The sequence below is a fragment of the Gossypium arboreum genome, chromosome 1 (genome assembly GCF_025698485.1).
Source record: "Gossypium arboreum isolate Shixiya-1 chromosome 1, ASM2569848v2, whole genome shotgun sequence".
In the NCBI taxonomy this organism is placed as follows: Eukaryota; Viridiplantae; Streptophyta; class Magnoliopsida; order Malvales; family Malvaceae; genus Gossypium; species Gossypium arboreum.
This window is the reverse complement of record NC_069070.1, coordinates 2,502,504-2,555,715: the sequence shown is the minus strand read 5'-3', so window position 1 is coordinate 2,555,715 and position 53,212 is coordinate 2,502,504. Positions and strand designations below refer to the sequence as shown.

The window sequence follows — 53,212 nt, the reverse complement described above, 5'->3', positions numbered from 1 at the left end:
TAAAAAGTTCAAACGATCCAAAAAATAATTACTTAAATATATTTATCCAAGAAACTAACAAAGAAAAAAAATTGGTAAAAGTTTGAAATGATTCACTGTACGACGAAAAATCATTAAAGATTGAGATGAAAGGGAGAAAATATACAGAGCTCCCATGATAAAAGAATGAATTAAGTAATGTGTTTGGTGACTAAAAAGTGAAAAAAAATGGAAGAATTCATAAAAAGAACCCTTTCTCCTAACTCCAAAAAATATAGAGAGAGAGAGGTGCTTGTGAGATCCACGTTCATACTCTATATGACTATATGTACTTAATTTTTGAGTTTTTTCTCTTTATTTTCAAATTTAAATTATTTAAAAATATGCTAATTAAATCTTAGTTTGATTGATATTGATATTGTTGTCATTGTAGGAAGACGTGAGTTCGAATGTGCTGAAGCACACTATCCTCCTATTTAGGGGTCGAGAAGGGGTAGTTTTGAGAATTCTATAAAAAAACAACATATAAAAAATATTAAAAAATATAAGAAATATTTATCTATTATCAAACAGCTTTTAAATAAATGGTCCAGCACAACGTTAATATCATATCAAATTTTCAGATTAATTCACACAATAATATTACCTAAACCCCTCCGATTGCTAAAATGATTTTTTGGAATTTACAATCAACAATACATTACTAAAATACATTTGATTGTGATAATAATATGATCTTTTTTTCTCGAAGATAGATAACTTGTATGATATATTCTATTGCAGGCATGAACTGGGATCTTATGGTAAGAGAAGAGCTTTCAAGTGCTAATCAAGACTTCAAGGGGAAGCACTAGGCCTACAAACAGGTAAATCTTTCTCAAAAGCTGGGGCAGCTCGAAGAATTGGGTTGCTTTCGAAGAAATTGACAGGCTTTAGCTCAAACCCTGATGTCACTGTTGGCATTACAGGGAAATCTTCTTGGCATGGAATGTGATGGAACCCCAAGGTGTACCACAACACGATATCCTTATTTTCAATAGAACGATCCCTGTTCTCGATGGATTAAAGCAGAAAATCAGGGTAGAACGTATGCATTACAAGAATTGATTCATTTATCGAGTTTTATACCTTTCAGACCACACAGCAAGAGTGTCATCTCCCCTACTTTGATAAGTTAGAAGCCCACCAGCCCATTGTTCACTCTTGTTATAAGGAGTCACCCATATCTATTCAAAAAAAGAACTCAATAAAGAGTGCAAAATCATTCAATCAAGAGCAAAAAAAGGATAAAAGGGTTTTACCTGGCTGTTGGTGAAGGCGCTTCTTAGTTGTGGAGGATCACTATGATCAAGCAAACTAGCTGCAGTTCCTCCAGGAACAATCTTGTATCCTGTTGGATTTCCTAGCCTAGACCTTTTAGAAGGATTAATCATATGAAACTCTGAGGGATCATACAATTTAAGCTTAATTTGTGCATCTTTTTCAGTCTTAGCTATTTTTCTCTTAGCTTTCAAGTAGCTCTTCCTAGGGGATTCCCCTGGTAAACTCCGTTCCTTAACAAGATTAACATTAACAAACGAATTGTTTGCCCCATCGATATCAATGTCGAGGTGAAAGGTAACAAAGTGATCGTGAACTACTCCGATGAGATTCTCGGAAATGAGAGGACCCGACATGGCATCTTGGTTAGGCGCTTGATGGTAAGGACTGCCTTTCACCATTAGCATTCCTGAAAGTCCTACCTGTACAAAGTTAAATCATACAAAATGAATGGCATACGCTATTGCTGAGGGAGAACTTGGTGAAAATTAATGGCATAAGAGAATGACCTTAACATTTATTAAACCATCTGTTTGAAACTCCCAATCAAAGATGTAATCGTAGTTTCCCACTGATGCTGCCATACGAGCAACGAGAGTTACTTTTGGTCTTGCCTCCCTAATCTACAAGTACAATAATGGAAATAGAAAAACAAATTAAAATATGTTTTCATTGATTATAATTTTTATAATGTTTGCAATCTACTCTCTGTATTTGAAAAGTTAAAATCAAGTTCTCTTAATTTTTTTTTTACTTTAAAAATGATTTATTTTGAAGTTGGTACGATTATAGAGCTATAACGATACTAAAATAAAAATTTCACCTCTATTAAATTAAATAGGATTGTGCTAAATTCATATTATTCTTATGAAGTTGATATGATTATAGAGCTATAACGATATTAAAATAAAAATTTCACCTCTATTAGATTAAATAGACTCGTGTTAAGTTTAGATTATTTTATATCTTAATTAAACATTAAAATAGATAGGAAACAACTTTTGAAACATGTCGCAAGACTCTCGTACTTCGAAGTTTCTTTTTTCTGGTAAAAAAGTGTTTTCTATACCATCAATTACTTTCCCATTTACTCAAATTCATATCAAGCAATAAGCATACAATATATGACACGTTTTTAATTGGATATTGTTGACAACATGAGAGGAATTATTATTTAAGTACATTTTCCCCCGAACAACTTTAGTACTTAAGTGAAAAGAATAATATAATTTGGGGGCCTATTTCATAGTTAAGCTTATTTTAAAAGTATCAGGGTTTATCATTGTTACTATTGTTGGAGTTATTTATTACCTGGAAATCAGTGAGTAGGCCCTCTGAATGTCGCCAACTGATGTCGCCGGTATAGCGCTCAAACAGGCAAATCATGTTGGGCTGAACAAATGGGTTTCCATCGGGAGTAGCGAAAATGCCGTCCATGTAATAAGAGTGCCTTGGACAATCATTTAGTGGCACAAGTGGAAGGGCTGACATCCCTAAACCAAACTCACCAGCATCCATATACGACTTAAAATACCAGGACTCATCAAGGTCCATGTATGGTACAAAAAATTCTGAAGCGAACCCTTTGTACATCACATCCCTCAGCTCACCATTCTCCGAGTCCCGCACCATGACCCTCGAAATCACCAAACCAGCGCGGTGGTCAGCCTTGAGGTGAAACACCCAGTTGGCCCACTTCACTATATGCCCATCTTCAACTCTAAAACTTGGTCCTTTTGGTTGTTCTATGGAAATTGGGTTCAATGGTTCCATTTGTGGTTCCTTCTTTTGAGCTGTGTACCTGTAATCTGTGTCGGTACTTTTTGGAATGGGGATATCTCGGCCCGTATCAGAGAATTTCAGCACTTCCATTGTATCCAAGTCCACCGTCATGACGAGCCCTTCAATGGGTCTCATGTAGAAATTGGGTGTGCCTTGGTTAGAGAAACACAGGACCTTCACAACTCTTTTGCCTTCTTCATTAGGCCCAAACCAGCCTGCCGAAGGAGGTAAGCAGATCAACTCTGATGATGACACCCCACGGGCAGCAATAGATTTGTTGAATTCCGCATTAGAAAACGGTGCTTTAGACGCCGCCGAAATATCGTCCATAGATAGCATCGGATAGCCTGAGCGTGGATTGATGACATGGCTAGTGACACGTATAGAATCCAAGTCCACATTAAGCACATGGGACTGGCCATTCAGCAGAGCCAAAACTTGTGCTTTTCGTGGTGGAAATGGGTCACCTTTTCTCCACTTCAGAACCTGTACCTTGTCTGGTTCATCGAGCAGTATAGTATGAATAGTAGGGAACGTAAATGAAAAGGGTTCATAAGATGAGAGGATGGTCCGGACCCTGTTGATTTCTTTCACAGTAAGAGGATCAAGTGGATGGTGAGGGGTCTCAGCTGAGTGATATATCGGTTTTTGAGTTTGCAGTGAGTAACCAGGCAACGATGAAATGCTAGAACGGTACCATGAACCTACAATAATGAATAAAACTAAGCATGAAATGAAACAGAAATGAAGACATGAAGTTTTCTCCATAATTTCCCCTAAAAGCTAAAGGTAATTCAGATTAGATTGGCAAAGCCATTATTGCCGCTTCGGGTGTAAGATGAAAGACGAAATTTCCAAGGCCACATGATTATGTGGCCGTTCCTAATAGAACTTTGACATTTATCATCATCCGTACCTGTTGTAATTATATGCAATGATTCAAATTAAAAGTTACTATTATAGTTATTTTTTAATTCAAAAGTTATTTTTTAATTATTAATAAATAGCCATAATTATTCATTAGATATCTATTAAATAATTATATTTATTATTAAAAATATGACTGTCCATTTACGTAATAATGTTTCTATGAAGAGTAATAAGACTTTCTATAAATAAGAGTGAACTTTCATTTGTATGATACATCTAAAAATATAAAACAAAGTTTTTTTCTATTTCGCCACCATTTTTGTATTCCTATATTGTTCTATAAAGAATTATTGCAAAAATTCTTTATAGAAATTAATATCATTGCTATGCTTTACTTATTGTTCAGTGAACTGTTTCTATCAGTGTAAAACGTAGACAATCATTGGGTTTCATTGTATCCTTAAGATTCATTTGTCAGTAACTCTTTTACACACTATAATATAGGTGAAGGGCAAATAGAACATTAAAGAAAGTGATATTAATACACGCCTTGAAGTATTCGTTAATTTCTCATAAGTTTATTTTTATCTTCACACACCAACAATTTTAAGGTTTTTATTTTCGCATTTTATGATAATTTAAAAAAGACTTGTCTGTCACCACTCATTCACATGCCACTACAAGCATGGTATTATGAGGACGGATATTGGCAAATGTAGTTGCATCAAGGTTAGTGACCTTGTCAAATTTTGATTTAAAAGAAATCTTTATTGCAAGAAAATGTATGTTAAAATTATTGTTTTACTCTAATTGCATGATTTAGATTTCAATTATTATATGGTTATTGAACTGTATTATGCAAAAGATATGGGTAGTGGCGGAGCCAGGATGTTAATCTTAGGGGGGGCAAGCTAAAATTAGATGTTTTATGTAACAATCGATTTAAAGGTATAAACACTTGATTAAAAAAAGCAGTATTTCAACATGACAATCGATTTAAATATAAAAAATCGATTCAAAAGAAGCAATTTTCCAAAAATTAAAAAGAAATAACATATCATTACTTAAAAGTGTACACGACATTTTTTCCGGGGAATAAAATTACTAAATATAGAGTCTAAATCAAAAGTTTCAGCAATCTCTCTCTCAATATAAACAACAAAATTATCTATAAGAAACTCTTCCTTCATTTTGTTGCGAAGCCTGATTTTGACAATTTTCATCACCAAAAATGCTCTTTCTGTAGTTGCAGTTGAATCAGGAAGAGTCAACAAAAAATGGATTAATCTATCAACAAGAAAAATACCTTTGATATTTGTGTCTGCTAATCCTTGACAAAGATCAGAACTTGTGGACAGGTTTTACTATTTCAGATGATTTGGAACATTTTACTTATAATGTTGTAGCTGATTCTTAAAGATTACTTTCTCTTGCTCAATGAAATAAATAGGATAATATTTTTCCACAATACAAGAAATATAATCCATATTGAAAGATTTATAAGCATCCTTAGGATCCAAAACAGAGCTAAGGGTAAGAAGATCAATTGCCAGTTCATTAAATTTAAGAAGATCAATTGCCAGTTCATTAAATTTACTATTTAGCTCAAGAAGTTGAGAATCTATAGCAGCATTGAATATCTCAACCTGATAATGGTGCTCCATATTGAAATCAATATGTTGGTGATGACCGTGGTTTGCCACATATGGAGAATCCATTTCAAGAACCTCAATATAGTACTTTTCACAAAATGCTTTCACAACTTCCAATAAATTGTCGCAACCATCTTCTCTCGACTTTTGTTTCAAAGTTTTGGTGTTTGAGACTAAAGACATAGCATTTACTATATCTTGGGTTTTTTGTTGTAGATGCTAACAACTAATATCTGTAATACTCATTAACTCTTTCACTAGATGTAACGCCTTAAACCAAGCCTAAATGTTATGACTGAATCTCGGAAGTTACTTTAACAATACTTGAAATTGACTAAGGTTGAGGTGTTTTGTGAAAACATAGAAATTTAAATATTTAATGATTTTTTCTTTGAAAAAATACTTATTAAAATATAATCTTTTGAAAGTAAAGTGCGACATTATATTATAATGTCATTTTAAGTTATTTGAAAGTGCGACATTATATTATAATGTCATTTTAAGTTATTTGAAAATAAAGATTTTGTATTATAATTATTTACTAAAAGGTTTTGTGTAAAATCTTTCACAAAGACTTTCATAAAACTACTTAGAAAATTACGAATTATAATTTTGTTTTAAACCATGTAAAATTGTAAATAGTTTAAATAAACTCCATATTTTAAAATACTTGAAATCGCATGATTTTTTTTTATGCATGCATAGCAGTTCTAAGTTATAAAATGACCAACAACTCAAAATAAAAAAAGTGTCCAAAGTCCACAAACAGAAACCACATAGTTTAAAAATCCATAAAGTAAACTATTCGAGAGGCTCCACCAAATGCTGAATCCAACCCTATGTCCAAGTATTACTTGAAAGGTTATAGCACTAAAGGGGTGAGCTTTTAAAGCCCAGTGTGAATCTTTTAACAAATAAATGTAAATAAACACATAATGATCAATCAAGTAAACATTTCACTTTATGCACATGATCATGGCGATGTTGTTTTATAAAACATTTAACACATTCTACCCCATCATCGTTGCGCACCACAATCAAGTTCCCTAGAACTTGTCCATCCAAATACTCTAATTTGTAAACAATTTCACAGTAATGCAGATAAACTGTCACTTAATAATATTGTGGATAAGCCACCACTTTTGCAAATAAACCACCACTTTATAATATTATGGACAAGCCACCACTTTTGTAGATAAACTATCACTTCTTCATTCTTTCACATATCTCACACCATGCATGTGATATTGCAACAAAAATCAGTTTTTCACTTTGGCATGTGAGACATGCTCATTATATCACTTATCACTTAAAATCACATAGGCATGCTTAACATGCTGATCATATATTTACACAATATATATATATATCAATATTTCACATTTTATAAATCATGTGAAACTCACATATGCAATAACATCACATAACATGATAATGAGATTTTCATACATTTTATATCAATAATAATAATCAAGATCACACATCATACAAATCACAAAAACAACAATTTAGTTTCACTTACTTAAATATTCCAATTCAATGGGTTTTATTCCTCTTTTCGAATCCATAGAGTATTCTTGATAAGCATCATTTAATAATACTAATAAAATTTTAACAACATGAAATATATTTTCATATTTTTTTAATTATTGTAAAAACCCACACCTGATTGTAAATCTGATGTGTTACAAATCTCTAAGACACCTACACTTAGATCTATCCAATGGATCACCTAGTCACACAAACGGTAGTCTTTCGTCAAAGTTTACCATGATCATCATAAAAGATAAGTTTATTAAATGAATCTCCCATTTGACACTTACCCTTGTGAATTAAGAATCATGATTCCTTTCACGAGTTTGATGATTTTTTGTATTGATGTTGATCAGCTCTTCAAAAAGACATCATAACTAAATGTTAATAAACAAGGGAAAAACTCACCATAACTCTTATGAATATTCGGTCAAGAGAGAAATAGTGAGGGAGGAGTGGTTCTCATTCAACCCTTGTACTTACTCTATCTCGGTCGAAAAAGAGAGATCAATGGATCGTCTTGATTTCAATCCAGAAAAATTGAACTATCTAAAGAGGGGCTTGATTAAGAGTAAGTTTATGAAATAAAGACTTAAAATATAAGAAACTAAGTGAAATAAATAGTGTATGATTTTATTTACTAAAAGAAATTGTGTAGGTTAAAAAATGATGAAGAAAAGAGGAGGAAACACATCCGTCAGCGGTGGTGCTACAGCAACGACAATGGCGATGGTCTGACGACGGAGGCGGGAGTTCGACAAAGGAGAAGAAAATAATATGGGTTTAGTCACTCACTTAAAAGAGTAGAAATGAGAAGAGAGAAAAATAAAAAATAAAAAGCAAAGAGTTGCATAGTGGTTGCCATAGTGGTGGATGCTGGCGCTAAGGACGATGAAAGAACAAAAAGAAGAAGAGAAGAGGAGGATGGATGATGGAATGGTGTTGTTTAGGTCAAATGGTGGTGGCTAACAGTGGAAAAAAGGAGACCAAATCAAAATAATGGTGGTTCATGTGAGGAAGAGAGAAAATAGAAGAGCAAATAAGAGGAATGACAATGAAAAGGAAAAGAATGAAAAGATGGAACAAAAGGGTGTTCTTCATCTTGTCTAGGTTTAATGAATCACATAAGGTAAGGGTGAAGAGAATGGTATGTTGAGGGGACAAATGAGCAAAAAGGGGATTATGGGAGTGAAAAGAGAGCTTAATGAGGGAAAGTTGACTCACACATAAGGAAAGAATTTGGAATTGAACATAGAACCTTTAGGAAATTAATTAAGCTCTTAACGACTTGACCACTCGCTTGCTTGTTACCCTTTTAACCAAAAATATTTAAAAGCATGGGATGACCTTTGTTAAAGGTTTAAAACAAATTTGCACCAAATAGAAATTAACAAGAGGGAAGGGATTTGTAACAGCCTGGTTTTAGCTAAATCGAAACAGTGGTTTCAAAATCACAAATCCGATGTTGTAAAATTATTTTAATATTATTTTTGGTGTTTACAGCATGATAGCATGCATGTGTAAAAATTTCGTAAGCTAATTTTATCGTTTAATAGTTCAATTTGAGAAAAAGGACTAAATCACTTAAAATGCAAAAGTTGCATTCTATTTGTTAAAGGTGTCAATTGGCCTTGGATTTTAAATTTAATGGCCTTAAATGGTAATTATACCATTCTATATGTTAATGGACATTAATGGACATCCATTATATGATTTTATATGTTTATTATTAAGGTTAGTATAGTAATTCATTAATAAAGGTTAATATAATAAAAACAAATAGAATTTTGTCCACCTGTTCTTCTTATGACCGAATATTGAAGAATAAAAGAAGCCATTGATGAACACTTAGGGTTCGGCACACATTAGGCTTGATTAAGGTACGATTTGAGCTCGGTTTTTGATGATTTTTACGTTTTTGAGATCTTTGCTTTGTATTCTAGCTATCTCGTACCATAGATTTTGAACTTGTTAAGGGTTTAAAAATTTGAAATTGTTGAATGCTTGAGTAATTTGATGAATTATGATAGATTATGAAAGTTTGTTTATAGTTAAACTAGTTTTGTAAAATGATTTTTGACAAAAATGTCAAAAAGGGATTAAATTGTGAAAAGTGCAAATTGAGTGGTTAAAATGTGAAATAAATGAACTATGTGGGCTACTAGGGACACTAGTGACATTTGGCTATGATGAAATTGGATTAAATTGTTTGAATTTGTATGTTTGTGAAATAAGGACTAATTTGTAAAAGTTATGAAACATTAGGGGAAAATGTGTAAAAATGCTTAAATGTATATTTTTGGATTAAATTGAATGAGTATATTAATAAATAAGTTAATTTTGAATTTATAGATCAAGAAAGAAAGAATTCGAATTTAGATCAGGGGAAAAGCAAGGTTGTCGAATAGTCGATCCGATTCGTCAATTCCGAATAGGAGGTAAGTTCATATAATTGAACTTAAATGTGTACCTATCTATTTTGATGGATGAAATTGAAACATTAATTATTCTATTGAACAAATGTTGAGATATTAAATGAAAAGTACGAATTGAATAAGGCAAGTTGCTGAACCAGATCATGGCCTGGCTATGACAATCAAATAATAAGACCATAGCCGGGTTATGGCATACGAATGAAAGACCACGGCAAAGCCTTTACAAAGTATGTGTGTAAGACCATAGTTGGACTATGGCATTGGAAAATTGATGAAATTGTATTGTGAGCATTTGTAAACCGGAGTGGTTTGATAAGGGTATTGATAAGAAATAAAAATGTATCGGTACAGATATGTACGGAAAACTATTCAAGTATCGAGTTGTTAAAGTTGTGAACTTAAAAATTGAGATATGGATAAGTTTTATTTTAATTCATGAAATGAATCTTTAAATGTTAATGATATTTTCCAATTTGAGTTGTTAATGAGTGTTGTAATTATTTCATGTTCACATACGAACTTACTAAGCTTATAGCTTACTTTGTTTAATTGTTCCTATGTTTTATAGTTCTACGAAGCTAGCTCGGATTTGGGAATCGTCAGAGACTTCATCACACTATCGAACATCTATTTTGGTACTTTTGAATCTATGTATATATGGTATATGGCATGTATAGGCTTGAGTCATTTTGGTATGTTTGATGTATATGTATTTTGGCCATTTGTAATGGCATAAGATGATAAACTTAATGATGCTTTATGAAACTGCAAGGGTTTTACTTTTAATGTTTGGTAATAGACTTATAATGAATGAATGGAGCTGAAGTGATTATGTATATTTGAATTGGTTTAGTTAGATGAATTATATATGTGAATTATGCTTAGTATAGCAAGTTAAATTGTTTGGTATTTGATTGAGTAAATGGTATAGAATTGGGTATTGAATTTAGTTGAAATGGATAATGTATGATTATGTGTTGATTGATGAACTTTGGTTGCATATTTGTGACTTAAAACATTACCATATGAACTTGTGTAGGTATGTGTAAAAAGGGTGGCAAATTGGCTTTGCAAATGACCTATTTTTGTCCATACAGGTAGAGATACGGGCGTGTGTCTCAGCCGTGTGCAACACACAGTTAGGTTACACGGTCGTGTGTCCCTTGGTGTTAAAATTGAGTTGAAATTAGTGTGCTCCACACGGCCTCACACACGGCCATGTGACTGACCGTTTGGCACAAATTAGTATACCCCCCTAAATGGCACATGGCCTAGCACACGGGCGTGTGACTTGCCCTGTTACATAAGTCAGTATACCCTATAGGATTGGCATGACCTAGCACAAAACCTGGCACACGAGCATGTGTGGCCACTTCGAAGGGCACACGGGCATGTGGTCGGCCGTGTGACCCAAGTCAGTATGTATTCCCTATTTCCACATGGCTTGTGACACGGGCGTGTCTACTAGCCGTGTAAGGCAAACAGTCTGTTCACACGGGCATGTGACCCTTGTATAGATGAAAAATTTCTAAGTTTTTCATAAATTTTGTATGATATCGATTTAGTCTCGAACCACTTCTAAAGCATGTTTAAGGCCTTGTAGGCCCTTATAAGGGACAATGTGAATATGATTGAATGGCATTTGAGTAAGAATGCATAAATGTATGAATTATGTATGTTAAATGATGTGATTGATCGATAATACCTTGTAACCCTATTCTGATCATGAATACGGATGAGGAGTGTTACAAGATTTAAACTCAGATCATCAAGGACAGCTTTACCTCTACTTAATCATTATAATTGATATTTATTATCAAATGTGATAAGGTCATCTAAAAGAAATTCGGATGTGACCATTCTCATTTCATTAACCTAGTTTCTACTAACCCGATTTTTGGGATATGACACTAGATATAAGATAAAAACAAAATCAAAAGATGTAATCTTCTTATATGTTGCAGCTGCATCCCCGCAGATAGAATAATTAGAGCCACTTTCAATACTATTTTCTAGAACAAAACAAGTAGCATCAAACATGGTTATCAAGCTACAAACATAACTAAAATGAGAGCTCCAATGGGTTTCTCTAGCTCGTTTCATAGTGCCAATTTGGTTAAGTCATTTATCAATTTCAAGTTCATAAATTGCCAACATATTTGCCATTTCAATTGCTTGGGCAACTTGTAATTGATCATGGCATTTGCAAGATGCACTAATTATATTAATAATAAAGTTCAAATCAGAGAAAAAATTATGAATAGGAATTACCTCTCGAGAAGCAGCAACTAGTGCCAACTAGAGTCGATGAGCCAAACAATGAACATAATATGCATAGGGATAATCATTTAAAAACAATGCTTGCAAACTGTTCCATTCACCCCGTATGTTGCTAGCACCATCATATCCTTGACCTCAGATATCAGATATTTTGAACATCAAGACAATGCCAAGAAAAAATAACACATACTTCCTCTTTCAAAGTTATTGGTGCAGTATTTTAGACATGTACAAGATCAAAGAAACATTTTTTTATAAATCCTTTCTAATTAATATATCTCAAAATAGTATCCATTTGCTCCCTTTTAGATTCATCACATGCCTCATTAATAATGATAAAAAATTTAGAATCTCCAATGTTTTCACGAATTTTATGATGCACTTTATTTGCAATAATATGTAAAATCTCCTTTTGAATCATATGAGAAGTATATTTAGCATTTTTTAGAGCATTGTCCAAAACAACTTTGGAAACTTTATCAATATAGAAAGCTAACAGTGTAATTAATTCAAGAAAATTACCTCGATTTCTTGAATTAGAAGTTTCATCATGACCTCTAAAAGCACATCCTTGCAAAGTTAACCATTGAACAACATCAATTGAAGTCTTAACTTGTAAGCGGTTATATTTTTTTTTTATCTAAATTTTGTGCATCAATAACCTTATCAATGTGCCAAGATTGATTTAACAAATCTTGACAACTTTTCTCAGCATTATTATGTGAAGAGCATGGATCTTGGCCAATATGATTCAAGAAAGCAAACTTTTTTCCATAATTAAGTTTTTTCCAATTATTAAAACCTTTAACAGAATATGCATCCGTTCCATGATGAACAATTTGTTTTGAGAAAAGATAGCATGAGAAACACATTTTTAGTAGGAGAATACTCCAACCAAGTAAATTTACAAAACAAATTCGGACAAACTAGGAGATAAGATTAGGACAAGCTACGTGAAACCACTACCACAAACAAACTTAAGTGTAAAATTAGAGAGAAAACAAGCAGACCAAACAACAAACTCCCAACATTTGCAACCATACATAGCCAATAATGGCGAAACACAGCCCAAGAAGTAGAGGAACGAACAACCCGAGATCAGAGGAACATGGGATCCTCCTTTAGACTCCACAGCAAGTAAACCAACACTTACAAGCCAAGATCAGCCATCGTAGTCGATCAACTTTCAACTAAGTTAAGCTTATTTGTTTTTTGTATAAAATAGGGTAATCTACAAAAATAGTCACTTTTGTTTGCCTCAGGTTACATTTTAGTCACTAATATTTGAAATGTTACGTTTTAGTCACTTATGTTACTATTTTGTTATGAAGTGATCACTTTACCGTTAAGCTCCGTTATCTCTCAACGGTAATCCTACGTGGCAGTCCAACTAGATTTTAGATGCTAACTTGGATTTCTAAATAGGATGAAAATAGATTTCCAATTAAAAACTTTAATTAATTAAAATTTTTAAACCTAAACCTTAACTAAAAAAATGTTCATCTCCTCTTTTTAATTTTTCTTCAGTCTCTCCTTTTTTTCAATGGTTTTTTTTTTATTTGACTGGAAAAACTATTATTAAGATCAAAATAATTGAAATCAAATTGACTGCTTCATAAAGATGGATTCAATGGAGGGTTCAGGTATGTCATCTTTGCATTCTTCTATCTTTTTTATTCAATACTGAAAAACAAAAGATTAGATTTTTTATTGTTTAATGAAAACACTAAATTAAAATTCTTGATATGAATATTAACAACTAAAAGAATTTCAGATAAAAAAAGGGATACCTACAAAGGGATTGTGAACAAACAAGCCGATTCAGATTAGAAAAAATCGGATTGAGAAACTAATTATTCAATAACGTGAAGAATTGGAAAATACAATTATTAGGAACAAAAACAATTACCATCTTCTTATTTGTCGACAACCACTTCATTTTAAGTTTTAAAACATAAATTTGTCGGTGAAGAAGACATACATAGACCCTCCATTGAATCATCTTTTGTTTTTGTACGTGAATAAAAATTTTTGATGATAATAGCTTTTTTAGTCAATTGAAAAAGAAAATAAAAAAATGGGGAGATAAACGGTTTTTTAACTAAGATTTAAGGTTTAAAATTTTTAATTAATTAAATTTATTTAATAAAAAATCTATTCTCATCTTATTAGTAAATTCAAGTTAGCACTTAAAATTTAGTTGGACTGCCACGTAGGATTTCCGTTAGGGAGATAACGGAACTTAATAGAAAGAGTGACCCTTTCGTAACAAAATAATAACATAAGTGACTAAAACGTAACATTTTAAATATAAGTGACTAAAATATAATGTAAGACAAATAAAAGTGACTATTTTTATTGTTTATATTATAAAATGATGTAGATACCATTTTTAATGAGAAAGTCATTCAACCTATTTTGTCTCGCACGCTAAACGGAAATATTCATATTTTTGTCATGTTTGGGGTCTTTGATTGTTGTTTTTTATTTGGTTCTTCTTACTTTGCTACATTCTTTTAGCTTTCATGAAAGTACTACTCATTGTGTATCATTTATATGAATCACCTTCATAGATATATGAATCTTTTTTTCTCAAAATAAGAAAACAATTGTGCTCTGAATTCAAAAAATTCAAAATTAAATTATAATTTTTACGATAATAAAAATATACTTTCTTCATTTTAATAGTTTATATTTTTAAATTTTTAAAAGATTAAATCAAAATTTTATCATTTTTAAAGGGGTCAAAGTATAATTTTACTTTTATTAATTTAAATTTTTAAAATTTTAAAAACTTAAATAAAAATTTTTTATTTTAGGGACCCTGGCAGCCCATAGTTACGCCGGGACCAAAATATATAAATTTAATACAAGTAACAGATTAAACTAAAAATATAAGTACTAAATTAGAAAAAATGAGAAACTTAAGCATCAAATCATAGATTAAGCCAAGTGAAAAGAAAATTAAAGGAATAATAATTAGAAAGAACAGCTAATACTCATAGAAAGTTAGAAAACAATAATAAAAGGGACAAATAAATAAATAAAAACGGAGGGATCATCGATCGAATATCGATTTAATTGATTGATTCAAAACAACAGAATCGAATGGAATGAATGTAAGAGTCAGTGGATTCAACAATGAAAGGCGTCTACTCGGCGCCCGGAGATTATATCCACTTCAAGTCCCAAGTCCCTCTTCACAAGATCCCTGTAATTTATTTTTTTTATTTCGTTTTTTTAATTTTTATAAAATTTTGATCATAGGTTTAATGGCTTACGCTTACTGTGGTACTGGGTATGTTTTTGTTTTAGCAATGGTCTATTGTGTGGTTGTCATGTTGGTGATAATTTCGATTGCGGAATTGCCAAGTGTTGTTCGAGCTGGTCCTAGAATTTGTTTAATTCTATGTTTTACTTTTATACATTTATAATTCAAGCTGTTTTATTAATTTTGTTTCATCTGTGAATGTGTTTTTCTTTATTAAGCCACTGATCCATATGAACTTAGATTTCCCCATTGAGAAATTTTTTTTAAGGGATTTCAATTTGATATCTGAAGGGTTGGTTTTGGATTATGTAAATTTTTGAATTTTTATCTGCCCAGGTTTACCAGTTGACATTATTATTTCACTGGGGAAGAATGTATTTTGATTCTATGAGAAGTTATTAACCAGTTTGTAGTTGTCTGGTTTTCCTTAATGCTGCTGAAGTTTTGTTATTATTTTTAAACTTCTATGCTTATGATTTTGGGTTCCTTATCTTCTCTATGGTGTAACTTGGCAGCTGTTTTTAAGTATATGGTTGGTCATACAAGGTACATTTTGATTTCTGATAAGTTATGCTTTTTTTTCAAGTCTAGGATAGTTGACCAGTCCTTGGTTTTTATATTGCTTAGCATGTGTCTCGAAAGGAGACACACAGCACGTCTCTGCTATTACTTCTTATACTTATTTTTGAAGTTTCATATTGTTTTCACAGATTGGCACAAAGCAGTGGCGATATTATGATTTTGGTCCCAAAGTAGTTCCTCCACTTATATGTCTTCCTGGAACTGCTGGGACAGCAGATGTCTACTACAAACAGATCATGTCCTTGTCCATGAAGGTTGTAAGATATTTATTATAATCTCTTTGATAATATCTTGGTACTTTTTTCCCCCTTGTTTTAGTTCTTGGAAGAATTCCTTTGGGAGCTGAGATAGGCTGTTTTATCTCTCTAAACCCACAAGAACAATAAAAGGAAACCTTCATAGGCTATCAGTTCTTTTTTATGGCTGCTATATTTGTCTCCTTATTGCTTTTAGTATTAAGATATACTGGATGTTTTGTAGTTCTGTAACTTCTGTTTTGTGTTAGAGACTTGGGTCCTAATTCCTTATAACCACTGCTAGCCTGAAAGGCTCCCATTTCATTTGTTGGTTGGTGGAAACATTTTACTTGTTTCTTGTAGATGGTTTTTCAAATAACTATATGGTCTCTTACCAAACATTACGTTTATGACGGTGACGTATTTTTACTTGTTTCGTCTAATAGTTTAAATTTCACAAATGTTCAGGGTTATCGGGTAATTTCTGTTGATATTCCATGTGTTTGGAATCATCAAGAGTGGATTCAAAGTTTCGAAAAGTTCTTGGATGCCATTGATGTTCACCATGTGAGAAATTATTTAATTTTTTGGCATATCCTTCATTCCTTCCCTACCTACAGCATCTGTTTTTCCTTTTCTGCGGATATTTGATATTTATTATTCCTTTTATATCTTTCGGAATGAAGAAGAGGCTGCCTACATAAAGTGACACAATATTTTACTTAATTACTCTCATAGTAAGTTCGTTTCATGGTTCTAAAATGGCAATCGTATCCCAATTTGCTGGTTTATGGCAGCAGCTGTTAATTTGAATTCTAGCATTTGCGTAGTAAACTAAGTAACATATCTTTTACAGATACATTTATATGGCACATCTCTTGGAGGCTTCCTAGCTCAACTTTTTGCCCAACATCGTCCTAGACGGGTTAAATCCTTAATTCTATCAAATACATTTTTGGAGACAAGCAGCTTTTCAGCGGCAATGCGTTGGGCACCTATGTATGTCTCTATTTTCTTCTTATCAACTCTAGGCTGGATTATATTATAGTTGTTTTATTTGTTGGATTGTGCATGCAGTGATCATTTTCATAAGGTTTGCCTCATAGCGTGCTTTAAATTTATTGGCATTTTGAAAACAAATAGCCATTCATGTGCAGTTTAGTGTGGCATCGAGTAAAGGACAATTTTCCTTGCAATGAGTCAATTCCTGTAAATTGACCACCTGCTTGCACGCGTGCATTTATTGGGTGAATGAAAAACTGTATTCATTCTGCTTTCACATATTTTTTTTCTATATGAGCTAGTATTGCCTGTGATATAGGTTTACCTATTGCTATACATAGTTGTATATTAACTATTAAGTTTAATCAATACTTTTTAGTTTCTGTTCAGTTTTTTCTCCTTTCATGATCTTTATTACTTGTTTCTTGTAAAAATGAGTGTCCCTAAAATATTACCTTGTCACATGCAGTGTTGGTTGGGCCCCATCTTTTTTGTTGAAACGATACATCTTAACAGGAATACATGATGGACCTCAAGAACCTTTCATTGCTGATTCTGTAGATTTTGTTGTTTCACAGGTAAGTTTCTAGGAACACAGACCATTTTTCTTTTTTGGTTTATTGTGACCGTCATTTTGTGTGAGGCATGTGTTGCTTTCATATAGTTTTCACATGAGATCTTGAAGCAATCTTGCATCAAGTTTATAAATGTACAATGCATTTTTGGTCTTCCGCTTGATAGTTTATAAATGTACAACGCATTTCACATCCTCTTCTGCTGTTAAAATTGGTCATCCTGGCAAGAAAAAGTTCTTGTTTACGTAAGCTAGATGTAATACTAGTACAGTTTTGCTAGATTTTTAACTTTGTTCTATCAATCTCACTCCGTGTATCATCTTTATGTTCAGTGAAATTCTGAACGCTTTTACTTTTCTATAGGCTATTGCCTTTCTGTTAGAAGTCTGCATTATGTATCATGCTCTTGCCATCTGAGGCCATATATGACAATCATTTCAGGTCGAAACTCTCTCAAGAGATGACTTAGCATCCAGGTTGGCTTTCACAGTTGATAATGCTTCAGTTGGACCTCTTCTACTTTCAGATTCATTCATTACTATAATGGATGTAAGTTGTCTGAAACTCACTTTTCATGGGTTTGTACACAAACATATTTCAAGTATTCATGCTTTTATAGGAAACAAGGGTTATTTCCTACGTACATCATTAGCTTTTTTTCCTTTAAAAGTGAATGAAATATATATTGTAATTCCTTTTAAGTGTGATTTTATAATAATTTTTCGTTGAGTTCTTCATTTTTAGCTGATGGCTCTATTATTAACATTGACTATGTGGTCTTGTAGACAAATGACTACTCTTCAATTCCTCAAGAACTCAGAGATCAGCTTGGTGAGAGGTATCCCGCTGCTAGGCGAGCTTATCTGAAAACAGGCGGGGATTTCCCATTTCTTTCCCGCCCAGATGAAGTTAACCTACATCTTCAGGTACATAACGTGTAATGCTTAAATACATGACTTGTCTCATAATGTTTAGTACTGTCAGTATATTTAGAAGCCTGTTATTTCTACTGGTGTGTTAAACATGGCAGCTGCATCTTAGACGAGTTGGAGTAGAAGCTAAGGCAGATTTGGTTCGAACCATCCCAAAAGATGGCTCTGGTGGGAGCCCCGGCAAAGAGAATGATGAAAAGAAGGATCATGATGACCAACCAAACGGCAATGGGGGCAATCCCGAAAGTACTTCCAAAGAAAGCCAGTCACCTCCGGCTCCTGAAAGTTCAGAATATCACGGCCTATATGATCAGCTACTCAGCAGTGCAAAAGTCATTTCCATAGGTCGCCAAGATTCAACATTGATGAAGAATCAACACATTTTAGCCACCGGAGTCCTTCAGGTGACTTGGGAGTTCTTTATCTTCTCATTGCTTCCCATTTATATTTGCTCGTTGTACATTACTCAAAATAATGTTTGGAAATTCAGAGAACTGGTGTAAAATAGAACATAACTTAGCAGTTTCTTTCTCATTGTTGTTGTTCACTGATTTTTCTCATGTTTTTTGTTAGCTATTTTAGTATTGTTAACTGAGTTGATAATTTTTAAGAGTTTATTGATCATGAAATCACGTGTAATATAATTACTTAATCCCAGGTTATGGTTGTTGGATTTTTTATATTTAAACATTATTTTAATTCAATGAAAAATAGATTTGCATTTGCAAATGTTCTACTTTCTTCTTGCCTTTATTTCTATTTCTTGAAGTTACAGGTAAACTGAAATTCAAACAAAATGGCATCAAAGCTCTCTTCTAGAAGAATTTAAAATCTATGAAACACGGACACGTGGAGGAGCCCTTTGTTCCGGTGTCTTGTGCCATGTGAACAGCCAAGCCAGGCCGAAAACCTGGTGAACTTATCAATGCATGTAAGGCAGTCTATGCGACTGCTGTCTGTTGCTGATCTCGAAACCATTCTGAGGGCCACCATGCTGCTCTAATTGCTTCAACCTTTATATCTTCCTGTCCCAGTATTGTCAATGAATCAGACCCTTTGAAGGCTTCTTCTAGCCGCAAGACACCCATTCCACAAAAACCAAATGCAGTTGTCACACTCCCTGTTTTCTTACCGGAGGCAGTGTTAATCACCTCCGAACCAGCAGTAACTTTCCTTTCTACCTCTGAAATAACAGAAAGGTGTTAGTCGTGTCGTTGCAAAGATAATTAACTTTGTCAAATCCTACCCGAGGGAGATTACCTTTTCCGTTATTATCAAGAAACTTTAAAGGAAGCAAACGTTTGCGAATAACCCCCCTGTGGTGTGTACGAGCTATAAGCTCTTGCCCGACATAGCACCCTTTATCGAAGCTGATTGCATTTAGGCCTGCAAAATTGTATTCAAGTGGATTTGCCTTCCCTAAACAACATAATAACAATGTCACAAGCAGATGCAAACTATAAAATCGAAGTTGAAACATGCAAGAAATATTCGAGAAACTTAAGTATACCATTAGCAGCAAATCAAACAAGCACCTTTTGGAATTTCAGTTGAGCCTTCTGCAACTCCCTTTTCTAATCTCCACAAAAGGTATTTCTCTTCATCCGTTTCTTTATCGGACTCAACTAAAGGTGCTGCAACAGAGAAAATAACACATATAAGTGACAAATAGGTAGCATGCATGAGCGGTGCGACTCTTACGAAACAATACATCTTAAAACTGATTGTTATCTCAAAGCCAATGACGAAAGTTCGGTGAACTCACGCGTGGAACCAGATGGGAAAATTCCCCTAAAACGGAGACAATCCAATCTAGGATCCTTAAACCATTGCCATCCAACACCATTTCCATGTGAAGCTGAATTGCCAGAACGATCATCGCCACCCGTCCAACCAACTGAAGGTGCCACTGGTTCTTCAACGGATGGGGTCTTTTTCAGACAGACCCCGACCATACCTCTGCCAGCAATAGAAGTCTTCTGCCACATTCTCAATATCAACTTTAGACCACAACCGGTATCTGCAACATTAAGTAAATGCAACAAGCAATAACAGCAATTTTAGAGTTCCTATTACTATAAAAGACGAGCACACATCACACTAGTTGGTATAATGATCAATGCGTTAAAAGATACAAGAACAGTTTAGATTTAATTCAACAAACAATATAGAATTCATGCTGATTGTGAGTTATAAAAACAAGAGCATACTAATTACTTATCTTCTTTAAACAACAAAAAAAAAAAAAACTGTTCTTTGAAAATCTAAATTCAATCAAAATTATAAATAAATAAAAAAACAATCTTTAAGAAAAACTAAAAATACCCACATCTTAAGAATAGCCAACAACTCATCCAAGACCGACCCATCAACATCGGCCAAAATCTCCACCGACCCATTCCTGTCCAGCTTCTCCTCCGGCCGGGATTGTCTATACAAGAAGAAGTCATACGAAAACCTTCCTTGAGGAGTCAAAAGAGCTGCATACATAGGCGGCACGAAGGGCGAGTTATCTTCATGTGGGGATTCACCGAACCTCCGTACATCGTTGGATAAAAGACCCTGAAGGAATTTGATGGTGTCGGGCCCTGAGAATCGTATTACGGACCGGGACTTTAAGTGAGAGCAAAGAGGAGCGGCATTTTGAAGTTGGTGAAGGTGACGATGATGGATGAGAAGACAAGGCCTGAAACGATTCATTTTGGAGTCCTTTTGGGATGAAGGTTTGGTTTGTAATATTCGTTATAAGTTAGTATGCAGGTTCACACGTAGCCTTCGTTCAAGTTTTAGGATCGTGACATAAACACGTTTGGAGCAAGATTACTACGAAGTACACACACAACAGATGTTCGACGAATTTCCTTAATGAGATTTGGAAATGTTTGGATTTGAGGCATATATTAGGGTAAAGTACATAGTTGATAAGTTCCTGGAACCAAAAATAAAAAAAAAATTACAATTTAGACACTGTTATTATATATTTTTTATCATTTTATTCCTTGGTCGTTAATTTGTTATTAAATACATTAATTTTAGTTCGTCACTAATTTTTTTTTGTAGATTTTAGTTTATTTTTAATCAAATGAAGACTTGGGCTTTTAAAGAATTGATTTATTCCTTATAAAACTTCAGGTTTTCTTTTTCTAAAACTAAAATTAATTCTAAAAAATTAATCAAATGAGTGTATTTAATGGCAAATTAATAATGGATTGATTAAAATGAAAAATTTATATAATAACATTGACTAAAATGATAAAAATTTGTAACGACAATGCTTAAATTGCAAACATTTTAGGCCCTCCCAAAAATTTTAGAAAATTGTAATCTTATTTCCTTATAAAATATCAAATTATAAATTAATGTAAGAGAAAATTATGTTTTAGCCCCAAAATTGAAAAATATTTTATTTAATCCTATCAAAAATGATAAAATCTATATTTGACATCTCAAAAATTTGTAATTCAATTTTAACCCTTCAAAAAAAAATAGATTCGTCCTTGCCAACTGTGTAGTTTACCCATATATTATATTGTCACGTCAACTAAGTTTATTTATTCAAACGGACATTGTATTTTATTTCAATATCGTAAAAAAATATTTTTTTCAAAATAGGTTTTTTAATTTACTTTTAAAAATATGTTTAAAATGGAAGAGGAGTTTTTTTTTTTTTTTTTAACTCATAGCCAAATTTGTATTTGAATAATTTGTTGTTAATGAGATGATCTTATTTGATTATCGAGGTCAGTTTTTAGGATTCTTTTTTGAATTCTTATACTTAGTTGATCTAGATTGTAAACAGATATAGCATGACCTTTACATGTACAGGTGTTTGAACTACACAAATTCAAGGTCGATGCTTGACAAATCAAGCATAGGCATCCTTGTTATATTAGGAGTTGCACAAGTTGTGTAGCTTGGGTAAGTTCACCAAGTACGAGAGCTTGGGTGGATTCAAAATATATGAGAGCTTAAGCAATTTAAGCAGCATGGCCTCTGCCTTAATCACAACGTCACAGATTTCTTCGTTCATCAAGTTGGCCAACTTTGGCAGCTTCACCACACACTGTCATCTTCTTCTTTCGATGACATGAGATTGCATGAATTCTTGGAAAGTGAGGAAGATCTTTCAGTTGATATAGATATGGATTACTGTAAGCCTTCAATTATTTGTTGTAAACTGAGTATGGTGCAAAAGTATCTTCTTCTACAACCTCTGAGTTATGCCCAAGACAATTGGCCCGAAACATACAACAAATTGCGCTCCTCTTTTCTCTGTATCCATAGCAAATCCTTACCATGATACTGATAAAAGGCATGTCATAATCGTAGACTTCCTTCCAATTGTATGTTTCAACTGTTAGGAAATTAGCTAAAGATGGGAGATATGTTGAATGAACTTTGTTAAACTTTTATGGCAGCATCACACCTCCAATCAATGGGAGGATGTAAGCTCTAGCAAGACGCTCAATATTAAAAGGAGTTGGATGTTGTAGGAGCTGGCTGAAGTACCTCCTTAACCATGTAAAATTAATTTAAAAACCATTGGAGTTGGAACCTATAGTCAGTACCCTTCTGAGCACTTCAACTAGTATAGTTGCCAATTTATTATCAAACTTTTCTGTTATTAGTAGCTCGTGGACTAAAAGATTCATTAATAACGCTACATCTTCTAGTATTATTGTAGAGAAGAAATATATAGATACCAGATCTCTATCATTCAATCAAAATAAAAATAAATATTACAACGGAAATAAAATCTCCCAACTTGACAAACATGATAGAAATTACCATCTCTTAAATGCTAGTTTTCTAAGTTACTACGACATCAAGACACTAAAGAACTTTCCATTATTGTTACATGGTAAGCAACATTTTCTTCCAATTTTAATAAGGGAGCAACCATTATACAATTTTAAAAATAAATTTAGAAAATTTAAGGTATACAAGATAGTATAGAAGATGTATAAAGGATTTTAAGATTTTGTATAGAAAAGAAACAATTGGGATAAGATTTTGACACTCACAAGTAGTGAGGTTAATTTAAATTTATGAAATTTTCTCTTATTTAGAAGTTTTTTGAATTTTTAAAGAAATCTAGACATTTATGAGTGTCAAGTAACCTTAAATATTTTAAAATTTTCTTCAATTTAAACTAAATTAAATCTTAATAATTCAAGTTAAATTTTTAAAAATATATATAAAATTCTCAATTCTTTCAAGTTTTATTCATAATTTATAAATCATGAATTAGGCAAAGAATTGTACCATATTTAAATAAGAAATTCTGTTGGTGATAAACATCAAATTTAGAAATATTATCCAAAGAAACACAAATCCAATAATTAAGAACATCTGACTTGGCAAAGCTTATTCAATGCAAGGTATTCAAAGCAAAATCGTTTAGTTTTTGGAGCCTAGTGAAATTCAAGCTTAATCCAATTCATCATCATTAAAATTCTTTTATATATATATATATATATATATACTTAATATCAACATTGAAAACGACATCATATTATATACTCAAATTCAACTGCTAATTTTTAATCTTTTTCTATAGTTTAGTGGTAAATAACAAAGACTTAATATTTGTCAAAAACTTAATCATTAATTTCATCATTTTGCCTCCACTTGGGACTAATTAAATTACATTAAATCATTGTAACAAATAAATTTAATATAAAAATAAATAAGGGATAAATATTAATTTTTTTATTTTTTATAAATTATATAAAAATAAAAATAATATTCTCAAAATGATATAATTTAAGTGATAAATCTAACATTAATTTAATTAAAACATACAATAATACATTGTTGATTTGGTAGTATTAAATTAATTTTATATATAATTATTATTAATTTATGGAATTTTTATTACTTTGGGATGACGAAGACTATGATTAAATTAAGTGAAGATGATTGAATAGATATTTTCTTTCTATTTATTTTGCGTGCCAAAATAAAATCCAACATTCACACTACCAATAAATGGGCTGCCATCGTCTTCACACTCACATTCACATGGAAGCAAAATCACATCCTACATATGCCTTATTGCTGTCGACCTCAATCCAAACTTGTAAAAACTTTGAATCTCCAAAGTGATTAAAATTAGAAATGAGTTAGAGCTGGAAATTGACTTAAATTATTCGAATTAACTATATATAAATTAATATGAAAATATAATTAGGAGCTGTCGAAGGGTGATAAAGACTTTGACCTCTTAAAATAAAAATTTTCACTTTCAATCTTTTAAAATATATAAATTTTTAGGTTAGTACATGATTAAATTATATTTTAGCTCTTAAACGATGATTTTTAGAGATATAAACTATTAAAATGGTGTAATTGTATTGTAGTTCTTATACAAATATACAACTTAATCTACCCTCAAAAGAATTTTACCTTCACCCTTAAATATGATGATCCGGATCTAAATGATTTTAACAAGTAAATCGAAATGATTTGTGCCTAAAATAGTTAAAACTCGAAATTGACCCAAACTCAAAATTAGCTTAAACTAAAATTATCTAAAAATTTTAAAATATGAATTAACTCATCTAAGTAAAATATCTTTGTATATTTAAGTAGTAAATTTTGATTTGGTTTAGACAATTACTTTTACACGATAACATTCAATATTCTTTTATATATCCACTTATACGGTATAAAATTATTCTAGTTTTATGCACTTTAAAATTTTTGTATTAGTAATATTTTAATAATTCAACCGTCATATTTCATATTTCATTCATATAAATTATGCATGTCACGTTTGGAGTAAATTAAAATTTTCTAACTATTTGTTTTATATAAAAAAACTTTCAACCGTTAAATATATATTAATATAGACATATTTTAAATTAATATGATAGAGATCTAAGATAAATTCAAAAATTTTCATGCATAATAAATACAAATATTATAAAAATTTAACAGTTGAATTATTAAAATATTAATCGTAAAATAAAATTAAATAACACGTGTGAGAGAGTGAAAGTTAGACAACTTATTATATATACGGAATTAGGTTATGAAATGAGGATATACAGAAAAGGACATCAATATAATGAAAATTATGCATGTAAAAGTATCTAAACAACGGCTAATAAACATGAAAACAAGCAGCAAGCAAGGTTGTACGTATAAAACACTGATTAATCCATTGATAAACAGGCTAGCATTAACTTCAACTTTAAATATTTTTCTCAAAGTAGGCTAAGCCGCGTAAATACTTCCCTTTCATCTCTTTTGAATAATCAATTTTAATTAACCCAAGTTGCCAAAAATCAAGGCCAAGCACCGAGAAATGTTGCTTTGAAATATCCGTTGATCATTTGGGTTATCTGCAATGAATGTACTATTGAAACAGACAATTTCAAAGGTCATGAAATAACCAGGTTGTTTCACATCAGTTATGGTTGAAACAATCTACACGTTGGATTTGTCTTTGTCCTGTTTTGTTTTAAACGGCCCAACACGTATCAGTTTTTATAAAATTTTGTTTTGTCTCCAATATAAAACCTGACACCTTACGTTCTTTTCATTTTCGGATTTATCTTGAAAAACGTTTAAGAAATGAAGCTGGTTTGGTGTCCCGAGACAGCAGCCAAGGCTTATATTGATACTGTTGAACTTGTAAGCATTTAATTTAAGCAATTTTCTGAAAAATTTTTTATTTCATTGATTCCTGGTTAATTGTTTTTGTTTTGCAGTGTGGTGTTTGTAATGATTCTGGTATAGCGGAGCTTGTTTCGTCAATGGCTGCAGGGTGGAATGTGAGCTTCATTGTGGAGGCGCGGTCGCACGGTGGAGGTACCGCGACAAGCATCGGTTTAGCTGTTGCTTGTAGACATACAAATGGAAGACATGTATGTATAGTTCCGGATGAAAGATCGAGACTAGAATACGTTAAAGTCCTGGAAGTGGCCGGCATGTCACCGGAAGTGATTGTTGGCGAGCCTGAGGAGCTAATGAGTGAATTAAACGGCATAGATTTCCTGGTGGTGGATAGTCAGCAAAATCGCTTTTCCAGGGTATTGAAGCTAGCAAAGCTTAATAACAAGGGGGCAGTTATGGTATGCAAGAACACTAATCCCAGAAGTACCTCAAGTTTCAGTTGGAGAAATGTTGTCGATGATGGATCATATCGGCTCATACGTTCCATCTTTCTTCCGGTAGGGGAAGGATTGGATATAGCACATATAGGGACCTGTGGTGGAAATTCGAGTTCAAGTGAAGGTAAAAGGCGGTGGATCAAGCATGTCAATCGACAAACGGGGGAAGAATTTGCCATACGAAAGTAAAATAATGTCCAATTACTCCTCTTGAAAAAGAGACCATTCATTCATTTGTTGAATTGTATTTAGATTCTTGATTCTTAACATGATGAGAGATTTTAGACCTTAGAACATTCATATTTACTTCATTGAATAAATCACTAATGGTTTCCATGCAAAAATTTTGGTGTGTAATGTCTATAACAATGATGTGTCTCGGTAGCCTATGTTGGATATATGGTTATATTAAATCAAGAGATGGTAGGTCTTTTGCCTAACCATGAATAACTTTTAAGGACGAAATACTCCTTCAAGCTCCGTTCCAGCCACCTACTTCTGGACTAAGATTCAATGATCTTCAGACACTATGAACTTTGATGAGTTGTGACACCACATTTTAGTCCCAACTGTCCCGGCTTCTTCGAAATGCTTTCTTGTCTGAAAGGACCTTCTTGCTTTTAAGGCGTTTTTGCTCCCCAATTGCAGCCCTGCAGGAAGCATGGAAACACAAAATAAATTCGCAATCAGCACAGGTATTGCCAAACAGGTAAAACAGCTGCGCATGTGCACTTGTAAATGCAATGAAATCATACATCTTTGCGATTTTCTTCTTTTGTTCTTCCGATGGAGGTGGTGGCACATAAGCAGCAGCATCAATGATTGCCTGTTTGGTTCAAGCAAAATGGACAAAAATATGATCAAGTCATCACCATGTTCAGAAACCAAAAGATCAACAGCAAATCATACAACTCTGAAAATCTCACAGTACGTTCAATTCAATTGCATCTTTGATGGATAACAACCAAATGCTAGGCATTAGAAAGACTGTTAACGAACCTGTAGTTTTGCCAAAGCATCATCGATGTTTCCCCTGATCAAAATACAATTCAAATGAATACATACATAACGCACTAAAAGGAAACAGAACAACAAAAATAAACAGGAGAGCGACAAACTTTTGCGTCCTAGTCTTGGTTGATGATATCACGATTTCTCCATCCTTGTTTATACGGTTCTTTTCCTGTTCATAGTGAGTTTAGGTTATTGAAAGATGAGAATTCCTGGACATAACCAGATGAAAGGAAATCTAAACTGCAAGCAAATGTGAAATAGTACGATCGAGGTCATATCTCTGAAACCAACAAAGCATTGTTAGCACTCCAAATTCAAGCACTTTCATCCATGTTGATGCTGTTTACAATTCATTTGCGCTAAAGTCAGAATAATTCTTCAAGAATCACGTTTCCCTAGCTCTCATTTCTGTCCATATAGCGTGATTTTCTTCTTGCCACTTTTATGACCTCTGATCATATTGTCACACTTTATCTTCTACCTTATGCAAATTCCCAGGAGACTTAACCAAAAGTACCATTTAAGTTCCCTTGAACAATCCTGAACTAGCCACGGACTTCACATAGCTACTATTATGCTGGTTTAGCTATGATCTCATCAAACAGTTCTAAATTACTACCGTATAAAAGCTACATTGCTCGATGATAATACCATAACTCCACGAACAAGACAAGCTATAAATAAAAGGGAAAAAAAAAACGAGAAGTAAAAGTTGCTTGCTTCTGCTAGTCTTTGCAAAACATTGCTTAAAGCCTTCTCATTTTCAGCCATGGCACGATACTTTGGAGCTTTTCTCGATTTTGTGAGAATCAAGTATAAAATCACAGAGTTGTAAAAGTAAATTCAATGCACAAGTACCAATCAGCTTCATTTCAGTTCTTATCTCGGTAGTAAACGATTAGCAATATCATAAATTCTTTAAAAGATAATAGATGGCAGTGACAAACCATTTGCATAATCCTCTCTCTAATCCTGTCACTAAGCCAATAAGCCTGTTTTACATTGAACCGCATGTCCACCTTGGTGTTAACTGCACATGTAGCAACAAAAGTAAAACCACTATAAATCTTAGCAACAAGAGATGACATAGCTTCTCAAACATGAAGAAGAGATATACAATATACCCTTGTTTACATTTTGACCACCAGGGCCACCACTCCTTGCAAAACTCACCGTAACATGATCTGTAAACAAGAATTCAGCACCATAAATGTTTATTGGCTCTTTGTAACTGCCCTAAAATGAAAATTTTAAGTTTTAGCCCCTCTAAAATCTAAAAAGTTATGAATTCATACATGATAAAATTGCAGTTCAACCTCGAGCTCCTAAAATGATAACATTGTGATTTTAGTCTATCTAAAGATCATAAAGTTTAAAGCTTACAATAAAAATAAATAAATTTTGGGTCCATACAAAATTTTCATTTAATTTCGGCCATCCAAAAATAAATCCCGACTTTTCCTCTGACAAAAATAAACCCTATAACAGTAAAGCATATCGAATATCATTAGTTACCCAAAGTGATTTGAGGAGTGGGCTCATTCCCGGCGGAGCTGGCTCGCTCTTCCGCTTCCTGAAGGAGCTGCTGCATTTGCGAGAGACGAGCGGAGACTTTTCTATCGGCATCGGCTTCGGGTGCGGCGCAACGAATGGGACTAAAACTGATTCTACGATTGGGCGTCAGTCGGATGATGGGGTTACGGGAACAGGGAAGAAGCGGCCAACCGGAGAATGAGATGGGAGATAACGGCGGGTGATGGAGGAGTTGTTTCATAATCATGTTAGCACTTGTCCTAATAACTGACATTTGGAACTCTAGAAATGGCACTTTTGTCTTCAAAAACTTTGAGAGTTTGTGGTTCAAAATGTTTGTGCACAGCAGTTGTTTCTGGTTTGGGTTTTGTGGAATTTTGGGGTTCGGGTTTATTTTTAGGGAGTATTTGAGTGAACTCAGTGGCTTGGGTTGTTGCTTCTTTTTATGTGTGTTTTTCGTTTGACAAGGCACGTGGCACGTTGTCTTTTATGGATTATGAAAGGATTTATGTAAAATTATAAGTTCAAAAAATAGGAATTAAAAAAATGAAATTTGTTATCTAAATGGGTCGGATTTCCCAACTTAGCTCGGCTTAAATTTGTTTTGTTGCTGTGTTTTGTTATTATTTTAAATATTTTATTATTATATTATTACTATTTTGATATAATTATTAATTTTATATTATGTTTATAGTTATAAATTTAGTTTATTTTCTCCTATTTAATTTAATTATCTAAATAATATAAATTAATATAACAGTACACATATAATAAAATATTTGACGATAAAATTTTAAAAATAATACAATTTTATTTAATAAATTTAATAATTATTACTTGATGAGAAATTTAAAAACAAATAAAAATACAAGAATTAAATTACTTTTTGAGTAATGAGAGAATTTAACCAAATCAAAGGGCTAATTGCAATACCTTGTCTAAACACTGATACAAATACCAAAATTCAAACATTTAATCGCACGGGTACATGTTCCAATACGTGAGCTAATGTACCGATACCTGATATAGTTTCATGAACCAATTTCAAATATTCATATAATTCATCCTAGATTCAATTTGTTTTGATATTAGTGTAATATTTAAAATTTATGCACAGGTTAAAACTGCCCTACACTAGAAGACATAAAAACTTAATTTACAAATGTAACTGAAGTTTCCAATTCAATTCAATTAACCATTTAAAGCTTTCAACAACAGGAACATATTAATATCCAACACAAATACACAAGGAAGAAACCATGAAAAGGGTAATCATCTCAACGTGCAAAGATTTATGCATTAAAAAATCCATATTATAATGTTGTAATATCCATACACAACCTAAAAGGGTGTCCATTTGCAGAAATTGTCTATACCTCTCTGCATTAACCACCACAACACCAAAAGGTCTTGTACTACAGAAACAGACACATGACAAAGATATGCTATCAATGGTCTGGAAACTGAAGAACTAGATAGGTAGTTATGTCCAAAAAAGGGCATGTTGATATGTTATATGAGAGAACACAATATAAACTCTATAGATGCTCAACTCAGTGCTTCAAAGTTCAAACTTGATTCTTTTTCTTCACTAGTGTCTGAGAAATCTTATCTTTAAGGGCTCCCAAACCTTTCGCCTTTGTAGAATTCTGGCCGCTTGATGGCCCTGCACTGTCTTTGGTATCCATCATCGCTTTTCCCGACTGCTGAGAACGCTCGGTAGAAGGAAGTGCCCGTCCTCCATGACTCGCTTGCCCATTCTGACCCCAACATGTCCCTGAGACAATATTTCATGATGGTTAAATCAAATCGCAAAGTCTAGGTAACACAAAAACGAGCATGTTTAATGCATTCGAAGACGAATCTTACCTGTTGTATCATGGACATTAGAACTTCCAGACCAACCAGGCAAATGCTTTCTAGCATTTCCATTCCAAGCTTCTTCAAACCCAGTAAGCTCATCTGTGTAACATTCACAGATTCGGATCATATACATTAACTGCCCTGGACAAGTATATATACCTCTACAAACAAGTATAACATACCCGACTGTCACATATAACTGTTCTTATCTTACCTTCATTCAAATTGTGCAAGGTCTGCATTGTTTCCACCCTACCATCCGAATTCAGCTTTCTCGTAAACGAATGACCCTACATCGAAAATTCTCATAAATTAACCCTACCATCACACTAATAGCAAATAACATCTTGAGAGGTACCTTGTCAAGAAGTCCCCTTGAAACCCGGTGGCTTGCTTGACCTGTAGCTGTGTTAGCTTCTTTGCTTTCTTCAAAGGTAATCTACACCACAACAATGGAATGTGAAACACATAAAAACAAATACAAGGGCCTATAAATGAACATTTCATTAAATACTTACCCCATCACTTCCACTCCTCCTTGTTTTGGATGAAGTATAGTAAGCCCCATTAGCACCACCATACGTAACGGTGGAGCTTTGAAACGTAAAGCTACGAGTTTGAGGTGGTTGCTGTTGTCGTTGATATGAACCATTATAGCCATTCATATACTGCAAATGCCCATTCCTTCTCTCAGATTGTTCAGTTTCATCATCTGGTACCTCGACATGAGGTTCATCCTTAGACCTACCTTGTTTTCTGGGATTTTCTTTCATCTCTTTTTCATCATCAGAATCTAATTCTTGGATAATAGGACCCCTTGGTCGTCTTGTCTCTGGGGCTTGTTGTTCAATGAACCCAGATGGGTGCATATCAGGGAAAGGATTATGACCAGGGCCAAAGAAGCTTGATTCAAACATGCTATCAAAAGGACGTGTGAAGAAAGGACCATCAAAAGGGTCCCTTCCATTAAAGAAATTGGATAGTAAACTTTTATGACCCCCAAAACCACCAAAGGGATCACCACCAAATTCAAAGAATGGATCCCTTCCGCCTCTGCCGCCCTGCATTTTCTTTTATCTTCTAAACTCTGCAACGAAATTTTTAAAAAAATTTACATACAAAAAGATGAAGCGATCGTATTACATTTCAGAAGCGATAATGTCGATCAAAAACCAACCATTTCAAGGAACATTTTCACGTAAAAAATCACTGAAAGATAATACATAATTAGCAAGAAACAACGTGATCATCGAAACATATACGAAAATTAAACCCCAAAAAGAAATAGAGAAAGATTGTACCTTTGAAATGAAAAAGAGGGGAAATTCAGGCAAATTTGGGGAGATGATCGAAAACCCAAATTGCTAGGATGAATGATCGAAATGTTGTTTTAAGTGTATTTATTTGTATGGCTTATTTTGAGGATTTTTGTAGAAATATATGTTTATGGTTTCTCTGATTTTGTACGAAAGAGATGGAAAGAAACTTCTAGTAGATGGCCGAGTTCTCCCGAATAATTAACAACTCGATGCCCACGTGTGAAGCCATATATATGTTAATAGTAAATATATTTTATTTGGTTCTATTAATCCCGCAAGCTCCGAAAGAAATAAATAGTTAATAATTAAATATGCTTTATTTAAGAATGAAGTCAAGGGTTGGCAACGTTCCGTCTCTCCAACAAATTTTTTAAATTTTTTATAATTTATAAAATTTTAAATTAGTAACATTAAATTTATAATTTTAAATTTTAAAAATAATAATAATATAGACTATTAAAATGTAAAATTATATTTTTATTATGGTAAAAATATATAACTTAATTTTGATCTACAATTTTTTCTAGTTTTACCTTTAGGGATGTCAATTAGGCAAGGTGAGTGTGGGGGTGCTCCCTCCGCAACCATTCCCGCTAAGAATTTTCACCCCCATTCCCTCCCCATGATCCACAAGACTAAAATCATCCTCGCCCCACCACCCACGTGGGTCCCCAGACTAACCTAATCCCAATTATACCCATCCTGTGACTCACTTCATATAATATATTTATAAATATCAATTAAATAAATATAAGCTAATATTTTTGTGAAAAAGTATGAAATATTTATCCTCCAGACTCCTATCACATATTTGACATTATTCCAACTGTCACCATTTAAAAATAATAATAAGTCAACGCGATCTTTTAATTGGTAAATAAAATATAACTTCAACACAAGTTTAAATTTCAGAAAATAAAGTCCTTACATAATATTCAAATGCAGACAATGTCTCAAATACATTATAAATGTCTTCAAATGCAACACAAGTGCAAAAATTAAATACTATTAAATTAATAAAATATTATTAAGATAATTATTAAATTAAATTTTTATAAATATTTTTTATAACGACTCGATAGTTAGGAGTGTCAAAAAATGTATTTTTGGAATTCCGTTTTGTAAACCAGACCCGTAAATATATATTTACGAGGCTAGCTTAGTAGCTAATTAATTTTTGGAATAATAAATTTTGTGAAATTAGGAGTTATTAAGGTATAGGGACTAAATCACGTAAAATTTAAAAGTTAAATTATAAATTAAAATAAACTAAAGGAGATAAAGTAGCAATTGTATCACTTAATTATTGTTTGTGTGTAGGTGGCCGGCCATGAGCTATGTAACGTGCATGAATTATATTATATGTTATAATAATAATAATAATAGTTATAATAAAAGAAAAAAAAAGAATGATAGTGGATGCATGCAAATTTTAAACAAAGAAAAAAAAAAAGAAAAAGAAGGGAACGCACCGCACTTGGGGCTTGGCGTTCAAATCTAAATTGGTTAGTACAATTTGGTTTCTATATTTGTAATTTTTATGTTTTTAAAATTTCGATATTTAGGGCTATTCGACTTATATTGTAATTTTAGTATTATTCAAGATTTTAGATGTTGACATTGTTGAATATTTATTTTAAGACATTGTTGAATATTTATTTTAAGTATTAAAGATTAAATAGATAGATTTTTAAGTTAAAAATGGAAAAGGACTAAATTGTAGAATTAATTGTTGATTTTGAACAATAGGGACTAAATTGTGAAAAATTAAAAATTAAGGGGTCGAATTAGAAAAGAGGAAGCTAAATGTAGTCTAGAGTGAAATTAATATAAAAATATGAAGTTAATTGTGAAGGTTAAAAATTAGTCTAGGTTTAAGGACTAAATTGAAGAATAAGCAAAATATAGTGTGAAAATTAAAATTTAATGTGAAGTTAAAATGTGTAATATTAATGTGATTTAATTGTTTTATTTCAAAGCTAACGTCGTACCAAAATCCTCGAGTAGAAAGGTAAAGGACAAAATCGACGTCGAATAGCTTGGAAATCACGGTTTGTGTTTCTATAATCTGAATTAAATAGTAGATTATTACATATATAATTGTTTGCATATGGTAAGCATTTGAGGTGAGTACTTTGGTACTTTGGGATTGAATTAAATTCATAATTGAAATGAAATAGATTGATTTTGTATATTATGAAATATATTGATTATGAATATATGTGTATTGAGAAAATTGTGATTATTATCAAATTGAATATATGCTTATATGTGATGATATACGTTCATGAAATTGAGACATTGGTTGTATTGAAAAGTGAAATGAATCCCTATTAACTATATCAGGCAGAGTCGGATATAGATAGCATGCCATAAGACAGGAAGAGTTTAGAGATTACTTCGACCTCAAGTCGATGAGGCACTGGGTGCCAATTTGCTTCAGTTTAAACCGGTGAGACACTGTGTGTCAATTTATATAGCGCTGGGCACAGTTATTATTTCGCATTTATTTGATGAGGCACTGGGTGTCAAACTGGTGTGTTGGTTGAATTCGTGTATCCATCTGAGTCTATGTCGTGTTAATAGGAGAAAGTAAAATAATAATTTATGTGATTAATATTGAAATGGGAAAGATGAGAAATGAATATGAGATGAGAAAATATTGAAATGGAAAATATGAAAAATTATTATGAAATGAGAAATGAAATATGAAATGATGAATTGAGATGTGAAACTTGAATGAATTCAAGTATTGATCAAAGATATGAATCATGCCATTGCATGAGATGATGTATTCAAATGTTGAATGAAATGCCATTGATATATACTTATATATTTGAACATGTGAAAAATCTTAGTAGATGTGAATAATGAATGAGCAAAAATTATACTATTGAATTGAAACACATGAACAAAGCTTACTTGTCGCATTTTGCTTTTTTAAATACTTAAATCAACTTATGTTATTTAGATTATAGAAATACCACTGAGTTTTACTCAGCGTGCAGTTTTTTTTTCCGTCCACAGGCTAGGTACTGTTCGAATTATTGCCGACTCAGTAGTGATATTTCATTTTGTAATAGCATGTACCTAGGGAGACTTTTGTTGATATTGTTTATAAGATGTTGTTAACTTAGTTGCTAGTGAATTGATGGTTAAATGTGTATATGGTTGTAGTTGAGGCTATGTTGGTATGTTAGCCTAGTTTATATTTTGGTATGTGATACTTTAAAGTCTGGTAGCTTAGTATAATGCTTGGTATGTGCTTAGCTTCATATTTGGTAACTTTAGAAGTTGAAAGTTAGTTCAAATATGGTAAATGTGTTATGAATGAAAGTTTTGAATGTTTGAGGTGTTGTTGATGTATTTGAACATATAAAATGTGGTCCCAATGAGGTAAATTGGTTCGGCATATTAGATGATGAATTTGGTGTATTTTGGGCATGTTTAATCGTGTTTTGAATAGGTTGAATGATTGGTAATTGAGTTGCTTAGTGCCAAGTAAGTAGGAAACGATAAACTTTAGTTTTAAGATACTTTTGGGTGCATACGGCCTGGCTACACGAGCGTGTGTCACACACGGACAACACACATGGGCGTGTGACTCAAGTCAAAAAGTTACACGGCCTGACCACACGAGTGTGTGACCCTTGAAATCAAAAGTTTTGTAATTATTTTTTGAACTTCCAAATTGTTTCAAATTAATCCTTTCCTATTTTTAAACTATTTTTAGGGTCTTGTATACTTGTAATAGGGGCTGTAAGAGTAACTTTTACTCTACATTAGAGTAGATTATCAAACCTAAATTAAGTGCATTCCACTAACATCATTGAAGATAAATTAAAAAGATAATCGTAAACGGAGTATGGACTAATACTCTGATGCTAATAATTGGAACAATCTTGTATGTATCTGAATTTTGACATTCTAGAAGGGATAAATAGTGATAAGATTGTAGACAATGGAAGACCAAGTTTAGAAATGCATAGCATAATTTATTATTCAAATGTATAAGGATCTAGCATGAAATTATTAGATTGTCATAACCTGCCCCTGCATATTATAATGTTATTAGTTAGTTTATATGTTTATTATAATTGAATTAATTGTTTGATTTGTTACTAATGCTCGTGACCCTAATTCGACGACAGAGAGGGGTTTGGGGAGTTACATTTATTTTTTAAATATGTTTATTATATTATGCGAGGCGGGCAAGGATGGGGCGAGGTGGGTGGGGATGAGGCAGGTACAAGTGTCATGGGTTGCGCATGGGAGCCCGCAACCATGACACATTTGTGCGATCCATCAAAAGGGAAGGAGGTCATTTGGCCCAATTAGACTGGCTCGTTGCTTGAAGAGATTGAAGGTCCATCTACAAGCTCGACAAATATGGAAACATGATCTTCGAAGATATGCAATCTTAGATATGATATGTAATCTTAGAAGATATGATTTTGCAATCCTAGAGATTTGATTTGTAGATACCCTTTAATCATAGCCGTTGATGTACTTGATTTGTACCGTTGGATTTGGAGAGGCTCAACTATAAATAGAGGCCTCTCCCCTCATTGTAAATCACTTGAGTTTTTTTTGAGCAATAAGAATTCTTGAGAGCATTCACTCAAATTTCTCTCTCTCTCTTGTGTTCTTATTTTTTGTGGCTTGTTCTTGTCTCGTTCTTCGTTCATCTTGTTTGGCTTTGAATTGTTTTCGTTTGAGTTGTGTTTTTGGGAGGAATTCTGTTGAATCCTTCTTTTGTGGAAGATAGGCTGACTTAGGCATTTTTAGAACAAGAAACTACCTAAGACTGCACGGATTGTGAGGCAAGAATCCTAAGTCCGTGACAGTTAGTATCCGAGCCAGTTCGAAAGCACTTTTGAGAGATGTCGAAAGAAGTTGTTGATCAGAATGAGCCAATGAAGACCCGTGGGAGGGCTAGAAAGGCTAGTCGATCGAGGGATATGCTGTCGAGCTTGGAAAATCGAGTGGTTAGTCTCGAGGAGTCCGTCGGTGACATGAAGGAGACACTCGAAGTGGTCCTGATCCGTATGGAGGAACTGAGGGAAGATAGCAATGAGTTTGTGTTGGACACCCTCAGATCCACTTCAGACAAACTGATAGTGAAGGACGAAGCTCTTGAGGCTCTGGTGACTGCCATGAAGGAGGAAATTGCTGAGCTTAAGGGGGAGCTCAGAATCTGTAAGGCTGCCCTAGAAAATGGGATGTTCGCTTCGGGACCGAAGTAATGTCATGTGGATGTTTCAAAACCCGAGAAGTTCAAGGGGGCTAGGTCCGCGAGAGAAGTGGACAACTTCCTGTGGGAATTGGAGCAATATTTTCGAGCAATGGGCATTAAGGATGATGCTACCAAGGTAAACACTGCTTCAATTTACTTTTCTGATGTTGCTCTCTTGTGGTGGAGACGTAGGTCCACGGATGAGAAACGTGAAGGAACAGCTATTGAGACTTGAGAGGAGTTCCAAAGAGAGTTGAAGAAGCAGTTTTATCCGCAACATGCTGAAAAGAAGGCTCGTGCTAAGTTGCGTCGGCTTATGCAACAAGGCACTGTTCGAGATTATGTTCGGGAGTTCAGCGAGTTGATGCTTCAGATCTCAGACTTGAACGAGAAGGAAGCATTCTATTGGTTCGAGCATGGGTTAAAAATGTGGGCTAAGCAAGAATTACGTCGCCTAAGTGTCACCGAATTGACCGAAGCCATGGCCAAGGTAGAAAATTTCTACGATATTGGGGGAAGAAAGTTTGAAAATAACGATTCTTCCAAGCCCAAGTCGAGACCCAAAGGCAGTGGTGGGGGAGAAAAGGATCAAGGGGAAAAGAATAGTGAAGTCCCAAGGTCTAGTCAAGGTAAGCCTTGGGATAGGAAGGGACCAATGAAGTGCTATATTTACCAAGGCCCACATAGAATAAGTGTCTGTCCAAAGAAAGCCACTTTCAATGCCATGGAGGCACGCGAGGAAGCCGAATATGACACCAAAAGCCTTAACTCAATATTAGGAGGTGTCGAAGAGAAGTCAAGTAATGGGTTGATATTTGTAGACATCATCGTAGCTGGCAGAAGATTGAATGCACTTGTTGATACTGGTGCATCTGATTTATTCATGTCCAAAAAGATGGCGAAGGAACTTGGCTTCAAAATCGAGGAAGATTAGGGTCGAATCAAAACGGTGAATTCAGAAAGCATTCCCATAACGGGTGTGGCAAAAGAGATGGAACTCCAACTTGGCGAGTGGACGGGCAAAGCAACCATTAAGGTAATCCAACTTGATGATTACGATTTTGTAATTGGATTAAGTTTACTTGACAGGCTTAATGCGGATATTCATCCTTCTGAAAGTTACATGACGATCTCCGATATGAACAAACGATATATGGTGCGAATGAAAAGGAAGGGAAGCATAGAGGGAAAAACCTTGTCGGCAATCCAATTTGCCAAAGGAGTCCGACGAAATGAAGTCTCCTACCTAGCTACCTTGAGGGACAATATGGATGATAAATTTGAGGGGAAAGTTCCAAAGGAAGTGGGAGCTAGAGTTGCCCAATGGAGTTGCCCAAAAGATTGCCACCTAAGAGGGAGGTGGACCACAAGATTGAGCTGTTGCCCAATGCTGAACTGCCAGCAAGGGCACCATATCGGATGGCTCCACCCGAGCTAGAGGAATTGCGGAAGCAGTTGATGGAGCTTTTAGATGTCGGATTCATTAGACCATCTAAAGCCCCGTTCGGTGCGCCTGTGTTATTTCAAAAGAAGCATGATGGATCTTTGAAAATGTGCATCGACTACAAGGCCTTAAACAAAATCACTGTAAAAAACAGGTATCATATTCCTCTTATTGCAGATTTTTTCGATCAACTTGGTAGCGCAAGATGGTTTACTAAGTTGGATTTGCGATCGGGGTACCACCAAGTGAGAGTAGCCGAAGGGGATGAGCCCAAGACAGCCTGTGTGACTCGGTATGGGTCTTTTGAGTTCCTTGTGATGTCGTTCGGGTTGACAAATGCTCCGGCCATGTTTTGCACCCTAATGAATATGGTATTACAACCCTTCTTGGATCGTTTTGTGGTTGTTTATCTTGACGATATTGTGGTGTATAGTAAGACGCTTGAAGAGCATGTGGGATATTTAGGGGAGGTGTTCCAAACTCTACGAGAAAATGAGCTATATATTAAAAAAGAGAAATGCTCCTTTGCCTAACGAGAAGTGCCGTTTCTAGGCCATATTGTGGGAGGTGGCACGATTCAAATAGATGAAAGTAAAGTTCGAGCAATTGCTAATTGGGAGCCACCAACCAAGGTGACGGAGTTGCGGTCTTTCCTTGGATTAGCAAATTACTACCGTCGCTTCATTGAAGGCTATTCTAAGATCACTGCACCCTTGACAGAATTGTTGAAAAAGGCAAAGTGTGGGATTGAGACCCTTTGTGTGAGAAAGCATTCAACCAAGTGAAGCAAGCAATGGTGAGTGAGCCTGTACTCGCATTGCCAAATTTTTCAAAGGCGTATGAGGTACGCACGGATGCTTCAGAGTATGCGATTGGAGGGGTGTTGATATAAGATGGACATCCGATTGCTTTCGAGAGTCGAAAGCTTAACGAGACGGAACGAAGATACACGGTCTAAGAAAAAGAGATGACGGCGGTGTTACATTGTTTGCGCACATGGAGACACTATTTGTTGGGTTCCAGGTTCGTTGTATTCACTGATAATGTTGCAAATAGCTATTTCTTAACCCAAAAAAAGTTGTCCCCCAAGCAGGCTCGTTGGCAGGTTTTCCTAGCGGAGTTTGATTTTAGCATGGAATACAAGCCCGGGAGTGCCAACATTGTAGCCGGGGAGTGCCAACATTGTAGCTGACGCACTTAGCAGAAAAATGAAATTTGCAACGATAAGCCAACCCAAAAGTCCCTTATTGGAGCGCATTCAAGAAGGACTGCCCCATGATCCCACGGCCAAGAATCTGATGGAGCTTGCCAAAGATGGAAAGACGAGGCGGTTTTGGCTCGAGGAAGAATTGCTATACACGCATGGGCAACATCTATATATGCCTCAACATGGGAATTTGCGAAGAGAAGTCATGAAGGAATGTCATGATTCAAAATGGGCTGGCCATCCAGGAACACACCGCACCTTAGCTCTATTGGAGGATCGATTTTATTGGCCTCATATGGATGATGATGTGGAGACCTATGTGAGAACTTGTTTGGTATGCCAACAAGATAAGGTTGAGTTGAAAGCCCCTGCTGGTTTGTTACAACCGTTGCTCATTCCGGAGCGCCCATGGGAGAGTTTATCCATGGACTTTATCTCAGGTTTGCCTAAATCTGATGGATTTGCGAGTATTTTTGTTATGGTGGACAAGTTTTCGAAGTATGCAACTTTCATCCCTGCAATCAAGGAATGTCCCGCTGAAGAGGCAGCACGCTTGTTCCTTAGACATGTGGTGAAGTATTGGGGAGTACCACAGTCCATCGTTAGTGATCGAGATGGGCGATTCACGGGACGGTTTTGGATGGAGTTGTTCAAGTTAATGGGCTCAAACTTGAACTTTTCCACTAGCATGCATCCCCGAACCGATGGGCAAACCGAACAAGTGAATGCATTGTTGGATACGTATCTTCGGTACTATGTAAGTGCGACACAAAGGGATTGGCCGAAGTTGTTGGACGTGGCCCAATTTTCGTACAACTTACAATGAAGTGGGGCGACGAACCAGAGTCCGTTCGAGCATGCATCCCCAAACCGATGGGCAAACCGAACAAGTGAATGCATTGTTGGATACGTATCTTTGGTACTATGTAAGTGCGACACAAAGGGATTGGCCGAAGTTGTTGGACGTGGCCCAATTTTCGTACAACTTACAATGAAGTGGGGCGACGAACCAGAGTCCGTTCGAGATAGTGACGGGGCAACAGCCGCTTACACCCAATGCTGTTGCAACTCGTTATGCGGGACCGAATCCAGCAGCTTATCGATTTGTAAGGGATTGGCAAGAGCAAAATGATCTAGTTAGAGCTTGTCTACATAAGGCAAGTAAGCGAAACAAGAAGTGGGTGGATCGAAATCGAAGGGACGTGCAATTTCAGGTCGGTGACCAGTTCTTGCTAAACTACACCTGATTTTGCGACATGATAGGTTACACAAAGGACTCGTGCGACAATATGAGGGGCCATTTCGAGTTGTGAAGAAGGTAGGCAAGGTGGCCTACAAGCTTGAGTTACCTGAAAAGCTCAAAGTTCATCCAGTAATTCCATGTGAGTATGCTTAAGCCATTTCATGAAGATAGAGAAGACCCAAAGAGAAGTAAGTCCGAACGAGCACCAATAGGGGTAAAAGTTTCCTATGATCTAGAGGTCGAGAACATCGAGGCAGATCGTGTGGTCAGACGGAAGTACTATCGATCGCGGCATGAATACTTAGTCTGATGGAAGGGATTTCCAGATAGTGAGACGAGTTGGGAACCTGCTGAAGCCTTGTGGCAATTCCAAGACAAGATAGATCAATACCATGCGGAGGACGCGACGAGGGCGTCGCTAGATTCGGTGAGAGAGAATGTCATGGGTTGCGCATGGGAGCCCGCAACCATGACACATTTGTGCTATCCATCAAGAGGGAAGGAGGTCATTTGGCCCAATCAGACTGGCCCGTTGCTTGAAGAGATTGAAGGTCCATCTACAAGCTCGACAAATATGGAAACATGATCTTCGAAGATATGCAATCTTAGATATGATATGTAATCTTAGGAGATATGATTTTGCAATCCTAGAGATTTGATTTGTAGATATCCTTTAATCATAGTCGTTGATGTACTTGATTTGTACCGTTGGATTTGGAGAGGCTCAACTATAAATAGAGGCCTCTCCCCTCATTGTAAATCATTTGAGTCTTTTTTTTAGCAATAAGAATTCTTGAAAGCATTCACTCAAATTTCTCTCTCTCTTGTGTTCTTATTTTCTGTGGCTTGTTCTTGTCTCATTCTTCGTTACTTTCGTTTGAGTTGTGTTTTGGGGAGGAATTTTGTTAAATCCTTCTTTTGTGGAAGATAGGCTGACTTAGGCGTTTTTAGAGCAAGAAACTGCCTAAGGCCGCACGGATTGTGAGGCAAGAATCCTAAGTCCGTGATAATACAAGGTCATACTAACGCCTGCCCCGCCACCCACGACAAGTCTAATTTTTGTACCTGTCTTCATCTTCACCCCACCACCCACAAAATCTGTACCTATCCCTATCCAATTTGGTGCAAAGTGGGCCGGACCCCACAAAACTTGCCCCATTGACATTCCTATTTACCCCTAATTTCATTCTCATAAGGGAAGATCAAACCCCAATCACACAATTAAGAGATAAATTAATATTTGAATGGTATTAAAGTCTTTAAAATAAACATGGTTAATGTTTTAGTAATGTTACAAACAAATAAAATATCTAAGATAATAAAATTTTCTTCCAATAATAAATAGTTTATTCCATTACTTAAAATTGATAATTAAATATGGGTGATGTAAACATTATTTTTATTCATGATGCACATTCTATTTTTATATTATAATTTTTTTATCAATTGTAAAAATATGGCTAAATTTTGATGTTGTATTTATAACAGAATTCTAAAATCACCATATTTCTACAATTGATTCTTGATTCTTGCATATTTAATAATATTCAAAATATCATCAATTTTGTAAAAATATGGCGAAATTAAATTGTATATATGTATAATAGTATAAATGTAATTTCATTATTTTAATAATTTACGACTAAATAAATTTTTTATCATTTTAAAAGATAAAGTGCAATTTTACCATATACTAATTTAAAATTGTATAAATTATAAAATGATTAAAAGTAAAAATTTTCATTTTAGCCGACCTCCTAAGTCTACCCCCTGTGGCTGGTCCTTATCGAACAATCTAGTCAATAACTCCCCAAACGTAGTGATGTTATAAACTAACCATTTAGATTTTAACCTATAGGATATACAATAACTTAATATACAATAACTTAAGTTAGCAGAGACTCAATAATAATGATGGTAGTGGTCGATTAAGTGTTAATTCAATTGGTATGGGTATTGTTATCAATGTAGGAGGACATGCGTTCGAGTATACTGAAGCGCATTATCGATAGTTTTAGGCATTATTTCAAAAATAAAACTACATGATTGAAGCATAATCTTTTCTTTAGCTTAGGACTACATGATTGTTCAGCCTTTCTTGAATAAATTCTCCCATGAATACATGGTTCACAAGCTGGTCCATATCATGTATACCTCTTATTAACAACAACTTCATCTTGTCTCTTAGATTTTATTTTTCAAGAATTACCCATCTTAATTCAATCTAAAAAGATGGTTGGTGAATTTAGATACAACAAAAATCTCAAATTCATTAAGAAAATAAATCAAAGATTACATAAAATTTAAGCGAAATGCCAACATCCATTGTAGCCCTAGAAAAATAAATTTAGTTCATGCTAATTAAAAAAAAAAAAAAACAAACACAAAACCATGGAGTTTCACTATCATAACTATCATAAGAAAGGATGTTTATATAAGAAAAAAAATTAAGGATGTTTGAATTTGTCTAGATCAGTTAGTTAGATAGGTAAGATTGGAAATCAGTTAAAGTATTTGTCTGAAGAATGGTTTTAAATCAGTTAAATTGATAGTCGACACGAATCAATTGAATTGTGCTTTTTATTTTTTATTTTTTGAATTTCTTAATGTTTTGTAATTGGACGCGCAATGCAATTTTAAAAACATTGGAAAAAGGGGAGTTAAGGTAGACATGTTAACAGATAAAGTTGGGGTTCGGTCCTTAAAAAAATTTAGGACTTGACTTGAGCTTGGTCCAATTTGATCAGTCAAAATGACCTATTCCATTATTCAAAAAAAAAATTTAATTTTATATTAGGTTGTATTCTACTATGAATTCTTGTACTTTATAAAAATTGTGAAATTAGTTCATGTACTTTAATTTGATATTTTTAATCTTCGTATGTTTTAAATTTTAAAATGTTGATCCTCGCCAAATAATAATAGTTTATTTTCAAATTTTAATATGGCATTAACATGTGTAATATCATGTTAGTCTATTAATTTTACATACCACTCATTGAAAATCCAATTAATCGATTAATGACGGTGATTTGCAACAAAACTAGAATTTTAAATTTTAAAAATTACACTGGCTGAAATTGATTGAATTAAAGTACCCAACACCAATAATAAATTTAAACTTTTATATTATTTAAATGAAAATATTTTAAAATTATTGCCCAATATGACCAAAGCGAGCGGGCCATCGAGCCCATGAACATGTGTAAATCAAGGTTCTTTGCCTTCCTTTTTCTTCACTTCTTCTCCCTAGCAAATTTATTGGTAGTTTGAACTGTTCTTGAAAATTAAAATAGGGACTTGTTTAAGGACCTTACATGAAAATAAACATACTAGTCTAAGGGAGCTTTTAGCATTGGAATTTCACATTCAATGGGCTCATTAAGGGGGTAAATGCTAGCAATGAGTGTTACAGTTACTCCAAGGCGAAAATCAAACTCTCAACCACCGGTTAAAATAAAAGAAACTCTTGTCATTTCACGTAACTCCCGTGTTTATTTACCTATTACCACTACAAATAATAAGCACTAATAATCACATGCAAGATCTTGAACTACACCAACACCATGACATTTTATGTACAAATATTTATAAATCACAGATATTTACTAGTCTTAATTAAAAGAAAAGTCATTTCAAATTAGCTTAAGCACAAACTATTCCAAAATTCAGTACATCAAATGAAAAATCATAACTAAATCATACATTTCATGAACTAATAATTATTTGCACTTCCTACCAAACCAACAAAGCCTAGCATGTCATTGTCATTTCTAACACAATATGGTTAGTGGTACTACAGCCATGGAGTTTAGATAAAAGAGTTTCTCAACAGACAGGCCGCGACATGTTAATGTTGTTCGTTGCGCGGCTGCTTTGTCTTTTGACCCACCGGGCTTTCTGCTTTTCTCTTCTTGATTTCACCGACTAGTCTCTTGACATAAGCTGTGTATCCGTCAACATTGAATTTCCTTTTGCATCCAGCATAGTTCATGTATCGTATTTTCCCGAAAACGGGTCTTTCTCGCCATCCCTAATTTAATTGCCAGTGAAACAAATGTAGGATAGCACGAATGAGAAGGCAACTAGAGGCACTGTCATGAATCAAACCATAAGACAGAAACTAAAACAACAAAGACAAACCTGGTCGTGCACGCCGCATATTGACCACATGCAACCAACGTAACCATTTGGATCCCTCCCATCAATTTCGTACTGCAACGAAGAGTTTCATGCCACTTTTGCATTGATATCAAGGGAAGGAAAATGTATCATTACTTACCTTGTCATTTAGATATATGCATATTTCAAGTGCCTCTTTAGGTCCCTTTGTCCACTCCAGAATCTTTTTTGCCCAATACATGCTGTATATGGTTTTGAAATTTAGAACAAGCAGATCCCAAATAACCGAGAAGAGATATGCAAACTACATTCTCAACTTGTAATAAAAAAGAAAAAAGTAGAGTTTATCGAGAAGTCACTTGCCGCATAAAGCCGTGCATTTTCCCATAATGAACCATCTCAAGCTGTGAAGCATTCCAAAGCTGAAAATAGGGGCAGAATAATAAAAACTTAGAGCGAAAACAAAAACAAAAACCCTCGGCATAGCAAAGAACACAATGAAATTCAACAGTTTGCTTACGGGATCAGCCGTTTGTGCCTTCTCCAATTGCTCCATCCTACAAATTCAAGAGTTATTTGCAATTCACTCAAAACAGAGTGAATGATCAAGACAACAGAAAACCACTCACGTGTAAGTATGTTCTCGTTTATCAGACGCATGGTCCATCAATGTCTTTCGTGCCCATTCCCATGCCCCCTGCATAGTATCATAATTCGGCTGATAATAGCAAAAGTTATCGGCAAGTTCTCTGCGCACAATCAACTCTTCTAAAAACGTATCAACCGCCTTCAGCGTAGCAAGTAAGATGAAACAATGAACACCATGGATCAGACATTAAAAAAAGCAAGCTATAGAATGATAAGAGAATCAATTGCTACAAACCTGAGCATTAAGTTTCCGAAAACCACGTGCCTCTAAGGCACATCTCTGTGCAGATATCTGACCAAAATGCAGATAAGGAGACAAACAAGAAAGAGCTCGCGGTTTTAAAGGATTATTCCGGTCCGTACTATAATTCTTCAACCTTTTTGTCAAGAAACCATCTTTATTTCCCATCAATACTTCCATTGCTGCAGTTTCTCCGGGTTCGCACCATTCAATTTCAGGTACTTCAGCCCCATTCCTGGCCATAAAAAAAAATCAGCATTATCAACCCAAAAGTAACTCTCATCTCAACTCCACCCAAATGTACAAATTTCTAACCTCAAAACATCGGCAATGAGACCATCCCAATCTAAAAACTGATCCGTTGCATCGTCCCATTTCTTATTCGGTGGTTGCAGAGTCGGAAAATCGATTAAGTACTCAGGAATCAGTTTATTTACCTTACCCCTAATTGTCTTAGCACTATACTCCAGCTTATCCGATGCAACCCAAACAGGAACTACATTATGAGCATCAATCTCATGTATAGTCACTGAATCACTCACTCTTTTACAAATTTCATCTTTACATTTTCGAATCTGCCTTAATGGTGAGAAATCTGTAACTAAAAGTGAAGCTTTACATTCTCCAAGAAACTTTGGTATTGTTTCTTCAGCTGTTCCCTAAAGTATAAACACATAATTCACAACCTTTTACATGAACAATGCTAATAAAGTCATTCATTTAATACACAATTTACTTGAACGTTCAAAACAAATTGGTGAAACACTTTGGACTATAATTGCCAAAACCCTAAAACAAAAAATGGGTTTAATTAAAAAAAACCATAAAAACACTTACTCGAAACAAGAAGAATGGAATCTGAGTATGTTCAATACTTTTCTGTAATTGACGTAAACCCTTAAGCATGAACCCTAATTGCCTTGCTTTAGCCCCTAAGAATTGATCAAAAAGATTGAAAGCTATAGCGACGGGCACATTGGCCTTGTTGGCTTGATCAACGGCGTGGATCAAAGCCCAGTTGTCTTTCAACCGTTGATCTCTAAACATCCAGTACACAACGGGACCATTTTGCGGTGGATGAGACCCTTCCTTAAGGACATGAATCCGACCCAGTTGTACGGAGGTTGGTTTGGTTGAAGCTGAAGGTAGAGAAGCCATGGAGAGGATAAAGAGGGAGGGAAGCGAAGGGCGTTTGCTAAAGTGCGCCAGTAGGGTGGAGGGCGTAGTTTAGCAAGGCCGGGGGGGGGGATTGATTGAGGAAGAAGAGAAATTGGAGGGAAGCTGGCAACCAGATACCGTTTGAGTTTGTGGTTTTGAAACGATATACGTGGATAAGATAGAAATATGACACGTGGCACTTAGTCACGAGATAGACTTAATTTGGTTATTAACTTTACGCGCGAACTATAGACTTCAACTGTTTTTTGATATATAATTATAGTTAAAATTTGCCACAAGTCCCTGTAAGTTTATAAATTATGAATTTAGTCCCTGTACATTTATTTCATAGAATTTAGTCCTTTACTTTTCACATTTCAAAATTCAGGTCCTACTGTTAACACTATTAATTTTTTTGGTTAAATTCAAGTTAATTACAAAGTCATTTTTTAATTACATGACTACCAAGTGAGTATGTTTATTATTTTAAAAATGTCATAGCAGCAAATTTAATAAAAAAAATATCATTGTTAACAATTTGACCTAATTTTAAAAACCAAAAAGTAAAGGGACTAAATTCCATGAAATAGAAGTATTTGGACTAAATTTATAATTTTGAAAGTATAGGGACTTATGACATATTTTAACCTATAATTATATATCATATGTTTATTAAATTTTAATATATAATTATTGAAATAATTATAAGACTTAATTTCAAATTATGACTATTATTCTAAATTGGTCATAAACTTCAAAACATTTTAATTATATCCTAAACAATCAATGTTTTATCAATCAAGTATTTTTGTTATTAAAACAGTTAAATGACTAGTAAAATCTTATGTAGCTGACTTTAAAATAAAATTTTTATAGAAATAGAATGTTGTTGTATAACTTTTAAAAGTAAAAACTAAAAACAAAGCAAAACGGGAAAAAAAATGAACGGTAAAGTTTTTATAAAAGTTTCAAAACCGTAAAATTAAGGTTTTAAAACATCATTTTACAATATTCATTTTTTTAAGTTTTCATTTAATATTATGACACATAAGATCTAGCATGCCATTTAATAGTTAAATTAACGATTTTAGTAATCTAAGGGCCTAAATAATATAACCTTGATAGGTTGGGATGTAATTAGAATGACTCTAATAATCATAGTTTCAGGATGTCATTTAGTGACCAATTTAGCATGAGGGTCATAATTTAAGGATGTTTGTACAATTAAATCTAATCATAATGGGTGAAAATATTTTATTGATTAAAAAATATTTTTTAAAATATCAAATCAAATGACGAATTATTGTGAGTACAAATTATTCTAGGTTAAATTATGGCTATGGTCCCTCTATTATGTTTAAATTTAAATTTTAATAATTATTTTTAATTTGACATAATTTGATTCATTTACTTTTATAATATTATTAGTTAATCTAAATATATGACACTCTTAATTATTTTGGTCAAAATAGTAGGGTAGATTTTAAAAAAAATACTAATTCAAACTTATCATGATGAAATAATTTTTTGTGTGTGCTAGAAAGATATTTTAAAGAAAATTTGACGTCAATATTTTAACTATAATTGTTGAGGATATTAACTATATAGACTAACTAATGTCATTGTAAAAATAGATGAACAATTTATGTTAAATTAAAATATAAAAATTAAATCTGAAATGTGAACAAAGAAGAGGGATCAAAATTGCAATTTGATTATTACCATATATGGTGACTAAAGAAAAGAAAAAAAGTGTAGAGCTGGGCATGCATAATGTAGAGAAGTTCTTATGGTATTCCTTTAGTATTTAGTTGTAGAGATTATAAAATAAAACTTTTTTAAAATAAAATTTATAAGGTTTGAGTTTTAATTTTTTTTAATATAATTCTTAACATAAGAAATCCTCTTAAATTACATAAAAAATTCATTTAAGTTACTAAACTATTCAAAAAATTTATTTAAGTTATTAGACTATTAAGCCTTTTTATGTTCGATTAGCGAGCTTCAAATAGCGGTTTGATGATCGGTACAATAAATTAGTACCCAATGACGAGAACAATAACATACCTTAAATTAAGTCGATTTGACAGTTAGCGTTGAAGATTAGAGAATAAGGTTATTTAGATTTTGGTTCACAAACTCAAAACTTTCTATTGGTGCAGCTGTTATGAATATAGAAAGCCATACAACAAATATTTTGTAATTTTTAAAGTTAAATTACTAAAATATAAATTTATTAATAATTTAGTGACTTTTAGTGTAATTTACCTTTTGCTATTATAGTAGTTTAAAATTAATAATTTAGTTTTGTTTGGAAAGGAAAAAAAACCCTCCAAAATGAGACGTAAGTAATATTATTCTTAATTTTGCTGTATTATTTATGTTTACATGTTTTAATTTGGTTTAATTAAAAGGAAAAGGTAATGAAGATAATTCTTTAATTACAAGTTCCAATTGATATCTAATATATCCCCAATTAAAGATAATTGAAAAGGTTGATGTGTCATTAATTTTAGGTAAATTTCACCAATAATAATTTAATTATAGGTAAGTTTTCGTTTCATCATTAAATTAAAAGTTATAATTTGTCACTATTGTTTTTAAAAAAAAAATTAATCATCTAACTGTTAAGTGACGAAGAACAATAATATGTCATTTTTTTAATTGGCATAATAACAAATTTAATACTCAACATTTATATTATCTCTCAATTAAACCTTATTTTTAAAATTTTTATTAAAAACATTTTTAAAATAAAATTAGGATTTTCTTAAAATATATAAAAAATATAAACCCATAAAACTCAGCTCTTACGTACCATAATACCATAAATTGATGTATTTTATTTTTTTAAACATATATAATTGAATCAAAGTCAAAGTTTCATATATACTTTTAAACATTCTGATGTTATTTGTTGGCATCTCTGGATTATAAAAAACAAATTTGTTTTTAATCAGATTTCATTGAATGTGATAGTGTCTTGGAGAAGAGTTACAGAGAGATGTTTATCTTCATTCTAACCATGGGATGGCGAGTTCTATGAGGGAAAGACAAACTAAAATTTGTTGATTACTTAAGTGGATTCCACCTAAGAACGGATGACATAAGGTGAACACCGATAGTGTTGTTAGTAATGTATATGAGAATGCTTCAGCTAGTGGTTTAATCCATGACCAACATGGCAATTGGATTGATAGTTTCGCTAAAAATATTGATCATTGTTCTGTATTCAATTTGAGCTTTGGGGTGCTTTTGAGGGACTGCAAGTAGCTTGGAATATAGGGCTAAAAAGGATGGTGTTTGAGATGGATAGTACTGTAACTATTCATTTGATTCAAGCAACTTCAATAGAACAACATCACTCAGCTGTGTTACAAGTTATTAAATATCTATTCCAACTATCTTGGATGGTTTAGGTTACACATGTATTTAGAAAGGGTAATCGGGTAGCCAATGATTTAGCATCAATGGCGTCCTCAAGACCTCTGGGTAGGTATATTTACATGCAACTGCCAGATAAAGTTCTTCAACTGCTACATGATGATTGCTCTAGAATTGCTTGACCTCGCCTAGCCTAGTTATGATTTTTATCTTTCTTCTTGTACAAAAAAAAAAAAATCATGTGTATAATTGTACCAAATCAAAGTTCATGTGTCAAACTGCATATTTAGTCAAAGCTTTTGTATAGTTTTGAGATTTATCATTTTTATATTTTCATAATTTTCTATATATATATATATATATATATAGAAATCTCTAACTTTTTAAAGAATTTTGATATTTTATAATTTTTAAATTAAATTAGAGTCAAATTTTGAAGAGTAAATTTATTATTTTATTAGTTAAAAAATTGACATGTCATCATTTTGTTAGTCACTTAACAGTCAAGTGATAAAAAATAATCTCGAAAATATTGGTGATAAAATCATATTATTATTTTTAATTGAGTGATGAAAATGAAAATTAATGCATAATTGGAAGATTATTAATGTAGTTTATCCGAAAGTTAAAATAGGAATGATGTTATATTATGTTGGATAAGGGTATCATAAATTTAACATATTTTTACAATTTATAATATATAAAAATAAAATCTATAACTTTTAAAAATAATATTTAGCTAAGCCTAAAATTTCTGTGTATTGTTTTATGTATTTAATGTATTATAAATTTATATAAATTTACAAGTAAAGAAATTGTTTTATGCATATTTTAATTGATTTATGCATTTATGTGTTTTTTATTATACGATAAGTAAGTATTTATCTATTTATAATTTTTACACTTTCTAATAAAAATAAATTTTATCAAATAGTTTTTTGGTGATTTATTTAACTTATTTAAAAATAAATTATTGAAAATATTAATTTTAATGAATTAATTTTTTCCAATAATTTATTGAACATATCCTTAATTAATTATAGTGATTTAATTTTAATATTAAATGCATTTAGGTAAATATCAAATCATTAAAAATGTCAACTACTATTAATATCATATTCCAACCTCAAAACTGTAAAATAATTAGTTTGTTTAAATTTATTGCTTGCAAGTGTTGCAACTTAAAAGATATTAGATTTTATGAACAAAACTTTTAAATCATTTTTCAATTTAAATTGATGATGTGACTTGATTTAATAACAATAAAATCTTTGAATTCACAAACGAAATTAAGTGTTATTTATTTCTTACTTTTGACTAAAAAATATATGTTACCCTTCTAATCTGTGGGATATATCTCGTATTTATTAGACGTTTTATCAAAAAAGAGGTAAAATAGAGGTGACATAGCAACATGAAGACAAGAGACAATTCGATGAAATCCCAAACGAACGTGGTAGCAATGTCGTGATGAGCATGCATGGGACATCATGACGATTTTTTCAAGTTATGCAGCCTCATTTTAGACTCCAAGCAGGACTTCTTCTCCCAAGCAAACTCTGATTATTTCAGGGATATTTTAGTATGATTAGAAATATAATTTAAGCTTATTTAAAGAGGCCAATTAAGAGACAATTAAAGATGTAGTATTATAAAACTTTTCTTTTGGATGGCGACAAGATGTTATAGCCGATAAGTTTTGGTGGCAACTTTGAGAGAATTTTATGAAACCTCTTTTGTGAGAGCTTTGGGTGTGAGCTTTGTATTTGAAACTTGGATTTTAGGGTCTGTTTGTTTACATGTAAAAGGTTTTACGGAAAATGTTTTCTGTATTTTCCTGTATTTGTTTCACAGAAAATAATTTGGTCAACGGAAAATAACTTACAAGTCAAAGTAAAATAAGCCTTTTTTTTCCTGTAAAATGACTTACCCTCTTGAAAAGCGTAAGTCATTTTACAAAAAACAACTCATCTATAGATAATTTTATTTTTTATAAAATTAACTTAAATATTATTATATTGATAATAAATTTTATTTTTATTTTAAAAATATCTAAAATATTATATTTTTCAATATTATTAACCATACATATTTAATTATTTATATTTAGTCATATAATAAATTATTAATATAATAAATATAATTTATTATTTTAATAAATTATTTAATATTTCAATTCTATTTTAATAATAAAATTTTAAAATTATTCACATATTATTGAAAATATTCAA

At 33.2% G+C, this 53,212-nt stretch overlaps 7 protein-coding genes and 1 pseudogene across 7 annotated transcripts; 2 read left to right on the top strand and 6 right to left on the bottom strand.

Moving 5' to 3' along the window:
- Positions 1-514: 514 nt before the first annotated feature.
- On the bottom strand, positions 515-3,993 carry LOC108482396 (amine oxidase [copper-containing] gamma 2-like). Its single transcript, XM_017785521.2, has 5 exons — positions 2,611-3,993; positions 1,809-1,922; positions 1,281-1,721; positions 1,108-1,205; positions 515-1,027 (listed from the first exon to the last, which is right to left on the bottom strand). Exons 1-5 carry the CDS (start codon positions 3,847-3,849, stop codon positions 817-819), a joined length of 2,103 nt encoding a protein of 700 aa, XP_017641010.1. The 5' UTR covers positions 3,850-3,993; the 3' UTR covers positions 515-816.
- Positions 3,994-5,339: 1,346 nt separating this feature from the next.
- LOC108481788 (uncharacterized) lies at positions 5,340-5,786 on the bottom strand. Its single transcript, XM_017784869.1, has one exon. The coding sequence runs from the start codon at positions 5,784-5,786 to the stop codon at positions 5,340-5,342; it is 447 nt and encodes a 148-aa protein (XP_017640358.1).
- A 9,043-nt stretch (positions 5,787-14,829) lies between these two features.
- On the top strand, positions 14,830-19,078 carry LOC108480330 (uncharacterized). Its single transcript, XM_017783286.2, has 8 exons — positions 14,830-15,064; positions 15,833-15,958; positions 16,409-16,507; positions 16,797-16,939; positions 17,412-17,520; positions 17,959-18,066; positions 18,303-18,443; positions 18,548-19,078. The coding sequence occupies exons 1-8, from the start codon at positions 14,993-14,995 to the stop codon at positions 18,950-18,952; spliced, it is 1,203 nt and encodes a 400-aa protein (XP_017638775.1). The 5' UTR covers positions 14,830-14,992; the 3' UTR covers positions 18,953-19,078.
- Positions 19,079-19,170: 92 nt separating this feature from the next.
- Positions 19,171-21,356, bottom strand: LOC108480331 (putative transferase At4g12130, mitochondrial; annotated as a pseudogene).
- Positions 21,357-25,978: 4,622 nt separating this feature from the next.
- LOC108480688 (uncharacterized) lies at positions 25,979-27,178 on the top strand. Its single transcript, XM_017783761.2, has 2 exons — positions 25,979-26,090; positions 26,168-27,178. The coding sequence occupies exons 1-2, from the start codon at positions 26,031-26,033 to the stop codon at positions 26,756-26,758; spliced, it is 651 nt and encodes a 216-aa protein (XP_017639250.1). The 5' UTR covers positions 25,979-26,030; the 3' UTR covers positions 26,759-27,178.
- On the bottom strand, positions 26,849-29,560 carry LOC108480687 (uncharacterized). The gene is made up of 7 exons (XM_017783760.2): positions 29,099-29,560; positions 28,708-28,767; positions 28,531-28,613; positions 27,688-27,752; positions 27,569-27,602; positions 27,325-27,395; positions 26,849-27,219 (listed from the first exon to the last, which is right to left on the bottom strand). The coding sequence occupies exons 1-7, from the start codon at positions 29,388-29,390 to the stop codon at positions 27,129-27,131; spliced, it is 696 nt and encodes a 231-aa protein (XP_017639249.2). The 5' UTR covers positions 29,391-29,560; the 3' UTR covers positions 26,849-27,128.
- Positions 29,561-30,407: 847 nt separating this feature from the next.
- LOC108480958 (uncharacterized) lies at positions 30,408-32,540 on the bottom strand. Its single transcript, XM_017784116.2, has 6 exons — positions 32,281-32,540; positions 31,498-32,066; positions 31,338-31,418; positions 31,194-31,269; positions 30,986-31,078; positions 30,408-30,893 (listed from the first exon to the last, which is right to left on the bottom strand). The coding sequence occupies exons 2-6, from the start codon at positions 32,044-32,046 to the stop codon at positions 30,685-30,687; spliced, it is 1,008 nt and encodes a 335-aa protein (XP_017639605.1). The 5' UTR covers positions 32,047-32,066; positions 32,281-32,540; the 3' UTR covers positions 30,408-30,684.
- A 12,506-nt stretch (positions 32,541-45,046) lies between these two features.
- LOC108482063 (deoxyribodipyrimidine photo-lyase) lies at positions 45,047-47,740 on the bottom strand. Its single transcript, XM_017785167.2, has 9 exons — positions 47,277-47,740; positions 46,755-47,098; positions 46,434-46,674; positions 46,180-46,337; positions 46,071-46,107; positions 45,914-45,972; positions 45,711-45,792; positions 45,572-45,643; positions 45,047-45,461 (listed from the first exon to the last, which is right to left on the bottom strand). Exons 1-9 carry the CDS (start codon positions 47,595-47,597, stop codon positions 45,279-45,281), a joined length of 1,497 nt encoding a protein of 498 aa, XP_017640656.1. The 5' UTR covers positions 47,598-47,740; the 3' UTR covers positions 45,047-45,278.
- Positions 47,741-53,212: the final 5,472 nt, after the last annotated feature.

Bases quoted from the DNA above. Each gene is read 5' to 3' on its own strand.
- LOC108482396 (XM_017785521.2), bottom strand. From the start codon at position 3,849: ATGGAGAAAACTTCATGTCTTCATTTCTGTTTCATTTCATGCTTAGTT. The intron at 1,923-2,610 runs GTAATAAATAAC...TTGTACTTGTAG, and splicing joins GCCTACTCACTGATTTCCAG to ATTAGGGAGGCAAGACCAAA. The intron at 1,722-1,808 runs GTCATTCTCTTA...AACTTTGTACAG, and splicing joins ATGGTTTAATAAATGTTAAG to GTAGGACTTTCAGGAATGCT.
- LOC108481788 (XM_017784869.1), bottom strand. From the start codon at position 5,786: ATGTCTTTAGTCTCAAACACCAAAACTTTGAAACAAAAGTCGAGAGAA.
- LOC108480330 (XM_017783286.2), top strand. From the start codon at position 14,993: ATGAAAGGCGTCTACTCGGCGCCCGGAGATTATATCCACTTCAAGTCC. The intron at 15,065-15,832 runs GTAATTTATTTT...TTGTTTTCACAG, and splicing joins TCCCTCTTCACAAGATCCCT to ATTGGCACAAAGCAGTGGCG. The intron at 15,959-16,408 runs GTTGTAAGATAT...ACAAATGTTCAG, and splicing joins TCATGTCCTTGTCCATGAAG to GGTTATCGGGTAATTTCTGT.
- LOC108480688 (XM_017783761.2), top strand. From the start codon at position 26,031: ATGAAGCTGGTTTGGTGTCCCGAGACAGCAGCCAAGGCTTATATTGAT. The intron at 26,091-26,167 runs GTAAGCATTTAA...TTTGTTTTGCAG, and splicing joins ATATTGATACTGTTGAACTT to TGTGGTGTTTGTAATGATTC.
- LOC108480687 (XM_017783760.2), bottom strand. From the start codon at position 29,390: ATGTCAGTTATTAGGACAAGTGCTAACATGATTATGAAACAACTCCTC. The intron at 27,603-27,687 runs GTTTGTCGCTCT...TATTTTGATCAG, and splicing joins ACCAAGACTAGGACGCAAAA to GGGAAACATCGATGATGCTT. The intron at 27,220-27,324 runs GTATGATTTCAT...TGCTTCCTGCAG, and splicing joins AAGAAGAAAATCGCAAAGAT to GGCTGCAATTGGGGAGCAAA.
- LOC108480958 (XM_017784116.2), bottom strand. From the start codon at position 32,046: ATGCAGGGCGGCAGAGGCGGAAGGGATCCATTCTTTGAATTTGGTGGT. The intron at 31,419-31,497 runs GTAAGTATTTAA...GTTGTGGTGTAG, and splicing joins GGAGGAGTGGAAGTGATGGG to ATTACCTTTGAAGAAAGCAA. The intron at 30,894-30,985 runs GTAAGATTCGTC...ATATTGTCTCAG, and splicing joins TAATGTCCATGATACAACAG to GGACATGTTGGGGTCAGAAT.
- LOC108482063 (XM_017785167.2), bottom strand. From the start codon at position 47,597: ATGGCTTCTCTACCTTCAGCTTCAACCAAACCAACCTCCGTACAACTG. The intron at 46,675-46,754 runs GTTAGAAATTTG...TTTTATGGCCAG, and splicing joins CTCATTGCCGATGTTTTGAG to GAATGGGGCTGAAGTACCTG. The intron at 46,338-46,433 runs GTTTGTAGCAAT...GCTACGCTGAAG, and splicing joins TTCGGAAACTTAATGCTCAG to GCGGTTGATACGTTTTTAGA.